This window comes from Hyperolius riggenbachi, chromosome 2, assembly GCF_040937935.1.
Source record: "Hyperolius riggenbachi isolate aHypRig1 chromosome 2, aHypRig1.pri, whole genome shotgun sequence".
In the NCBI taxonomy this organism is placed as follows: domain Eukaryota; kingdom Metazoa; phylum Chordata; class Amphibia; order Anura; family Hyperoliidae; genus Hyperolius; species Hyperolius riggenbachi.
This window is the reverse complement of record NC_090647.1, coordinates 202408290-202480378: the sequence shown is the minus strand read 5'-3', so window position 1 is coordinate 202480378 and position 72089 is coordinate 202408290. Positions and strand designations below refer to the sequence as shown.

Below are 72089 nucleotides of genomic sequence, written 5' to 3'. Positions count from 1 at the left end.
TGGGAGCGATCCTTGTCCACCAACAGAGAGCTCTGTTGGTGGGCAGAAAAGGGGGGGAGTCACTTGTGTGCTGACTTGTGCAGCCCTGCAGCGAGGCCTTAAGGCTGCAATGGCCCAATTTGTGAAAAATGGCCTGGTCTTTAGGGGGGTTTAAGCCCATGGTCCTTAAGTGGTTAAAGAGGCGTGTTTTATGGGCACAGTGAAATCTATTCTTCCATACTACTCTGGTAAACAGGTGGACAAGGAGAGTTGACCAATCCACTTAGGGAGAGAGAGAGTTGACCAATCCAACAAGTCAATCGCCTATATACTGTTATATACTAGGTACCACACACAGTACAGCATCAGTATCTGTTAGTATCTGTTCATACATAGCACCAGTATATGATTTTTTTTTTTTTGGTGTGCGTTGGAAGAGTCTTATATGGCGAGTATATCCCAAACTCTATATTTTAACTGAAAAAGTTGGGGGGTCCTCCTATACACCCAGTCGTCTTTTTTCTGATATAGTATGGCTGACAGCTCCACTTAAAGTGAACCAGAGACGAAGCACCCTCATATATTTTACCATATATATCAGTGGGAACATTAGAGAAAACACCTACCCTGCTCTCTGTTTCATTTTAACTGTTCACCTTGCTTCTAATCAGCCCTGATAAAATCCCTGACTGAGCATTCAGTCTGGCTTTGCTCAGGAATTATTATAGCTGAGTCTGTATTCTCTGATGTTTTCAATACCAAGCCTGCCCCCTTGTGGCTCTGCTGTAATGACTCAGCTATAATGATTCCTGAGCAAAGCCAGACTGAATGCTCAGTCTTGGATTTTATCAGGGCTGATAAGAAGCAAGCTGTGCAGTGAAGAATGAAACAGAGAGAAGGGTAGGTGTTTTCTCTAATGTTCCCACTGATATATATGGATAAAATACATGAGGGTGCTTCGTCTCTGGTTCACTTTAAAGCAATGCTGAGTAAAGCAAAGTCCAGCAAAGCAGGATACATCTAGCATAATTATTATACCTTCAGCAATATCCATGCAGATATGTTAAAAGCAAAATTACTTAAAGGGACTCCGAGCAGTGCAGAAACTATGGAAAGATGCATATCATTTTAAAGCTCTCTTTCTCCTCTTTCCAATGATATATAAACCGCCGCCCTACGCCTTTTAGTTTTCGCTATTTTCGCAATTGAAATTGCCGCGACCGCGATTTCAATCGCGAAAATAAAGAAAACTAAAAGGCATAGAGCGACGATTTAGGTGTCGCCAGAAAGAGGAGAAAGAGAGCTTTAAAATGATATCCATCTTTCCATAGTTACTTGTATTACACAGAACGACACTTTCCCCAGTGTCAGCAGCTCCATTCAGCAGAAAAAGTCGCCCTGTGTAATACAATATAACTATGGAAAGATGGATATCATTTTAAAGCTTTCTTTCTCCTCTTTCTGGCGACACCTAAATCGTCGCCCTACGCCTTTCAGTTTTCTTTATTTTCGCGATTGAAATCGCGGCCGCGGCAATTTCAATCGCGAAAACAGCGACAACTAAAAGGCGTAGGGCGGTGGTTTATATATCATTGGAAAGAGGAGAAAGAGAGCTTTAAAATGATATGCATCTTTCCATAGTTTCTGCACTGCTCGGAGTCCCTTTAAAGAGACACTGAAGCGAAAAAAGAATTATGATATAATGATTTGTACGTGTAGTACAGCTAAGAGGTAAAACATTAAGATCAGATACAGCAGTCTAATTGTTTCCAGTACAGGAAGAGTTAAGAAACTCCAGTTGTTATCTCTATGCAAAAAAGCCATTAAACTCTACGACTTTCAAAGTCGTGGAGAGGGCTGTTATATGACTTTTATTATCTCAACTGTTATTGAACTATTTACTTTTTCCCTGCCAGAGGAGAGGTCATTACTTCACAGACTGCTCTGAAAGAATAATTTTGAATGCTGAGTGTTGTGTAATCTGCACATAATATAGAATGATGCAATGTTAGAAAAAACACTATATACCTGAAAATAAAAATGAGAATAGTTTCTTTGCTGCTAATCTTCTAGTAATTATTCATAGTACACAACCAATTCACTATATCATATTTTTTTTCCGCTTCAGTGTCTCTTTAAACTGCAGTTCTGTGGTCATTGTATTTTACATACTATGTATGTGGTCAGGTGGTGGGCAAGGTAGAAAATGTAGGCTCAGAGGCTACATCAGTGTACTCAGCTTCATTAGATTCTATTTCCATATTGGATATCATAATTACTTTAAATCATGTTGGGATGCCTAATATTGACCTGCTTAGGAAGCAACTTTGGATATAGTAATTGTTTTAAACCATGGTCAACACTGAATACTTCCCTATATAGCAGGGGTCCGCAACCTTTTCTCGCCCGGGGACCACTTTCTGACTAAATTTTCTCTCCTGGGACCAGGGGGGGGGGGAAGGTTAGTGGGGAATTTGTGGTTTGGTTGGTGGTATTGGGTGTGCAACCTAGTTGACAGTGTCATGCGCAGCACGTTACTGGGAAGGGGGGGGTGCTGGGGTGCGGCGGCATAGCTAGCATAGTTGACCCAGTATAGGGAGTTTAGTTGCCCCAGTATGGCTAGTATAGTTACCCCAGTATAGCTATCATAGTGCCCCAGTATAGCTAGTATAGTGACCAGTATAGCTAGTATAGTCCCAGTATGGGTAGGTAGTGCCCCAGTATAGCTAGTATAGTGCCCAGTATGGGTAGGTAGTGCCCCAGTATAGCTAGTATAGTGACCAGTATGGGTAGGTAGTGCCCTAGTATAGCTAGTATAGTGCCCAGTATGGGTAGGTAGTGCCCCAGTATAGCTTGTATAGTGCCCAGTATGAGTAGGTAGTGCCCCAGTATAGCTAGTATAGTGCCCAGTATAGCTAGTATAGTGCCCAGTACGGGTAGATAGTGCCCAGTATAGCTAGTATAGTGCCCAGTATAGTGCCCAGTATGGGTAGGTAGTGCCCCAGTGTAGCTAGTATAGTGCCCAGTATAGGTAGGTGTTGCCCCAGTATAGCTAGTATAGTGCCCAGCATGGGTAGGTAGTGCCCCAGTATAGCTAGTATAGTGCCTAGTATAGCGCCCTAGTATGGGTAGGTAGTGCCCCAGTATAGCTAGTATAGTGCTCAGTATAGCTAGAAGAGTGCCCCAGTATAACTAGTATAGTGCTCAGTATAGCTAGTATAGTGCCCCCCTCTCCCCCCCGCAGCCGCCGCTCGAGTTACCTTATGAGCTGGCGCCCACTTGTTCTATTAGATTCCCCCAGGTGCCGCTCTCCTCTTCGCCGCATCGCCTGTTACAGGAGTCAGCAGCTAGCGCGTCTTGCGGCTGCTGCAAGGAGGGAAGGAAGCAGGGCAGCGGCTTCCTGTAGCGGCGATATGCATCGCCGTTACCATGGGAACTGCTGCCCCACTTCCTTCCCTTCCTTACAGCAGCCACAAGACGCGCTGCTGACTCCTGTAATAGGAGATGCGGCGAAGAGGAGAGCGGAGCCTGGGGGAATCTAATAGAACAAGCGGCCGCCAACTCATAAGGTAACACGAGCGGTGGCAGTGGGGGGTGAGGGGGAAGATGACAGACCCGCCGCGGCCCAGCTGGAAACTGCCAATGGACCGGCAGTGGGCCGCGGCCCGGTGGTTGGGGACCCCTGCGTATATGAAGCAATCTTCTACTAATGCTTTAATGCATGCAGAGTTCCCAACCCTCAGTGGTCCCATCAGGAGGAATTCCCGTGGGACAGTACCTGCAGGCTAACTTATAACAATGTCTCATGTCTCTGCTATAGGTGACAAGTGTATCAGAGAGTCTGTATTGTTCACTCTTAGCTTAAAGTGTACCAGAGACGATGAAACTTAAAGAAAACCTGAACTGAAAATTAAAAGTCAAAATAAACATACACAAGCCATACTTACCCCTCCCGTGTAGTCTACTCCTCAATCTCTTTCTCCTGTCCCACGTCCTGTTTGTCCACTGTGATCAATGGAATTCTCCATGCTCCATTTTGAAAATGGCCATTACCTCATAACAGCTTCCTGTTCAGCACACTGTTAAACTGTAATATCGCCCACTTGAACCATAGGTAAACATGGACATTACCTGGCATATCAGTTGTCCTCTCAGCTGTAACTGAAATCAACTGAGATATAACTGATAGCAACTGATATATTTCAGTTCTGACAAAATGTTGTCAGAACTGGAAGGGATCGTTGTCAGAAGAAAATGGTGAGCTTCTGAGAGGAACTGATGGACGGCAACTATGTAATGTTCATTTGAAGTTACCTCATGTGTTTATTTTAAACTCAGTTCAGGCTCCCTTTAAAAGTTTTATACATACCTGGGGCTTCCTCCAGCCCCATCCGTATGTAATGCTCCCACGCCGCTGTCCTGTCTTCTCCGTCTTAGTTAACGAGTCCCTTAAGTTTGGCCAGTCACGGCCAGTCTGCACAAGCACAGTGCGCTCCCCCCATTGGCCAAACTTATGGGACCCGTTAACGAAGACGGAGACGACTGAGGACGGCGGCGTGGGAGCATTCCATGCAGGTGGGGCTGGAGGAAGCCCCAGGTATGTATAAAAATGTTTCATTTAGCTGTCTCTGGTTTACTTTAAAGCTTGATGTCATCCATGCTTAGCAGGTGACTGGTGGTGGTTCCACTCTTAAATCTTTCTCCATATACAGTTTTGTGATTATTTGACTGAGGAATTCAGACCTATGTAGAACAGTAGCAGGGCCAGTGAATCACTTTAGCATATGCTCCATTTAACAGCCACTTGTGCTAGCTGTCTTGAGTTAGCCTTCAAAGTTGTCTTTAGTTATTCCATTGAGTTCTTCATGAAGGTACTTAAGTGTCCTATTAACTTTGTATAGTGGCAGGTATTGCCAGCTCCATGTGTGTGTCACTGAGTTGTAGGCTATCTTGTAGTCAGTCCAGGCTGTGCTCCGGTTGGTCTGTCTAGATCTTGAGTCTTAGGTGACTGCTTTGTCAATAACCAACTGGTGTTGTTCCCATCGCCCTTCTAAACTGAGTTCATGTATTCAGGTCCATATTGTCCTGCAGCTTGACAGATATGATGCCTAAAGGTGGGCACACACCATACAATTTTTTAAATATATGTTCAATTGAAGAATAGCAATCATTTTTTTCTGACTGATTGTAACAATTCAAAAATCTGACCAATGTACCACACACCTATGTTCACTTTTTCCACAATCATGAATAAAATAATTGAAAGCTCAGAAAAAATTGATTCGGAACTGTACATCAAGTAATTGACAATCCATCACACACACACCATATAATTCTTGATAAAGTCGGTCTGAAATTTCCAACATGTCCAATCTCCAAAAATCGAAAAAAAACATGGAAATCTGATCGGGCTTATCAGTCGAAAACAAAGAAAAGCTCTTGATTTTTCGGGACAACCAATCGAAATTATCGAATTGGTGAAAAAATTGGATATTTTAATTGTATGGTGTGTGGCCACCTTGAGAGTACTTTCCATATTGTATTGAGGAAGGTTATTATTCACTAGTTGAAGGGTACAGTTCCTTTGTGGGACTCTTTTATGATCACTGTCCTTCCTTGTGTTAGCCAGGGTGGGAGCCTGTTGCTAGCAGTTGATTCATCTGTGTTGCCAGGTGTTCATGGACAATTGTTAGTTTCTTTAGCCAGTGAGCTGGCATCATGTTTAAAGCCTATACACAAGTTGTGCCCTACTGCACTACTGGTCTGTCAGCATACCTCCTTGCGCACCTAAGCATACAAATAACTACTGTGTTACTTTTCGCTTTTTCTGCCTCAAAGAGATAACATTTAGTATGTAATTTCTCTCTAGTTGTGATTTAGGGCTGGTTCACACTTGCTTGAAAAATGTACCCGTTCAGGATGTTTTTTAAGCTTTACTTAGTGCAGGAAGTGGATCCTAATGTTAAAAATTGGATCTGCCTCTACTTGTTAAAAAAACGGATCCACTTACTGCGTTGCGCTAACTTGGCACATTTTCCTCAATAAGCTAGTGTCCTTGTAAGCCCATTACGATCGCTGCCATGACTTAATACTCATGTGTCCCACCACCAATTGCCACCGCTCGGTCCCTCACATGCAGCCCTGTGGCTTGGGGATCTACAGTAAATTGGGCTGCAAAAGACCAATGGGAATGCTCAGCAACAGGGAGAATTCTCATCGGTTCATGGTGGACCAATGAAGATTCTCCATTTCTAGGGAGAATTGGCCTAATGCAGCCTATGAAGAGTCCCATGCTCCTTGCTGGTCTCCAGGCTGACTATAGAAGGAAAGAGCGGTGACAGGACAGGTGAGTGGCGATGCTTTCAGGCGGATGTGATCGACACAGGACACATGATCAATGTGGATGGGCAGACAAGCGGATGCGGAGTAGGCAGTGAAATTGCTGCAAGCGGATGCAAAACGGACGGAATGCACCTGTCTAATTAGCCATTATCAACAAGTGTGAATCAGGGTTGTAATCTGTGTCTGAGCTGTGCCACTGTTCTGTAATAAAATGTCAACACTGAAGGTTAACTCTTTCTGTGCTCCCAAGAATGTCCAGGAAGTTAAGACTCCAGGGGCCATATGCAAATCACCTTTTCACCCGAGTTTTCTCCTTGGTTATATTTTCACAACTTGTAAATAAAATGCATTTTACACTACAAGCAAACAAACAAATGCTCAAAATAATTTTGACAATACTTTTTCACCTACTTTTGTTACTTTTTCCGTTGCAAAGTACTAAAAAATTAATGGAAATTGAAGATGAAAAAAATATCTCTTAGGAGAAATCCATCTGGCCCTCACTATGCCCTGTCCCTCCCGCCATTCACATTGCTCTCTCTGTGCTCTGACTCTCCCACCATCCACCTGGCTCTCTCTGTGCTCTGACTCTCCCACCATCCACCTGGCTCTATCTATGTCCTGACTCACCCATCATCCACCTGGCCCTTTCTGTGCCGACTCTCCTGCCATCCACCTAGCCCTTTCTGTGCCCTGACTCTCCCACCATCCACCTGGCTCTCTCCGTGCCCTGACTCTCCCACCATGGCACTGGCTCTCTCTGTGCCCTGACCCTCCCACCATCCACCTGGCTCTCTCTGTGCCCTGACTCTCCCACCATCCACCTGGCTCTCTCTGTGCCCTGACTCTCCCGCCATCCACCTGGCTCTCTTTGTGCCCTGACTCTCCCGCCATCCACCTGGCTCTCTCTGTGCCCTGACTCTCCCACCATTCACCTGGCTCTATCTATGTCCTGACTCACCCATCATCCACCTGGCCCTTTCTGTGCCGACTCTTCTGCCATCCACCTAGCCCTTTCTGTGCCCTGACTCTCCCACCATCCACCTGGCTCTCTCCGTGCCCTGAGTCTCCTACCATGGCACTGGCTCTCTCTGTGCCCTGACCCTCCCACCATCCACCTGGCTCTCTCTGTGCCCTGACCCTCCCACCATCCACCTGGCTCTCTCTGTGCCCTGACTCTCCCGCCATCCACCTGGCTCTCTCTGTGCCCTGACTCTCCTGCCATCCACCTGGCTCTCTCTGTGCCCTGAGTCTCCCGCCACCCACCTGGCCCTCTCTGTGCCCTGACTCTCCCGCCATCCACCTGGCTCTCTCTGTGCCCTGACTCTCCCACCATCCACCTGGCTCTCTCTGTGCCCTGACTCTCCCACCATCCACCTGGCTCTCTCCGTGCCCTGACTCTCCTACCATGGCACTGGCTCTCTCTGTGCCCTGACTCTCCCGCCATCCACCTGGCTCTCTCTGTGCCCTGACTCTCCTGCCATCCACCTGGCTCTCTCTGTGCCCTTATTCTCCCACCATCCACCTGGCTCTCTCTGTGCCCTGACTCTCCCACCATCCACCTGGCTCTCTCTGTGCCTTGACTCTCCCACCATACACCTGGCTCTTTCTGTGCCCTGACTCTCCCACCATGGCTCCTGGCTCTCTCTGTGCCCTGACTCTCCCACCATCCACTTAGCTCTCTCTGTGCCCTGACTCTCCCACCATCCACCTGGCTCTCTCTGTGCCCTGACTCTCCCACCATCCACCTGGCTCTCTCTGTGCCCTGACTCTCCCACCATGGCACCTGGCTCTCTCTGTACCCTGACTCTCCCGCCATCCACCTGGCTCTTTCTGTGCCCTGACTCTCCCACCATGGCTCCTGGCTCTCTCTGTGCCCTGACTCTTCCACCGTGGCACATGGCTCTCTCTGTGCCCTGACTCTCCCGCCATCCACCTGGCCCTCTCTGTGCCCTGATTCTCCCACCATTCACCTGGCTCTCTCTGTGCCCTTACTCTCCCACCATCCACTTGGCTCTCTCTGTGCCCTGACTCTCCCACCGTGGCACATGGCTCTCTCTGTGCCCTGACTCTCCCGCCATCCACCTGGCTCTCTCTGTGCCCTGATTCTCCCACCATCCACCTGGCTCTCTCTGTGCCCTGACTCTCCCGCCATCCACCTGGCTCTCTCTGTGCCCTGACTCTACCGCCATCCACCTGGCTCTCTCTGTGCCCTGACTCTCCCGCCATCCACATGGCTCTCTCTGTGCCCTGACTCTCCCGCCATCCACCTGGCTCTCTCTGTGCCCTGACTCTCCCGCCATCCACCTGGCTCTCTCTGTGCCCTGACTCTCCCGCTATCCATCTGGCCCTCTCTGTGCCCTGATTCTCCCACCATCCACCTGGCTCTCTCTGTGCCCTGACTCTCCCACCATCCACCTGGCTCTCTCTGTGCCCTGACTCTCCCACCATCCATCTGGCCCTCTCTGTGCCCTGATTCTCCCACCATCCACCTGGCTCTCTCTGTGCCCTGACTCTCCCACCATCCACCTGGCTCTCTCTGTGCCCTGACTCTACCACCATCCACCTGGCTCTCTCTGTGCCCTGACTCTACCACCATCCACCTGGCTCTCTCTGTGCCCTGACTCTCCTGCCATCCACATGGCTCTCTCTGTGCCCTGACTCTCCCGCCATCCACCTGGCTCTCTCTGTGCCCTGACTCTCCCGCCATCCACCTGGCTCTCTCTGTGCCCTGATTCTCCCGCCATCCACCTGGCTCTCCCTGTGCTCTGACTCTCCCGCCATCCATCTGGCCCTCTCTGTGCCCTGACTCTCCCGCCATCCACCTGGCTCTCTCTGTGCCCTGATTCTCCCACCATCCACCTGGCTCTCTCTGTGCCCTGACTTTCCCACCATCCACCTGGCTCTCTCTGTGCCCTGACTCTCCCACCATCCACCTGGCTCTCTCTGTGCCCTGATTCTCCCACCATCCACCTGGCTCTTTCTGTGCCCTGACTCTCTCACCATGGCTCCTGGCTCTCTCTGTGCCCTGACTCTCCCACCATGGCACCTGGGTCGCTCCCAAGAATGTCCAGGAAGTTAAGACTCCAGGGGCCATATGCAATTCACCTTTTCACCCGAGTTTTCTCCTTGGTTATATTTTCACAACTTGTAAATAAAATGCATTTTACACTACAAGCAAACAAACAAAAGCTCAAAATAAGTTTGACAATACTTTTTCACCTACTTTTGTTACTTTTTCCGTTGCAAAGTGCTAAAAAATTAATGGAAATCGAAGATGAAAAAAATATCTCTTAGGAGAAATCCATCTGGCCCTCACTATGCCCTGTCCCTCCCGCCATCCACCTAGCCCTCCCTGTGCCCTGACCCTCCTGCCATTCACATTGCTCTCTCTGTGCTCTTACTCTCCCCACCATCCACCTGGCTCTATCTATGTCCAGACTCACCCATCGGATGGCCCTTTCTGTGCCGACTCTCCTGCCATCCACTTAGCCCTTTCTGTGCCCTGACTCTCCCACCATCCACCTGGCTCTCTCCGTGCCCTGACTCTCCTACCATGGCACTGGCTTTCTCTGTACCCTGACTCTCCCGCCATCCACCTGGCTCTCTCTGTGCCCCGACTCTCCCGCCATCCACCTGGCTCTCTCTGTGCCCTGACTCTCCCACCATCCACCTGGCTCTCTCTGTACCCTGACTCTCCCACCATCCACCTGGCTCTCTCTGTACCCTGACTCTCCTGCCATCCACCTGGCTTTCTCTGTGCCCTGACTCTCCCGCCATCTACCTGGCTCTCTCTGTGCCCTGACTTTCCCACCATCCACCCGGCTCTCTCTGTGCCCTGACTCTCCCACCATCCACCTGGCTCTCTCTGTGCCCTGACTCTCCCACCATCCACCTGGCTCTCTCTGTGCCCTGACTCTCCCACCATCCACCTGGCTCTCTCTGTGCCCTGACTCTCCCACCATCCACCTGGCTCTCTCTGTGCCCTGACTCTCCCACCATCCACCTGGCTCTCTCTGTGCCCTGACTCCCCCACCATCCACCTGGCTCTCTCTGTGCCCTGACTCTCCCACCATTTACCTGGCTCTCTCTGTGCCCTGACTTTCCCACCATCCACCTGGCTCTCTCTGTGCCCTGACTCTCCCACCATCCACCTGGCTCTCTCTGTGCCCTGACTCTCCCACCATCCACCTGGCTCTCTCTGTGCCCTGACTCTCCCACCATCCACCTGGCTCTCTCTGTGCCCTGACTCTCCCACCATCCACCTGGCTCTCTCTGTGCCCTGACTCTCCCACCATCCACCTGGCTCTCTCTGTGCCCTGACTCTCCCACCATCCACCTGGCTCTCTCTGTGCCCTGACTCTCCCACCATGGCACCTGGCTCTCTCCGTGACACTACTGCTATCCATCTGTTTCTCCCTGTGAGCACTCAGTGGGATTTCACAGAGAGAGTGATGTCACCCTTAACTCCCTGAAGAACTAAAACTGTGAGTTGCATGGCGGGTGAGCATAAGACCAGGGGTTGACGTTGCTACTGCAGCAAATTGAGAGAGACAGAAATAACAGGACTGAGGGTGACATTTGAGGTGTGCTGAAGACAGAGTGAGTGTATGGTTCTTTTGGGGGAAGAGTGGGGGGGGGGGGGGCTAGTATACTGTTGGTCAGGGGGCAGCTGATGATAGTTGGCTTTGGGGCGGTAAAAAGTACAGATCTGAACCTGATGTTCCTTAAACCAATTTGAGACCAATAGAGCATGGTGGTAAGATGCATTGACCTGCTGAAAGTGAACATCTCTATAAGGCTCCCTGCACACTGCAAATCCGTTTTCCGATTCCGATTTTCCCTGAATACATTCAACAGAAAAACGGATAAAAATAATGCAGAATGCAGTAAAGATTAAAAATCGAAGTCGGATGTAAAAACCGATTAAAAAGCGGAATCGGAATCGCATGCAGTGTGCAGGGAGCCTAAGGGAACATTATATCCATAACCACATAATCGCAATGATATTGAGGTAAGCTGTGCTGTTCAGTGTTGTGTCCACAGATATCAAGGGACCCAGGGTACCCCAGGAAAACATTCCCCACTCCATTTTTTTACCGGCATCAGCCTGAAGAGTTGTCATTTGGTAGTAGGAGCCCATTAATTCATGCTGTTTGTGCAATATACTGATCCTGCCATCTGCATGATGGAGCAGGAAATTAGATTCATCGGCCCAGGCTACTTTTTCCAGTACTCAAGTTAGCAATTTTGTCATTCCTGGGCCCACAATAGGCATCTTTTCCTATTTTTCAGTGATAACAAAGGCCCTGTTGATGGTCTCCTGCTGCTAAAGCCCATCGTTTGCAAAGTCCGTCTTGTTGTGTGTTGGGATATGTTTTCTGATGCACCTGCATTTAATCTGGCTGTAATTTGTCGTTTAGTTGATCTTCTATTGCTGTGGACTGTCCAGACTTTTTTGACCAGAATAGTCTTTATCGCTCTAAGTTTTTTTTCTCAATTGCCACTCTCTAAACAGCCAAGATACTGTTGAGCGAGAAAATTCTAAAAGAGATGCTAGAACCAGTTCTTCTTGCACCGCAGATCACCCCTCATTCAAAGTCCCTTAAAGGATACCACAACTGACATGTGGCATAATGAGATAGACATGGGTATGTACAGTGCCTAGCACACAAATAACTATGCTGTGTTCCTTTTTTTCTTTCTCTGCCTGAAAGAGGTAAATATCAGGTATGTAAGTGGCTGACTCAGTCCTGACTCAGACAGGAAGTGACTACAGTGTGACCCTCACTGATAAGAATTTCCCCCTTTTTTATCTCTTTCTTGCTCTCAGAAGCCATTTTCTTCTAGGAAAGTGTTTTATAGTTGGAATTTCTTATAAGTGAAGGTCACACTGTAGTCACTTCCTGTCTGAGTCAGGACTGAGTCAGCCACTTACATACCTGATATTTACCTCTTTCAGGCAGAGAAAGAAAAAAAGGAACACAGCATAGTTATTTGTGTGCTAGGCACTGTACATACCCATGTCTATCTCATTATGCCACATGTCAGTTGTGGTATCCTTTAAAGCTTTTCCCATTTTGACAACTTCTGTGATAACTACGTCGTCCGAAGCTAAGCTGCGTTGTTACGTCACTCTACGTCACTGTTGGACTGGTTTACTTTCAAATAAAGGGCGTTTTCATTTTTTGGGGCCAATCAGCGTATAAGCTGCAACGAAGAAATGTTTTTCTTTAAAGGTTATTATGATGTGGCTTATCTTTTAGAGCAGAGAGGAAGTTCTGAGTTTAGGTCCACTTTAAGCATCTGGGATCTGCGTGAGCATATGAGACAATACAACTGTAAAAATTTTAGCTGACACACAGAATATAAAACTGTAGGATTCGAAAATAAATAAAATAGTCCTTTTTAGCAGTTTAAGGATAGATCCATTTATTTATTTCATCGGGTTATTTGTACTTCAAGTTTACTGTAATCCAGGAATCAGAAACAAATAAAGGGCTTGATTTACTAAGCGGTGCTAACCTACTTAGCACGTCTAAAGTCTTTAGGCGTGCTAACCAGGGTGCTAAGTAGGTTAGCACCGGTTTTCTCAATCAGATCTCACATTTCAACTGAGTTTAGACGTGCTAAGGGCCAGTGCTAAAGTTAGCACCGTTTTGTAAATCGAGCCCAAAATGTCTTCAAGACTTATTTGGAAATAATGAATTGAGATAATCTATGGGACGTTTTGGGTTCATTTCTGTGAACAAGTAGGCATTCGTTTTAACCACTTCGGGACCGGCCGCCTAACCCCCTCAAGGACCAGGGCATTTTGCGGTGGAGGGGGGTGCGCGCGTTTGGGGGGGGTCGGGCGGCCGTATTCCCTCTGTGGCTGGCTGGGCAGTGTCCCCCCATGGTGGCAAGTGTCCCCCCCTGTGGCTGGCAGCCATCACTTACCTTCCAGGCTCCAGCGATGAGCCGCAGAAGCCACCTCCTCTCCGGCCAGCATCTCCGCTCCAAATGACGCTCAGGTCGGGTTGCAGCTTGATGACGTCATCAAGTCGGGACCCGGCGCTGACGTCAGACGGAGCAGAGATGCCGGCCAGAGCAGAGGGGGGTGCCGATCGTCGCTGGAACGGCAGGGAGGTGAGTGGATCCTCTTCTTTCCCCCCCTGCCGCCGCCGCCGCTGTCAGAGTGATCACTACGATCCGACAGTGATCGTAGTGATCACGTGATCAGCAGCCATACGCGATGGCTGCTGATCACTAGGGGGAGATGCCAGCTGTCATATGACAGCTTAATCTCCCCCTCCGGGTGCGCACAATCGCATCGGGAGCGGTGGTTTAGCGCGGACGTTGAATGAACGTCCGGTCAGAAGGGTACCACCACCTGCCGGGCGTTGATTCAACCTGCGCCGGTCCCCAATAGGTTAAAGAAAGACATTTCTTATGGCTTTTTACTTTAAGTGAATCATGAGGTAGGGCACATACTTATCAATAGGAGCCTCTGCATTGGTTACTACACAAAATCATGCATGTTTTATAAACTAATACCTCTGACTTTCAATTAGCTGAAGCAACTTTAAATGTATATAGGGCCGGCGCTACCATAGAGGCAAAGGGGGCAATTGCCCCAGAGCTTGTAGGGCCCCCCAGTAGCTACAAGAGGGAAAAAAATTCAAATCGAACTTATAGTTTTTGAGAAAATCGATTTTAAAGTTTCAAAGGAAAAAAAATACACATTTAAAAACTTGCTGACTTTAATGGTTAATAGCAAATCTACCTTAAATGCTAGAACCCCCAAATTTGCAGGATATGTTAAGGAGATCATTGGGAATAAGAGGAAAAAACAATTCTTCAAAAAGACCTTATAGTTTTTGAGAAAATCGATTTTAAAGTTTCGAAGGAAAAAAGTATACTTTTAAATGCGGTAAATGTCACTTTTAGTAGCAAACCTAACGGTAGTGTAATTTTACATGCATCAAAAGAAAGAGCAATACATTTCCTGACGGGGTTTCCAGGGGGTCCATACGCAGCCACAGCGCTTTGGCCAGGGATCGCAATACAGCCGCAATATGGCATTTTTTCCTATTTTCCCCATTTTATTTTTTATTTTTAGAGTGTGGGAAATTTTTTTTTTTAATTATGTGGGGTCCCCCTCCTGAAACTTTTTAACCCCTTGTCCCCCATGCAGGCTGGGGTAGCCAGAATGTGGAGCTCCGACCGATTGGGGCTTCACACCCTGACTATACCAGCTGCAAAAAAGGTCCCTTAATGCCGATTTTTGTTCTGGGGTATCTGTTGGGGGGAGCCCCCAGGTTTATTTTGCCCTGGGGCCCCATTGTTGCTTAAACCAGCCCTGAATGTATATTAAACTCTGCTTTTGAATGGCTGGTATGCAGCTGCGCTGTGTGTTTGGATGTACTAAGTGTTGATTATTTTTGATGTTTGGCCACATGCACCTGCAATTTACCTAATATTATTTAAATGCCCCCATCTCAGAGATGAGCCTGGACCTGGTTCTTTACAATCTCTTATATAGTGGCAGACTGAAATGAATGGAGATTTATCACAATCATATTTTTGGGGCTTAAAAAGTGTGCTTTTGATGGAAAACTGCCCATGTAAACTAGGTCTTAGGAGATAAAAACTGTACTTTCACAGCCTTTGATTATCAAGAGACATAGTAAAAACAACCTAGCAATCTGAAACAATAATGTTTGTAAAACATTTTGCAACATACAGCACAAAGGCTTTCGGCAGTGAAAAGGTTTGAATTAGTGTTAGTGTTATGGGTAGGCATAGTTTAATGATTAACATTAGTGTTTGCAAAAGGGATTGAAAATAGAGTAAGGCCCCATTTACACTTAATCAGTTAGTACACCTTTTTTTTCCTTCTCCATAGCAGTGCATAGTGAAAAATATTTCAGTTAAAACACGTTAAACAGTGCAAATAATGTAATAAAAAAAGTGCTTTATTTTTACAATAATTATGTATAAATGATTTAGCCAGTGTATTCACATTGTAATCTTTCCTCTCCATGATTTAAATTCTGACATTTATCACATGGCAACATTTTTACTGCTGGTAGGTAATGTCACTGGAAGTAGCTCCTGCTTGCTTTTTTGGCAGTTGGAAACAGCTGTAAACAGCTATTTCCCACAATGCAACAAAGTTCACAGACAGAAAACTGCCAGAACCATGAGGGGTTTCACCACAAAATCAGCCATACAGAGCCCCCTGATAATATGTTTGTGAAAAGGAGTAGATTTCTCATGGGAAAGGGGGTATCAGCTACTGATTGGGATGAAGTTCAATTCTTGGTGCGGTTTCTCTTTAAAGGACCTCTGTTGCAAAAATATTACAATTTAACCAAATTGCGTTCCTTCATTTTCACTTGAGAAATGTTCAGCTTCCATTCATTAGTCTATAACTTTATCACTACTTATCACAATGAACTGATCTATATCTTGTTTTTTCCGCCACCAATTAGGCTTTCTTTGGGGGGTACATTTTGCTAAGAGCCACTTTACTGTAAATACATTTTAACAGTAAGAATAAGAAAAAAACTGAAAAAATTCATTATTTCTCAGTTTTCAGCCATTATAGTTTTAAAATAATACATGCCTCCATAATTAAAACTCACGTATTGTATTTGCCCACATGTCCCGGTTATTACACCGTTAAAATTATGTCCCTATCACAATGTATGGCGACAATATTTTATTTGGAAATAAAGGTGCATTTTTTCCATTTTGCATCTATCACTATTTACAAGTTTAAAGAGACACTGAAGCGAAAAAAAAATATGATATAATGAATTGGTTGTGTACTATGAGTAATTACTAGAAGATTAGCAGCAAAGAAAATATTCTCATACTTTTATTTTCAGGTACCGTATATACTCGCAAGCAAGCCGAATTTTTTACCCCCAAAAAGTGGGCCAAAAGTTGGGGGGTCGGCTTGCTTGCGAGTCATGGGTAGGTGGGTGGGTAGGTGCTGTCCCTCCCCGCTCCCCCCGCGGCCGCCGCTACTATTACCTTAGGCGGCGCCGCTTCCTCTATCCCCGTCCTCCTCCGGTAACTACTAATTCACAGCAGCGCGCCCCTCGCTGCTGTGATGACGGAGGAAACCATAGAGAGTGGCCGTTACTATGGGAACCGCTCTCTATGGTTTCCTGCGTCATCACAGCAGCGAGGGGCGTGCTGCTGTGAATTAGTTACCGGAGGAGGACGGGGATAGAGGAAGCGGCGCCGCCTAAAGTAATAGCAGCGGCGGCCGCGGGGGGAGCGGGGAGGGACAGCACCTACCCACCCACCTACCCATACTGGGGCACTATGCTAGCTATACTGGGGCACTATGCTAGCTATATTGGGCACTATACAAGCTATACTGGGGCACTATACAAGCTATACTGGGGCACTATACTGACTATACTGGGGCACTATGCTAGCTATACTGGGGCACTATACTAGCTATAATGGGGCACTATACTAGCTATAATGGGGCACTATACTGGCTATACTGAGCACTATACTAGCTATACTGAGCACTATACTAGCTATACTGAGCACTATACTAGCTAAACTGGGGCACTTCACTAGCTATACTGAGCACTATACTAGCTATACTGAGCACTATACTAGCTATACTGAGCACTATACTAGCTATACTGAGCACTATACTAGCTATACTGGGGCATTTTACTAGCTATACTGGGCACTATACTAGCTATACTGGGCACTATACTAGCTATACTGAGGCACTACCTACCCATACTGGGCACTATACTAGCTATACTGGGACATACTGGGGGGATCACGCGGCCAGCGTGTCCTACCCCCGGCTTATATGAGGGTCAATCATTTTTTCCTGTTTTTTGGGGTAAAGGTGTGGGGGGGGGGGGGTCGGCTTACATGCGGGTCGGCTTGCTTGCGAGTATATACGGTATATAGTGTTTTTTCTAACATTGCATCATTCTCTAATATGTGCAGATTACACAACACTCAGCATTCAAAATTAGTCTTTCTGAGCAGTCTGTGAAGTAATGAACTCTCCTCTAGCAGAGGAAAAGTGAACAGTTCACTTACAGTTGAGATAATAAAAGTCAGATAACAGCCCTCTCCACTACTAACTTAGTCGGAGAGCTTAATGGCTTGTTTGCATAGAGATAACAACTGGAGTTTCTCAACTCTTCCTGTACTGGAAACAATTAGACTGATGTATCTGATCTTAATGTTTTATTTCTTAGCTGTGCTACACATACAAATCATAATATCATAACTTTTTTTTCGCTTCAGTGTCTCTTTAAAATAAAAAAAAAAATATAGAAATATTTCATCTTTACATTGATATTTAAAAAGTTTAGACCCTTAGGTAAATATTTACATGTTTTTTTTTATATTAAACATTTTATTTGGGTAGTTTTGGGAGGGTGGGAGGTAAACAATAGGTTTATAATGTAAATGTGTGTGCTGTCGCTTTTTCAGCGGGGGAGAAGAATCAGTGATTGGGCACCATAACCCGATTCACTGATTGCCTGGCTAACGAACCGCGGGCCGGGAGCACGCGGCAGTGCGCAAAATAGGTTAAAATATATGTAAACAGACAATTAAGAAGTACATTTCTTCCAGAGTAAAATGAGCCATAAATTACTTTTCTCCTATGTTTCTGTCACTTACAGTAGGTAGTAAAAATCTGATAGAACCGACAGGCTTTGGACTAGCCCATCTCCTTATGGGGGGTTTACAGGGATTTCTTTGTTTTCAAAATGCACTCAGTGAATGGCAGTTGCTCTGTCCAACTGCCAAAAAAAGTGTGCAGTGAGCAGGGAAGCTGGCCAGCATTTTTGTTTAAATCTTTTTCAGAGAGTGTCAGTAATGTCAGATTTCTACTACCTACTGTAAGTGACAGCAACACAGGAGAAAAGTAATTTATGGCTCATTTTACTCGTACTTTTTATTTGTATGTGTTTTAAATTTTAAGGTTTTCACGACAGTGTGAACTGTGCCATAGCAAAACATGGGCATTACTTTGAAAATCAGTTTTCTTTTTTTCTTTTCAGTTATAACTGAGAGCAACTGATTAAAGTGAACCTCCGGACTAAAAATCTACTGAGCATAACTGAAAAGGCTTGGTGTTTCTTTAACAGTTTCACAGCATCAGAACTTTGTTTTTCTTACCAAAGAATCATTTTTAGCTGCATTTTAGCTAATATCCACCCATCAAGGAAAAATGGCTTTTTTCCCTGATGCTGTGCAAAGCATGATGGGATTTCCTATGTTGTTATTCACGTTTCCTAGCAACTGGGAGCGGTGATCAGCACACAGGACAATTGGAACTGTGTCTCATACTGCCTGTCACCTCCTTTCAACCAAAAAGATGGCTGCCCTCATGAAATCAAACATTTGCCTGTTCTTTTAAAACAGGGTGGGTAAGAGATTATATTACCTATTTTAATTAACATAACTAACTATAAGTAACTTAATGACAGTATGTTTGTTTAGGCTGAAGTTCTTCTTTAAGTGTAAACAGGGCCTTATGCTTATTTTAGTAAGTATAAAGTAGTTAGTATAAATCATGAATAATTATGGGGTTAGCTGGTTTTTAAAATTGATGTGAGAACACTGAGGTTCCTCTTACACTTAATACGTTGGAATGCGTTAGTACATGCTGGTATGCGTTTTTTCCATAGCAGTGCATTGTGAAAAAGCTTTCAGTTAAAACGAGTACAGTGGAAACTGAGCCACAGAAAAACATGGACATTACTTTGAAAATCAGTTTTCTTTCAGTTATAACTGAAAGCAACTGATTAAGTGTAAAAGGGGCCTTACCGCGGTTTAGCGAATAATCCCCGTATATCTTTTCTCTTGAGGAGAATTCGGAGAATCAATTGGTCTCTTTCCTCAGGTGACCGATTTGTAGGTCTCTTAAGGTAGCCATACATCTAGTGATTTGAACACTCGCTCGACATTTCGATAAACGTATTGAGAGAGAATAGGGACAGAATTGGATACATTTTTGACCAAAAAATTAGCGATATCTCAGAGAATTGCATCATTTCCCCAATCGTGCAGGATGCAAGATAACGTTTAATCGAGGAGGAATCGAGTGATGTGTGGGTTGTTTCGACCAATCGGTGCGTTATAAAAAAGCACAGAGAATAGAATCAGAGCGACAAAAAAGGGACTTTACTATATGTCGCTTGTAATCTGTGCCCTACCACTCGATTCACTCTCAATTAGTTATTTAAGTCGCAAGCTGTATGGCTGCCTTTAGTGGCTCCTCTAAAGCATGTGACAAATAAGTCACCTGATGAAATAGATCACAAGTCTCTCCATTAGTTCTCCTTGAGGAGAGTTTAAGCGGAATATACCAATTATCTCTAATTGTGGTGTATTTTGCTGTGCCGTGAGCCGGTCTTAGGTTAGTCCTTTATCTAGGAATGAAAGACAATTGAAAAGCCGTTATGAATTGTTTGGATTATAAAGTAATTTGTGAGCAATTTGCATACTGTATATGCATTAATTTGCACAGTTAGGCTTTTTACTGTTGGTAAATCACAAATAAAGTAAAATAATGTTAATAATGTTAAAGAGAACCTGACCTTAAAATAAAAAGTCAGAATAACCATACACAGGTCATACTTACCTCCTGTGTAGTCTACTCCCTAATCTCATTCTCCTCTCCTGCGTCCCATTTGTCCACTGTGATCAATGGAATTCTCTGTCCTCTATTTTAAAAATGGCCATTACCCCATAACAGCTTCCTGGTCTGCACACTGTTACACTGTAAAATCACCCACTTGAGCCTTAGGGAAACATGGACATTACCTTGCACATTCAGTTGTAACTGACAGCTGCTGATCTATAACTGACAGAAATGGATATATTTCAGTTCTGACAAAATATGGTCAGAACTGGAAGGGATCACTGTAAGAAGAAAATGGTGAGCGTTTGAGAGGAACTGACGGTGAGGTTAGTATGTAATATTCATTTGCAGCTGCGTCATGTGTTTATTTTAAATAATTTTACTCGCTTCAGGTTCCCTTTAAGGGGACCTGAACTCTTGCACAGGGCAGAAGGAAAACATAGAGAAATGCACCCTGCATGTATTTAGAGAGTTTCGCCTGTTTAATTCCCCCTTATTTGTGTTTAATCACAAGTTGTAATTTGGTCCCTCCCCTGTGTCACATGACTACCATGGCAGAGATGGCAGATAAGCTCATTTGAAAGCACAGTATGTTAATCTGTCTGCTTCCATGAAAGCAAGAAGTAGAAACAGTGCAGATTTATTTTAGGATTTGTATGAGCTGTAACAAAGACATGTTTTTGTGTAAAGGTTATTATGGTGTTGTGGATTTTTTAGGGCAGAGAGGACATTCTGAGTTCAGATCTGCTTTAAAGACGCAGAAGCAGCATAGTGCATCGGGGCTATGGTGATGGCAAGGATGTGGGGAAAGTTTCTTCTCACTGGTATAGCAAAAATAATATTTACAGTACACTGGACTATAACTGGTCACAAATTCAGTTGGAGCAGAGTTGTAAACTCAGGGCTATACTACCATAGACAGAACTTCCAAAGAGGAACAAGGAACTTTTCACCAAGTAATAGTTTGATGTTCAACCATCAAAATGGGCACAAGCTCACGCAATCCATTGTCTTTTTAATAATTAAGCTGGAACGCATGTTGTAAAAGTGTACTTTATAAATACCTCAGGCTCAACTCTAGTCTTTCTTGTTCTTCTTGATGCCGTATGAAGCAGTGACCTCATAAAACACATCTGTCACTTTTTACTGCATTATAAATGTATATAAAGCTTTCTATAGGTGCCAGCTTTTCTTCAGCAGCAGATGAACAGTGTAGTGAGTACAGTTATTTCATAGCTTGGTGCAGAACATCACAAAGTAGCCATGAGTTTATCAGAACAGGAAAATGATACTTGTGCAGCAAATTCTACTGTATGTAATGGCACATCCTGCCTGATGCCTGTCAACTCAAGTGCGCTTGGCACAATCTTGAGTACTGTAATCACAACATTGTTAGCACTAGTCATGTTCTCATTGGGCTGCAGTGTGGAAATTAAGAAGTTCTGGGGTCATATCAAGAGGCCATGGGGCATCATGGCTGCCTCTCTTTGTCAATTTGGAGTCATGCCAATTGCAGGTTTTATACTAGCAAATGCATTCGGAGTTCTTCCAGTTCAAGCTGTGGTGGTTTTAATCATAGGATGTTGCCCAGGAGGGACTGGCTCCAATGTCTTATCATACTGGATAGATGGAGACATGGATTTAAGGTAAGACTTTAGACTTATTTTAAACAAATGTTTAAAATTAAAAATGATGCATTGTCATTTGAAGATAATGTACAGTCTACTGCTGTGATAGAGAAAATAGCATCCAATCATTTCAGGTTTCAAAGCTTATTTTCCATATATTTGAATTTTAAGTACCACATATTTGTAAATATTTCATTTTAATTAACAACTAAAACAGTAGTGTAAATGCTTGGATTGAAGATGAGGTCAAATGCACTCTGAATATTAAGTCATTTGTTCTGCTTTGAATGAAACAAAGTCTATATTCAGTATAAAATGGTCAGGATAAGTCGGGATATCTTATCAGGATAAGTGGAATATTCTATAATGCACTGGTTCAACAAGTCAGGGACACATGGGGAACTTTGTCGACCATCTTGATAGTGGCAGGTATCCCACTGGATGCCTTGAACGGGTGATAAATGGTCCAACCTAGGGCATTGTAACTACTTAAAGGGACTCCGAGCTCATAAAAAAAATGAAAGTTGTACTCACCTGGGGCTTTCTCCAGCCCAGTGCTGGTCGGGAGGTCCCACGACGGCGTCCTGGCTCTTCTCCTTCTCCCCGCTCCGGAATGGCTGACAGGCCCCAACCCGGGCGACACTCGGCTGAGTGTCGGGCTGCTCCTTCCGCGTATGACGCGGATTACGTCACACGCCGGCCGCCTCGCGTCATCACGGCGGTCGGCGTGAAAGTACTGCGCATGCGCGATTAAATCGCGCATGCGCCGTACTGCCACGCCGGCCGCCGTGATGACGCGAGGCGGCCGGCGTGTGACGTAATCCGCAAAGGAGCAGCCCGACACTCAGCCGAGTGTCGCCCGGGCTGCGGCTTGTCAGCCATTCCGGAGCGGGGAGAAGGAGAAGAGCCAGAACGCCGTCGTGGGACCTCCCGACCAGCACTGGGCTGGAGAAAGCCCCAGGTGAGTACAACTTTCATTTTTTTTATGAGCTCGGAGTCCCTTTAATGTAGAGCTGTGTTGTTCAGTCATTTATTATCCTTTTTTCTGCAGTCAGTCGGGAAAATTGTACTAAATTATTTGCAAGTGCAGCATATTACACCAAGCATTAAACAGCATTGCAGCTATTATAAACATTATAGCCCTACATTTTACTACCCATCATCACAATTTTTTGCTACCTGTTTGTGGGGCCTACAGTAATATATTTCCAATGGAACTTTGTGTAATCATACAGATACATAGACCGACCAACAGACAAATAGATCAATAGATAGAAAAACACCTGCCTTTACACACATGAATGCTATTAACATCTGATTCTTAATCCATAGGCTTTAATATAGAGTTTACCCACCCTTTGCAGCTATAATAGCTTCAACTCTTCTAGAAACACTTTTCACAAGGTTTAGGAGTGTGTCGTGATTATTTTGACCATTCTTCCAGAATAGTCTCCACTACCCTCTAAACTGTAAGCTTGCAATTGCACGACCTCCTCTTCCTAGAGTTTCTTATCCAGATGTAATTTATCATATGAACATGCACCAGTATTGGTGATGTCTGAAACCACACATCAACTATGTATGTATTTGTATTGCTGGATATCCTGATTGTACAGAGTTTTGAATGTCTCATGTATCTATGCTACCCCTATTTGTTTTGTACTATGCACAGTGCTATTGGAAGAGGTTGGTCCTACATAAATAAAAAAAAATAAACAAAAATAAAGCATTTGTTGGGAGCGTGGCTTGGCTATGGCAGCAGCAAGACGTGCTTTGTGAGAGCTCCGTGTGCCCAGCGGCCCTTAACTGATTTATAGTGACGACACAGCCTTCTAATCCTAACGATATGAGCCGTTCAAGCTCAAGAAAGAAGGAGACAAAGTCCAGAGAGGAAGGAGGTGAAATAGACACGTATTTCCAGAAATCCTCGCAGCGGAAGCATGGTAATACGCCGAAGGTCTCAGACGCCATTTCTTCCCCGAGGCCTCAGACCTCCCGCTCGCAGTCTCCTCCCAGAGCACTCACTCCGGTAAGAGACACTGATTTTTCCGATGAAGACCGCGAGGAAGACAACTTTGACCTAAAAGCTTTTCTCCATCAGATACCCACTAAATCAGACTTTGAGTCTCTCGCTTCGCGGATCGAAAATGCCTATAAGCAAGACATAGCGGAGGTCCGTGAGGAATTATCGGAGGTGGGAGATAGAGTGTGCAAGCTAGAGAAGAGGCAGGCCCAGATGGAAAAAACAGTAAACTCCCTGGTGAACAGAATAGATTTCTAGGATAAAAGACTAGATGACCACTGGCTAAAAATGGATGACATGGAGAACAGAAGCCGCCGCAATAACATCAGAGTGCGAGGCCTCCCAGAAGCCACAGGTCAAGAAGATCTTATACCTTCCTTGCAAGGGATTTTCCGTATGTTCCTGGGTAAGCCAGACGACTTTCAGATTGAATTAGACAGAGCGCACAGGGCCTTCGGCCCGAAGCTAGCAGATTTAAATCGACCGAGGGAAGTTATATGTCGTATCCATAAGTATACCCTAAAAGATGACATCATGCGGGCAGCCAGAGAAAAGAGAGAACTGGCTTTTGATGGGGCTACTATACATCTCTATGCAGATCTTTCCCGCTTTACTTTGATGCTGAGAAAGGCGACCAAGCCTCTGCTAGACGCCTTGAGGGAAGCCGGCGCCACATACTCATGGGGATTCCCCTTTTCTTTTCTAATCAAAAGAGACGGTCAGTCGGCTGTTTTTCTTACTCCATCTGATCTGCCGAAGATTTCTGAAAAATTTGACCTATCCAACATCAAATTGCCAGACTGGCCGGGATCGGAAAAAACACCGCCATTGCAACAGAAGGAAAAATGGCAGAGGGTTCATGCTAAGAGGCACCGCTCCAGGCCCTATGACGCACTTCCAAATGATCCCCCTTCAGAAACAGAGGAAGGTCTGTGAATGTCTTAATACCATGAAGCTTTCTTTAAAGAACCAGTGTAAGTTTTTCCTCCATTTTTTATATTTTCTAGAACTATTTTTTCTGCATTCCTGGAATGACTCTGCGGTGTAGCCCAAAATGTTTTCTTCTGAATTTACTAAATCTGAGTCCATATGGGACGATACCCCTTCCATGGAACCATTAGAGCTTTTCACGGAACAATTATCTTTATTTGGGCTCCTTTTTTATATTACGCAGGTTAAATATGTCTCCTGAGTGTCTTAACAAATGTATTACTCGTTGCATTCGCCATTAAGGCCTAGTTACTTAAGCACTTACTTTTGCGCTTATAACAACATAACAATACTGTATGCTCATTTATAAGGGGTACCATGCACTGCTCTATATGTGGACACAGGATTGCTGAAGTTGTATTGATGGTTCTAAGCTTATATAATAGGATTAACACTGGTTCTGTTATATGTTATATACGATTTTTTTCAAGATGTTTTGCATAAATTTGGGGATCGCGGGCTTGCAGGTGCTCCAGCCGCATGGCTTCTCACTACCCCCAATTGATGTTTGGGCACTCTTTGCCCTGCCATCACATGGGAGATTCTGCTGGGATGTTAATTCCCCCTCGAGGGAACAGCAGAATCGCAGGTGCCTTTATCACCAAACTATCCTTTTATCTAGACACTTCCTTGAGTCTAGTACTGTCTTCCTTTTATCTTTACTCTCTCTTTCTTTTCTCCTACCTAACTGGTCCTGAATCTTTCTGCAGGTGTCATGGTATGGGTGGTTCTCCTCCATGGAGAAAGGTGATCATTTTAAGATAATCTCATTAAATGTAAATGGTTTTAATGTACCCCAGAAACGTTCACAGATACTTTATGGTTCTCATAAGGAAAATGCAAAAATCCTTCTGCTCCAGGAGACGCATTTTAACCACTTTGAATCCCTTGCTACGCTTATCTACTCCCCACAAAACTTCATCTGAAGCTCAGGGGAGTAAATATGCGTACTTGTGGTAAACAGTGTGCTGTATGCCCAATAAGCTATCTGATTATGCATATAGGGTATCATTTTAACCGTGACAAGTGAGAGAATAGATTTTGTGTTTGACAACTGAGAGCTAAGTCATGTGATTGTTTTTTACCGGAAAACTGAATGAAAAGTAATAAAACTGTTATTTTCATGTACCCCTAAATAAATACTTGTAAAAAAACCAAAAGTGACAGCATTGAAAAGAGAATACATAGTTACCCTAGGGACTTAGCTTTTAAAAGATGTATGCCATGAGAGTGTATTACTGTTAATAATGAAGATAATGGCTTTTAATTACTGATAGAGTACAATGAGAAAACAAAAAACACAAACCAGAAACTAATATATTATCGCCATACATTGTACTAGGAACATTATTTAAATGTTGAGATAACCAGGACAAATTAGCAAATACAATATGTGGGTTTTACCTGTGGTAACATTGTTTATTTAAAAACTATAGTGGATGGAAATGGAGAAATAGTGTATTTTTTCTTTTTTTTTTCTAATTTTTCCCTTTAAAATGCACAGATAATAACATAATTACTAAAAGCAAATATCACCCTCACAAAGCATAATTTGTGGCAAAAAAAACAAGATATAGATCATTTACATCTGATGAGTAGCAATAAAGTTATTGGTGAATGAATGGGAGGAGCGCTGAAATGTGAAAATTGCTCTGGTTTTTAAGCAAAAAACCCTGTGGTGCTGAAGTGGTTAAAGAGGCCTATTTTGAGCAATTCACCCTACTACCCCCATTGGTTTCTGAATGTTCCTGGTGCCCAGAAGACAAAAGGTGTAGCTATAGCTATACATAAGACATGTAATGCTCAAGTCCTAGATAGTATGTCTGATGCTGATGGTAGATTTGTATTTGTTAAAACGCTTATAAAGGGTAAATGTTCACCTTGGCGAGCATATATCTACCCAATACCTCCCAAATTGCAGCATTTACAAAAATCCTTCAGCAACTAGACACATTTAGAGAGGGGTATGTGATACTGGGAGGCGATCTTAATTTTACTCTAGACCCCTTGATTGACAGCACCGGGAAAAAGTCTCCAGTCTCATATAAGTCCTAAAACTCATTTAATCCCTAAAATTTATCAAGAAAAAGTTAGCCTCAATGCAACTAGTAGATATCTGGAGGACGTTCCACCTGACTACTAAAGATTACACTCATTTCTCTTGCCCTCATCGCACATACAGCAGATTGGATGTAATCCTGGTGTCACATGCTCTTCTCTCTTGGCAAAATATTTCAACAATAGGGGTTCAATCATGGTCAGATCACTCTCCTGTGATATTGGATTTTATTGGGAAACTAGGTTTACAGAATCAGTTCTCTTGGTGCATGAATACATCTCTACTGCAAGACACTGCTTGTGCTGAACTAGTGTTGGGCGAACAGTGTTCGCCACTGTTCGGGTTCTGCAGAACATCACCCTGTTCGGGTGATGTTCGAGTTCGGCCGAACACCTGACGGTGCTCGGCCAAACCGTTCGGCCATATGGCCGAACTAAGAGCGCATGGCCGAACGTTCCCCGAACGTTCGGCTAGCGCTGTGATTGGCCGAACGGGTCACGTGGTTCGGACCCGAACGCGCTCTGATTGGCCGAACGGTCACGTGGTTCGGGTAAATAAATACCCGAACCACGTCATATCTCCGCCATTTGTCTGTGGGTTTAGCTTTGGGTAGGCAGGCAGGGTAGTTCGCGCTCCAGCCACGCTAGCCAGGGTCCCCCCTGTCATTGTGTCACTGCTGGGAACAGTAGTACACCGCTTGCTCAGCCACACTATATAGCATTCTGTTTACTGCCACTCTGTGTACCTCGCTCAGCCACACTATATAGCATTCTGTTTACTGCCACTCTGTGTCTGCTGGGAATAGTGGTACACCGCTCGCTCAGCCACACTATATAGCATTCTGTTCACTGTTCTGTGTCTGCTTGGAATAGTGGTACACCGCTCGCTCAGCCACACTATATAGCATTCTGTTTACTGTTCTGTGTCTGCTGGGAATAGTGGTACACCGCTCGCTCAGCCACACTATATAGCATTCTGTTTACTGTTCTGTGTCTGCTGGGAATAGTGGTACACCGCTCGCTCAGCCACACTATATAGCATTCTGTGCACTGTTCTGTGTCTGCTGGGAATAGTGGTACACCGCTCGCTCAGCCACACTATATAGCATTCTGTTCACTGTTCTGTGTCTGCTGGGAATAGTGGTACACCGCTCGCTCAGCCACACTATATAGCATTCTGTTTACTGTTCTGTGTCTGCTGGGAATAGTGGTACACCGCTCGCTCATCCACACTATATAGCATTCTGTTCACTGTTCTGTGTCTGCTGGGAATAGTGGTACACCGCCCGCTCAGCCACACTATATAGCATTCTGTTCACTGTTCTGTGTCTGCTGGGAATAGTGGTACACCGCTCGCTCAGCCACACTATATAGCATTCTGTTCACTGTTCTGTGTCTGCTGGGAACAGTAGTACACCGCTCGCTCAGCCAGAGTATATAGCATTGTGTTTACTGCCACTCTGTGTACACCGCTCAGCCAGACTATATACCATTGTTTACTGACACTCTGTGTACACCGCTCAGCCAGACTATATACCATTGTTTACTGACACTCTGTGTACACCGCTCAGCCAGACTATATACCATTGTTTACTGCCACTCTGATTCTGCTGGGAACAGTAGTACACCGCTCGCTCAGCCAGACTATATAGCATTGTGTTTACTGCCACTCTGTGTACACCGCTCAGCCAGACTATATACCATTGTTTACTGACACTCTGTGTACACCGCTCAGCCAGACTATATACCATTGTTTACTGAAACTCTGTGTACACCGCTCAGCCAGACTATATACCATTGTTTACTGCCACTCTGATTCTGCTGGGAACAGTAGTACACCGCTCGCTCAGCCAGACTATATACCATTGTTTACTGACACTATATAGCAGACTATATAGCATTGTGTGTACACCGCTCAGCCAGACTATATACCATTGTTTACTGACACTCTGTGTACACCGCTCAGCCAGACTATATACCATTGTTTACTGCCACTCTGATTCTGCTGGGAACAGTAGTACACCGCTCGCTCAGCCAGACTATATACCATTGTTTACTGACACTCTGTGTACACCGCTCAGCCAGACTATATACCATTGTTTACTGCCACTCTGATTCTGCTGGGAACAGTAGTACACCGCTCGCTCAGCCAGACTATATACCATTGTTTACTGACACTATATAGCAGACTATATAGCATTGTGTGTACACCGCTCAGCCAGACTATATACCATTGTTTACTGACACTCTGTGTACACCGCTCAGCCAGACTATATACCATTGTTTACTGCCACTCTGATTCTGCTGGGAACAGTAGTACACCGCTCGCTCAGCCAGACTATATACCATTGTTTACTGACACTCTGTGTACACCGCTCAGCCAGACTATATACCATTGTTTACTGCCACTCTGATTCTGCTGGGAACAGTAGTACACCGCTCGCTCAGCCAGACTATATAGCATTGTGTTTACTGCCACTCTGTGTACACCGCTCAGCCAGACTATATACCATTGTTTACTGACACTCTGTGTACACCGCTCAGCCAGACTATATACCATTGTTTACTGAAACTCTGTGTACACCGCTCAGCCAGACTATATACCATTGTTTACTGCCACTCTGATTCTGCTGGGAACAGTAGTACACCGCTCGCTCAGCCAGACTATATACCATTGTTTACTGACACTATATAGCAGACTATATAGCATTGTGTGTACACCGCTCAGCCAGACTATATACCATTGTTTACTGACACTCTGTGTACACCGCTCAGCCAGACTATATACCATTGTTTACTGCCACTCTGATTCTGCTGGGAACAGTAGTACACCGCTCGCTCAGCCAGACTATATACCATTGTTTACTGACACTCTGTGTACACCGCTCAGCCAGACTATATACCATTGTTTACTGCCACTCTGATTCTGCTGGGAACAGTAGTACACCGCTCGCTCAGCCAGACTATATACCATTGTTTACTGACACTATATAGCAGACTATATAGCATTGTGTGTACACCGCTCAGCCAGACTATATACCATTGTTTACTGACACTCTGTGTACACCGCTCAGCCAGACTATATACCATTGTTTACTGCCACTCTGATTCTGCTGGGAACAGTAGTACACCGCTCGCTCAGCCAGACTATATACCATTGTTTACTGACACTCTGTGTACACCGCTCAGCCAGACTATATACCATTGTTTACTGCCACTCTGATTCTGCTGGGAACAGTAGTACACCGCTCGCTCAGCCAGACTATATACCATTGTTTACTGACACTATATAGCAGACTATATAGCATTGTGTGTACACCGCTCAGCCAGACTATATACCATTGTTTACTGACACTCTGTGTACACCGCTCAGCCAGACTATATACCATTGTTTACTGCCACTCTGATTCTGCTGGGAACAGTAGTACACCGCTCGCTCAGCCAGACTATATACCATTGTTTACTGACACTCTGTGTACACCGCTCAGCCAGACTATATACCATTGTTTACTGCCACTCTGATTCTGCTGGGAACAGTAGTACACCGCTCGCTCAGCCAGACTATATAGCATTGTGTTTACTGCCACTCTGTGTACACCGCTCAGCCACACTATATAGCATTGCGTACTCTGCCAGTCAGTGTGTATATTGCTGGGATCAGTAATACTCCACTCACCGTCAACCACTATATGAGCTCAACATGAGTTCCCCAGAGACCTCCGCTGTGAGCAGCACTCCCAACAACAGCAACAGCCAACGCCCCACGCAAGCTATAACATCCACCCCAGCAGCCAGTGGTCAGCAGCAGCCCTCCCCGGAGGAGAACGTTGTGTCCATCAGTCCGTCGCCAGAGCGATTAATGAGGGCTGCCATTGAGGAGATGATGGGGCCTGATGTGGAGGAGGAGGTCTGGCTCAGGCCAGCATCCCAAGTTAATGTTGAGGACGATGAGGGGTCTGTGTCTGGGGATGTTGGGGTGGCAGAGGTGGTGGGTGGGTCAGACTCAGGAGAAGAGTTGTATGATGAGGATGATGATCGGGACCATCTGTATGTGCCTCAGAGTCCGACCCCGGAAAACATGTTGTATCGTGTGTTTAGGTACTAAAATCTGCGTTCCCTCCCAGTAGTGTTGGGCGAACAGTGTTTGCCACTGTTCGGGTTCTGCAGAACATCACCCTGTTCGGGGTGACTATATAGCAGACTATATAGCATTGTGTTTAATGCCACTCTGTGTACACGGCTCAGCCACACTATATAGCATTGTGTTTACTTCCACTCTGTGTCTGCTGGGAACAGTAGTACACCGCTCACCCGCCACTGTATAGCATTGTGCTCTGTGTCACTGCTGACAATAGTGGTACACCGCTCACCCACCACTGTATAGCATTTCTGTACTGCCACTGTACTGCTGCCAGTCAGCGTGTACTTTAAGGATAAGTGAAATGAGGAAGAAATCCGGTGAAAGAGGGAGGGGCAAGGGAAGAGGTGTTTCCCCTGACGGTTCACGTACAGGCCACAGGGGAGCACCCAAGAAAACCCACTCAATACTGCCCATGTTGTCCAGGACAACAACCCTCACAGATCCAAAAGAACAGGACCAGATAATTACTTGGATGACCTCTCAAGCGTCCAGCAGTGGGTTAAGCAGCACCAGCACATCACGCACGAGGTCCGAGTCCTCAGCCAGTTAAAGTCTGGGCTTTCTTTGAAGACTGCACTGAGGATGTTACCATGGCGATTTGCAAGGTGTGCAAGACCCGCCTGAGCAGGGGGAAAAGTATTAACAACCTCTCCACCACCAGCATGAGCCGCCACATTCTATCCAAACATCCCACTCTGTGGGCAAACGCGGCAGGACAGGGTACCACCAGCAACACTGCCTCCCTTGGGTTCACCAGACTCACCACCAGACCCGCCTCAGCAGCAGCAGTAGCCCAGCCATTGCGTGGTTCACAACATTCACAAACATCAGACGATGCTGACACTGTCACTTTCCGGACTAGTGCTCTTGAGGTCTCCCAGTGTTCATCAAACACAACAACCAACAGCCCTTCGGTGTGCAGCGCTACGGTTGAGTTGTCTGTCTCTGAGATGTTTGAGCACAAGAGGAAATTGCCAGCAAATGACCCCCGGGCCGTGGCAGTAACAGCCAGCCAGCATAGCCAAGCTTCTGGCCTGCGAAATGCTGCCATATCGAGTGGTGGAGACAAACAGCTTCAAGGGCATGATGTCAGTGGCCATCCCACGTTACGTTGTTCCCAGCCGCTACCACTTTGCGCGCTCTGCAGTGCCTGAGTTGCATGAGCACGTGGTCAGCTAAATAACCCGAAGCTTGAAGAATGCCGTTGCCTGCAAGGTTCACCTCACCACTGACACCTGGACGAGTGCGTTCGGCCAGGGTCGATACATCTCCCTTACCGCGCACTGGGTGAACCTTGTGGAGCCTGGCAGCGATTCCTCACCTGCTACGGCGCGGGTGTTGCCCACGCCGCAAACAGCTGGATAACAACAGCAGCACCTACCTCTCTGACTCCTTCTCCTCCAACGCATCTCAAAGCTGTACCTCATCCGGAAATGCTAACCCAGCACCAGCAGCAGTAGGATCGTGGAAGCAGTGCAGCACAGCTGTTGGCATGCGTCAGCAAGCGTTGCTGAAGCTGATCTGCCTTGGGGATAAGCAGCACACAGGGGAGGAAATTTGGAGGGGAATAAAGGAACAGACGGATTTGTGGCTGGCACCGCTGGACCTGAAACCGGGCATGAAGCTAGACACCTGGCACGAACTGGCAATGTACGCAATAGAGGTGCTGGCTTGCCCGGCAGCCAGCGTTATGTCGGAACGCTGTTTCAGTGCTGCCGGAGGCATCATCACAGATCGGCGTATCCGCCTCTCCACAGAAAATGCAGACCGTCTGACTCAAATTAAAATGAATCAATCCTGGATTGGAAACGACTACGCAACACTCCTGGACCCCAACCAAGTAACATGACCGATGAACATCTGGGATGGTTTAGCGTTTCCGGTCCCTGTTTATTGAACCTCTCATCTGTATTACATTTATGACTGCATGGCGGCAAAAAGCATTGCTGCTATATCCGCACGCTTTTTGTCCTCATGCAAGGCCTGGGTTGTTGTGTCTCACAAAGCGTGGCCTTCTCCTCCTGCGCCTCCTCCTGTTCCATCACGTGTGCTGCTGCTGCTGCTGCTGCTGCTGCTGCTGGGTTACCGTTGCCGGTCCCTGTTTATGGAACCTCTTATCTTTATTACATTTATGACTACATGGCGGTACAAAGCATGCTATCCGCACGCTTTTTGTCCTCATGCAAGGCCTGGGTTGTTGTGTCTCACAAAGCGTGGCCTTCTCCTCCTGCGCCTCCTCCTGTTCCATCACGTGTGCTGCTGCTGCTGCTGCTGCTGCTGGGTTACCGTTGCCGCGTGGTCCCTGTTTATGGAACCTCTTATCTTTATTACATTTATGACTACATGGCGGTACAAAGCATGCTATCCGCACGCTTTTTGTCCTCATGCAAGGCCTGGGTTGTTGTGTCTCACAAAGCGTGGCCTTCTCCTCCTGCGCCTCCTCCTGTTCCATCACGTGTGCTGCTGCTGCTGCTGCTGCTGCTGGGTTACCGTTGCCGCGTGGTCCCTGTTTATTGAACCTCTTATCTTTATTACATTTATGACTACATGGCGGTACAAAGCATGCTATCCGCACGCTTTTTGTCCTCATGCAAGGCCTGGGTTGTTGTGTCTCACAAAGCGTGGCCTTCTCCTCCTGCGCCTCCTCCTGTTCCATCACGTGTGCTGCTGCTGCTGCTGCTGCTGGGTTAGCGTTGCCGCGTGGTCCCTGTTTATTGAACCTCTTATCTTTATTACATTTATGACTACATGGCGGTACAAAGCATGCTATCCGCACGCTTTTTGTCCTCATGCAAGGCCTGGGTTGTTGTGTCTCACAAAGCGTGGCCTTCTCCTCCTGCGCCTCCTCCTGTTCCATCACGTGTGCTGCTGCTGGGTTAGCGTTGCCGCGTGGTCCCTGTTTATTGAACCACTTATCTTTATTACATTTATGACTGCATGGTGGTACAAAGCATGCTATCCGCACGCTTCTTGTCCTCATGCAAGGCCTGGGTTGTTGTGTCTCAAAGCGTGGCCTTCTCCTCCTGCGCCACCCTCCTCCTGTTCCATCACGTGTGCTGCTGCTGGGTTAGCATTACCGGTCCCTTTTCCTGGAACCTCTTATATGTATTACATTTATGACTGCATGCCGACAAAAAGCATGTTACCTGTGCAAAGAAAACAGACATTTCCCGCATTTAAAAGACAGTTTTCCCTTTGAAACTTTAAAATCGATTTTCTCAAAAACTATAAGCTCTTTTTGCTAAATTTTTTTTTCCTCTTGTACCCACTCCCAAGGTGCACATACCCTGTAAATTTGGGGTATGTAGCATGTAAGGAGGCTTTACAAACCACAAAAGTTCGGGTCCCCATTGACTTCCATTATGTTCGGAGTTCGGGTCGAACACCCGAACATCGCGGCCATGTTCGGCCTGTTCGGCCCGAACCCGAACATCTAGATGTTCGCCCAACACTATGCTGAACACTATAAACAAGTATTATTAGATTATATCGCAGACAACTGCAAAGACGACGATGAGACTAACCCTTTCAATAGGTGGGAAGCACACAAGTGCGTATTAAGGGGTACTATGATACAAATGGGGGCTAGATATAAAAAAGATAAAGCTGCTCAAATCAAAAAAACTTGGGAGGAACTACGATCCCTAGAGCAACAGCACAAGCAGTGTCTAGCAGAACAGACACTCAATGAACTCACTCTAAAATGAAAAGAATTGCTACAGCTGTTCGAAAACAAACGGGTTGACAATTTTTTAAGATTCAAGGCTCGCCTGTATGAATACGATAATAAATGCAGTCGTATCGTAGCTAGGTCCCTGAGGGCCAAACAACCGTCCTCTCACATTGCTGCTATCAAAACGAAAAATGATGGCAAAGCAGTAAGAACAGAAGATATTCTTAAAGTGTTCCATGAGTATTATACAGCATTATATAATTTAAAGGGTACCTACTCTGACAAATCCCCGGTTGAGCTTGACAAAATAATTGACACATTCCTATGCAAACACCCTGCAACTTCTATAACCCAAGAACAATTAGAATCTGATCAGAGAGGGATCGTATGGCTACCTTTACTGCAAACAGATTATGAACCGATTTCAGCCTGAAACCTTTCACAATCTGTTGTGGTGGTGCTGCTGATGCCCCCCCCCCCCCCCCCCCCCGCATACATTACCTGCTCCGCCGGTGCGAGGCCTCCCGGTCACTGCTGCTTTGTCTGCGCTCTGGTCTCCAGGTCCGGCATGCTTTGCTTCTTCCTGCCCGGCAGGAAGTTTAAACAGTAGAGCGCCCGCTACTGTTTAAACTTCCTGCCGGGCAGGAGGAACTGAAGCATGCCGGAGACCAGCGCGGACACGGAGCAGCGGTGACCGGGGGTAGTCGTGCCAGCGGAGCAGGTAATGTATTGCCACTCAATTGCGTCGGTCGTCGGGCAATCGAACGCCGCTAGCGACGAGCTCCCTACCCGCGGGCGATCGACGGTAATTTTCCGCACGGAGCCAGATGGGATTGGACGAAATGGATCGAAATTCGGCGTGTAGCGCGAACGATTGGCAGCAGATTCTATCCCAGTGATCGAATCTGCTGTCGAAACGGCGGCAAATCGGGCCAGTGTATGGCCAGCTTAAATCACCAGGACCAGACAGCTTTAACATTGAATACTATAAAAAATGTAGATCCCAATTAGCCCCTCAATTTGTTTCAGCTTTCAACAGCCTTAGTATCTCTAACCCACCCCCCAGTCATGCCCTACAAACCCATATTATAGTTATCCCTAAGCCTGCAAAGGATCCCTTGCTATGCTCAAATTATCGCCCCATATCCCTCATTAACATAGATTTAAAGATTATGTCTAAAATTCTAGCAAATAAACTTCAACAGGTAATCCCCCTTCTAATAAATAATGACCAGGTTGGTTTTGTCCCCAAGAGGGAGCCCTCTGATAACACATATAAACTTTATTGTTAATGCAACATGCTCAGTTATCAAAAACCCCTGCAATTTTGCTTTCTGTCGATGCGGAGAAAGCTTTTGATAGGGTTTCCTGGAGATTTCTCCAAAGGGTGCTGGTTATGCGGCCCCAAACCAAACATTTTTTTTAATTAAAAATATTTAGTTGCACCACTCTAACACATACAAAGATAAATAAACACTCCTTAAAACCTATCAGCATTTCAGTGCATGCTTTTCACCCTTCACTTTTCATAACTAGGGTTATACTGGGGGCAGCCATTAGCAATTCCTCCATTGCCGGACACCACCTACTCTACCAGTTTGCCAGATTTTTCCCGGCAATTTGAAAGGAAGAGAACACTGGCGAACGGAGGGGGCTAATCCGGGTGTCTGGAACCTCCCCCCTGCACTGAGCTGTGTATTCAGCCAGGGAAGCCCGCATAATATAAACAGCCTCATTCTCCCTCCCTTACTTCTGGTGCCTCCCTCCAGCTAATAGAATGAGAGAGGCAGCCGAGCTTCCCTCACAAGAAGATGCAGCCTGCAGTGAGAGAATGTTGATTATGGAGTCCTGGACTCTCCACAGCACAGAAGTGTCAGACATGATGAAATTAGAGGGCAGGCAAGCTGGTAAATATGCACAGCATGATGCAGAGCTTGCCTGGACTCAGGGTCTGTGGGCAAACATCTGTCTGGTCTCTCCCCATTGTTATAATGACTGCATGTGTGGATAAGGTGTTTAACAAACAGGCTACAGGAATACTGCGGCATTGATGGCATAGTACTTCAGTGGTTCCAATCCTTCTTGAGTGGCAGAACCCACAAAGTGTCTATGGGGCCCTTCCTGTCCACCCCTGTAACACTTAAGTATGGGGTGCCCCAGGGCTCAATCCTCTCTCCCCTGCTTTTCACGATTTACATGCTACCGTTGGGAAAGCTTATCCAAAAACATGGCCTGACATACTACTGCTATGCAGACGACACCCAACTATATCTTTCCTTCAAGCCTGGTGTGACAGACCCAACTCTAACTATAAACGCCTGCTTACGTGAACTACAGCAATGGATGAATGACAACTGGCTGAAACTAAATGCAGACAAAACTGAAGTCCTTCTGATTGGAGGGCAGAGCATGATAACAAAACAACTTAACTTGCAGTCTTCACCACTGGGAATAGGAGGCACGGATCTACGCAGCTCTGATCATGTGCGTAGCCTGGGAGTTGTAATTGATGGGGATTTAAACTTCAGAACTCAAATCTCTGCTGTGGTGAAATCATCCTATTTTCACCTGAAGAACATTGCAAAAATCAAGCACCTCATACCCCCAGAAGATCTGCCAACCTTAGTCCACGCCTTCATCACATCCCGACTGGACTACTGCAATGCTCTCTACACTGGCCTTCCAAAAAAGGCCTTGTACCGCCTACAGCTGATACAGAATACTGCTGCCAGACTGCTAACCAACCAACCCTGTCACTGCCACATAACGCCAGTCCTGCATTCCCTTCACTGGCTACCTATAGAATGGAGGGTCCTATTCAAGATCGGCCTACTGACATTTAAATCCCTGAATAATCTAGGCCCTGGATACATGAAAGATATGTTACAGCTGCGTAGCAATCCCCGCATTCTCAGATCCACAGGTTCTAATAATCTAGTCATACCCAGAGTCCACTTGGAAAAACTTTTGGTCCCAGAGCCTTCTGTCATGCTGCCCCTACGTTTTGGAACTCCTTACCTCAACAGATCAGGACAGCCCCATCCCTGGACGTGTTTAAATCCAGACTGAAAACCCACCTGTTCAGTCTGGCATTTGCAGAAATATAACTTTTGTTGTGTGAATACTTCATCCTACTAATTACTGAATCTGAGAGAGCCTAAGCGCTTTGAGTCCTATGGGAGAAAAGCGCTATAGAAATGTTATTGTATTGTATTGTATTGTATTGTATTAACAAGCTGAAAAGTTTTTGATAGTCCCTAGACTCCAGGAGGGCTTCTTTCTGACTTGTGTGAGAGACTGACAGGGACAGGAGACCGATTACAGGCAAGTAGCCTGTGTGATGTGGGACTGCAATACAGATAAGTTCTCTGCTCCATCTCAGGCTATTCTCAATTTCTCCACTCCTCTCTCTGGGCTAGTGCAACGCCAAAATGACAATAGCAATCGCTAGCAATTTGTGAGTGTGATTTTGTGAAGTGATTTTCACAGCGATTTTTGAATGAATTGCTCACAGCAATGCTACATGCTACATGCAGTATACCTGCGATTTTGATAAAGTCACAACGCTGCTGTGGGAACACCCTCATAGGGTAACATTAGCCAAGCGCTTTTCAAATCACTGTTGATTTGAAAAACGCTCAGAAGCACTCTTGGTGTGCACCAGCCTCCTTCATTCACCTTTGTTTCCCTCTTCCCCTAGAGCTGGCTGTGTGTTCTTGTCATACAGGAAAGCTAAATAAAAGTGCAATCCTGGTGAGGCAAAATATTATTATTTAGTATTTATATAGCGCCGCCATCTTCCGCAGATGCATATATCCCTGCATCATATGGGTATCGCTTGCGCTATGTGACACTATGTAGCATATTCCACTGAATTGTCCAAACTAAGTCGATCTCCCGTTCCTCTCTCGGGGAGTTGTGCCAGAGCTGTACCCCGTTCACATTCGCTGCTACCAGAAGCCCTCAGAAACACTCGTGTCCTTGAGTACTTCCAAAGATAGGCAGCTCCGTAATACGCCAGCGCACTTTTGTGCATGGGCAGTATGGAGCCACCTGTATTCGGAAGCACTCGGGGACATATGTGCTTCTGGACCTTTCAGGAACCCCCCCCCCCCCCTTAAAAATCCTGCATTTGCCCCTGGGGAGGGGTTCCTCCAATAAATGTAAAATATTGTATATTTCTCATCATGCAGCTGAAAAAAGGCTGCTATTTATTATTATAATTTAGAAAATAGATTTTATTTCTGAAATCTTGTATTTTCAGTTTGGGTCCACTTTAACAGAGGGATCCCCATAGATTCAAATTTTTTCCAGAAAATGTTCTCCCTATATCAATCCCCAACTGCACGAATTAAAATCAATGGCTGCTTATCCCCGGTGATCTCCATTGGGAACGGAACACGTCAGGGATGCCCCTTTTCGCCCCTATTATACATACTATACATGGAACAACTGGCTATAGCTATCAGGAACAACCCAGACATTACGGGGATAATTATTCAGGACAAGGAATACAAGATGGCAATTTATGCCGACGATTTGCTACTTTACATCACTAGACCGATGATCACTCTCCCTAATTTTCTCAAAACGGTAGAGGAATTCAGCTCACTCAGTAACTACAAAATTAATTCCAACAAATCTGAGATATTAAACATATCACTTCCTCCAAAAGAGGCACAAGTAATCCAGGGTTAATTTCCATTTAAATGGCTGCAGACTTCTATCACCTACCTAGGTATCAAGTTATGCTCAAATCTGAAGTTGATATATGAGCTGAATTATTTACCTTTACTGGAAGTGTTTGAGAAAGACCTTAACTCATGGTCCCATCTGACGCATTCATGGATGGGTAGGATTAACATCCTCAAAATTAATTTGATGCCCAGACTGCTGTACGTCATCCAAATATCTGTAAAAGAGTATTTTTGGAAAAAACTATCCCAGCTTATGAGAAAATATATTTGGAAATCCAAAAGACCTAGGGTAGCCTTAAAAGTCCTACAAAAACCTAAAGCCAAGGGGGGGGGGGGGGGGGGGGCTAGCCTTACCCCACCCTAAAACATACTACTTTGCAGTCCATCTCAACAGAATCCTAGACTGGACTCATGACCAACGTCAAGCCCAATGGGTTTTTTTTTTTTAGAGAAAAAGCTAGCAGGGCACAACTTGGGGGCTGGAATTTGGATTTATCCAAAACACAGAATAGGATTTCTTACTAAACCAGCCATACTCACCTCAACGAGCCATATGCAATTCACTTTTTTTACCTGAGTTTTCTCCTAGGAGATAATTTTTCATCTTCGATTTAAAATAGTTTTTCAGCACTTTTTAACTAAAAAAAGTACCAAAAAGTAGGTTAAAAAAGTAATATTAAAATTTTGAGTATTTTCTAGCTTTCTGGTAGCTTAACCACTTAAGGACCGCGTGATTTTCTTCTGATCGGTGCTGCGTGGACTCTCCAGCCCGCAGCACTGATCAGGAAATAGCCAGGGCGATCAGACTTCCCCCCCTTTTTCCCCACTAGGGGGATGTCCTGCTGGGGGGGTCTGATCGCCGCCGGCTGCCCGCACTTTCCGGGGGGGGGGGCTCTTCAAAGCCCCCCTCCGCAGCGCTTTCCGCCCTCCCCGGCTTTCCCTCCCTCTCCCTTACCCTGTGAGCGGCGCAGGACGGAGTTCCGTCCTGCGCCGGATAGGATAGGCTTCTGCCTATCAGATGCCGGCGATCCCCGGCCAATCAGAGGCCGGGGATCGCCGATCTACGTTAGCAGCGCCGTGTGATGTAAACAGCGGGGATTTCTTTCCCGGGTGTTTACATTATGCGTGCGAGCCGCGATCGGCGTCTCGCACACTGTTCACGGAGACAGTCTCCGTGAACTAGCATGGAAAGGCCGCTCGATCGAGCGGCCATTTCCATGCTATACCACTAACGACCCGCCGACGCCTATGGGCGTTAGGCGGTCGTTAAGTGGTTAAAAGGCATTTTATTGACAAGTTTAAAAATATCACCTAGGAGAAAACTCAAGTGAAAAAGTGAATTGCATATGGGCCAACATCTCTTACAGTTTGGGATAGTCTTTTATTTCAACATCGCATTGCCTCTTATGTAGGCCCTGAAATGCCCATCTGAAATAATCCACTTTTCCCCCCTGGGGTTAACCCATCTTACACTCTACGCACCCTTTTAAATGAAGACCTAAAACTGAAACACGTATGGAAAGCCTCTCCCTTTGACCTTACTAATAGAAGCAGATAAAGTCTCATCCTTAGTGAAATTTGAGTATATACAGTTATCACACTTTTTACATTCAGTGCTAGATGCTCATCTAACTTGTAAAGAGAATACAGATGTGGAACATCTTTGTTTTGTTTCACCTCCAATAGAACACAAGATCTCAGCACTTTATGACACTCTACTCATGTACACATGTGATAGTATACCAAAATTTATTACAGAATGGGAACGTTCACTACATATAAATTGGTCAGAGAAGGAATGGGCTAAATGCTTCTTTTCATTAATAAGTGCTCTTTATCTATTAGGGTCCAAGAGAATGCATATAAGATATCACAATGGTATAGAACCCCGGTGAGATTACACAGATTCAATAAAGATATAACTGCCACTTGCTGGCGTTGTGGTAGTGAGGATGGAGACATGCTACACATTTGGCATAGTTGTGTTCGTATTCAACCCCTATGGAGGAAAATTTGTACGATTATTGAAGCTATTAGCAAAATTAAAATACCAAATGACCCGGCTACCCTGCTACTATTAAAAATATCATGCCCAATAAAAACATACAAGAAATCTCTGATCCATCATATCCTCACTGCCGCAAGGCTGACAATTCCCAAGTTCTGGAGAACCACTCACGCTCCTACATTTAATGAATGGCTGGTTGAATTCAATTCTCTCAAACACTTGGAACAAATAATTCCCTTAGCTGCAAATAGAGAGGAAAAATTTAGGGATATTTGGAGAAGATGGACATTTTTGGGGGAATCTGAAGAAGGCAAATCCTTGCTTGTATAAATTGCTCAATTATAGTCTTTTGGATGGTACAGTAAATATATCCGAAAACACCCAAACATATACAACACAGCCTAATAGCATAAAACTTTGCGTATGGACCAGTTGGGAGGAGTGGGGAGGTTTGTGGGGACTGTGGCACACTCACTCGCCTCCTAGCTCTTTCTCTCTTTCTCTTCTTTGTTTCTTTCTTCTCAGTTTTCTCTTTTTCCTTTCCCTGTCTCAATCTGGTGTTAAGTGTTATATAAATAAGAAAACAAAGGGTTTGAAGAGAGGGTCTGAAGTATGAGACGTATAGCCTACTATGGACCAGGTTAAAACTCGTCATTTCGTAGTTTCAGGTTTCTCAGTCATAATTTTCTGAACCATTTCCCATGACAGCAACTAATTTCATCGTTTGGTCACATATTCAATGTGCATAATCTATCATATATGGTTTGTTAATTCTGGATTTTGGCTGTAATACTCTGTGTATGTAGCACTCAATGTATATATGATGTTTTTATAAATGCTCTTTCTTCAATAAAAAGTAAAATATAAAAAAAAAAAAAAAAAAAAAGCATTTGTCAAGCACAAATTTGGACAAAAAGGCAAGGCCACAGTCTTTGGTCTGAATCATCCCAAAGGTCATCTGTTTGGTTGAGGTAAGGGCTATATGCAGGTCAGTTAAGTTCCTCAACACCACACTTGCTCATTCAGGTCTTAACGGACCTTGCCTGGTGCGCAGTCATGTTGGTAATAGAAGGGGCTATCCCCAAAAATAGTTAGGAGCATGAAATTGTCCAAAATATCTTGGTATCCTGAAGCATATTGTTTTGTTTTATTGGGACTCAGGGGACAAGCCAGATCCGCAAAAAACAACTCCACACATTATCCCCTCCACCAAATTTTGCATTTGGCACAATGCTATTAGGCAAATATTGTTCTCCTGGCATCTGCCAAACCCAGATTCATCCTGCGGATTGTCAGACACAGAAGCATATTAAGTCACCCCAGAGAACATGTCTCCACTGCTCTAGAGCCCCATGGTGTGCTTTACAACACTTCATACAACGCTTTGAATTGCACTTGGTGATGCAAGGCTTGGGTGCAGTTGCTAATCCATGGAAACTCCTTCCTTGAAGCTCCCTATGCACTGTTCTTGAGCTAATCTGAAGCAAATATGAAATTGGAAGGTTTGTAGCTATTGACTCAACAGAAAGTTGTCAACGTCTGGGCAATGTGTGCCTCAATGTGCGCTGACTCTGCTCTATGATTTTATGTTGCCCACTACTTCAAGGCTGAGTTGCTGTAGTTCCCATTTGTTTCCACTTTGTTAAAATACTGCTGAAAGTTGACTGTGGAATATTTAAATACAAAGGCATTTAAAGGGACTCCGAGCAGTGCAAAAACTATGGAAAGTTGCATATCATTTTAAAGCTCTCTTTCTCCTCTTTCCAATGATATATAAATTGCCACCCTACGCCTTTTAGTTTTCATTATTTTCGCGATTGAAATTGCCACGATGTCGATCGCGAAAATAGAGAAAACTAAAAGGCGTAGGGCGATGATTTAGGGGTCGTCAGAAAGAGGAGAAAGAGAGCTTTAAAATGATATCCATCTTTCCATAGTTATATTGTATTACACAGGGCGACTTTTTCTCAAAGTCAGCAGCTCCATTGAGCAGAAAAAGTCGCCCTGTGTAATACAATGTAACTATGGAAAGATAGATATCATTTTAAAGCTCTCTTTCTCCTCTTTCTGACGACCCCTAAATCGCCGCCCTACGCCTTTTAGTTTTCTCTATTTTCGCGATCGAAATCGCGGCCGTGGCAATTTTAATCGCGAAAATAGCGAAAACTAAAAGGCGTAGGGTGGCGGTTTATATATCATTGGAAAGAGGAGAAAGAGAGCTTTAAAATGATATGCATCTTTCCATAGTTATTGCACTGCTCGGAGTCCCTTTAATGAATTGACTTATTGGACAAGTGGCATTCTATCAAGGTACCATGCTGGAATTCACTGATAACTGGAAACCACTTGCACGAGTAACCATTTTTGGGTTCACCAAGAAGCTAGCTGGAGGGACACTTGGCATAGATGAAAAACCAGCTGGCTCACCCTACTCCCCCTATCCTTGCAGCAGCTGCATCTTCCTCCTCTTCCTCCCGTGTACATGGCAGAGTCCACTGTGGATAAGTAAGAGGAGGAAACCTTACATGATGAGGTACATAACCCAATATCTATGAGATAAATAGCCAACTTTAATTAGTGTTCATCATGTGCGGTAGCACTTTTTATCTTAAAATAGTAATTGAAGAAAACTGAGAAACCATGTATTTCTTCAATTCATTTTTTTTTCTTCTTTTTTTCTTTAAAATGCATAGGAAATAAAATAAATCCTGGGGAAAAAACAGACAGAAAGCATAATTTATCCTAAAAGTAATGATGTATACAATGATAAATGTATTGCTGATTAAATAGAGGCATGGGTGAAATGTCAATACTGCTCTAGTCCATAAGGGAAAAAATGGTTTAGGTGCTAAGTGGTTAATTTTGCTTTCTTTATTTTGAATGACTAAATTAAAGTAACCATTTTTGTTTTATACTTATGCTCACGTTTTTAAAATCTTAAATTTGATTAGTGGGGGAATATTACCTCATCTTACATTTGACATCTTTTTGTCTCATTAAATTAATTGTATTACATTCTTGAAGAGGCACTGTAGTGGCAAATAGTAGAATGTAGTAAATTATGCCTCCTTCTCCCAGTGTACTCTGGGAGACGAGACGCTTTTCCTATTCAGCTCAGAACACTCAACAGGGAACCCTTCCTAAATGATGCACCTTGCCAGCACTAACGCTGTCATGACCTGTGATACATTTGAGAATGTAAATCAGGGCAAGAAAAGATTTTACAGAGGGCAAACAAACAATCACTATAAATCATTTATAAATGAATATTGTAAAAAAAAAAAAAAATAAGCAATTGTATTCATTAAATTATTTTCACTACAGTTCCTCTTTAAAGTGATTCAAATAAGTCAATGGTAAAGATATTTTCATCTGGCTATTGCTCCCTCACAACCTCCAACATGAATGTCTTTTTTTTATTCACAGTTTAAGTATGACCACCTGCTCTACATTGTTTGCGTTGGGTATGATGCCTTTGTGTCTTTTTCTGTACTCAAGACAATGGGTGGATTCAGATTCTATTATTATACCTTATAACAACATTGGTAAGTATAACAGCTGCATCCTTTATGTTCAAAAAGTTTCTTACCAAAGTTAATATAGGTTTTACCTAAGCTACTACTAATGTTTTTGGATAGTGAGTGTGTTGACTGGCCATGTTGCAGCTGCCACCTTATGTAAAAATTATTTAAAGAATCATACGAACTTCATGGTGTAAGATCTAACCATCAGATTGTGTATAATCAATGCTGATTTATCAAATGGCATGAGCAGTTTTAGAGGAAATTCTTCTTAAAGATATATAAACTACTTTATCATTTAATATATTTAAAATTGTAATAAGTTATCTCAGCACAGAAGCTGACCCAGTACTGCAAAGGAGGAAGTCTACTAAAAACAGAAAATGTGACGGACTGGCAGGGTCTGTCTCTTGTCTTTCAAGAGCACCTGTTTGTGGTGATAATGTACATTGAATAAATGTCCCAGAAACAAGCTATTGGCCAGGAACCTTCTCATCTTCACAGATGAAGCGTAATTTCAGGCAGGGATCGAAGTATACCATCTTCTAGTTTAGTAAGCAGAGTGCCCAAATGTGTTGTTTTTGTGTCATTATTTTATTAACACACTTCAACAAGCACTTTTTTGCATGCTTGTTTTAAAATGGATAGAGCCATCAGGGGTGACATTAGGGGACACTGTATTGAACTTATCAAAAGTTTTATCAAGTTACAGTAAACCACGTCCATCCTTTTTATGTGTCCCATCTTGGGATATTGTCTTGCTTTGTATAACGCTATCTAAAGAACATTGTCTAATGTGATACCACCATTGACACATGAACTTGTTGGTAAAGCTTTGGTGAGGTCAGGTTATAAGAAGCTTGCATTCTGTGTGCCTAATTAAAATGGCTGTTCTTCTGCAAAGCCTATGTGTACGTAAATCTGTGCATACATACAGGATAGATAGATAGAGAGCGAGAGAGAGCAGATATATACGTTTAGAGAGAGGAAAGCAGTGGATAAATAGCTGTACAGCTCTCAGATGACAGGGCACTGCACCTCGGAACCACTAGACAACCCCTAAATCAGGAGCCCCATAGGGTTTTATCAGAGAAAGAGTTGTTCAGCCAAAAGGTTCTTGTTGAGGGTACCAGGTTAGTAGTGGTTGGGAAAGAGCTGACGTTAAAACTATAACTAGTGGGTGACTTTATCAAATCTTTATTGCCCATCACGTAGCTTTAATAAGTTTTACATTACATTTAAATCCATCAGCCCTGATGTGAAAAACACTGTACACTAACAGAGACCATGAGTAACGATGTTGTAGAGAGTAAAGTGAGTTGTTTCAGAGCATGGGATGATTGGGAAGCAGGAGGATTCTAAAGTTCAGGAAATTGTAAGGTAGAATTTCAGGACATCTATCTGTTATCACATCACTGGTTCAGCAACATGCCAATGAGCAAAAGCATTGCCTGTAAATCAACAAACTGGGTCACTCAGCAGAAGTTCTACCTTGAATACAGTCATGTTGAAATCCTGAATCAAGTCCCATCGAAATTCTGTGGTTAATCTGAAGCACACCAACATCAAAATATACAGGCACAATTCTGTATACACAGCCGGATCAAAATATCTTCTAACCACTGTATCTTATAACCACTGTCTTGGTGAGATCCACAGCCACACAATGTGACAGATTTATAAATAAAATGTGTTAAAACAATTCGCCTACAGTAACTAATGATCGTTCTTACTTAATGTTTCCACAAAGAAATAAACCTGCTGGTTTCTGGACAGTTGCTATGATACATTCTCAATGGTAGTTCTTATGAACAGACATTTTGATGTTAAAGGAATACTATCGATACCCAAGTGTTCTAAAATGACAGTGTGCAAATAATGTCTAAGTAGCTGTGTAAACATTTTCCTACTTTTCATGTTAAATATCAGAGGCAAAAGCTGTAATTTATTGAGGGTAGGATTTAGCTATATTGTGATAAATCAATTGCAGAAGGGGTGTCTGCTTCAATGCACAGCCAGAGTTGCATATCAGAATACAGAAAGCAAATATCAAACATATCAAACTCTGAAAGCAAAAACAGTATGAAAAGCTGTGACAATTAGTTACATTTCCTCTTCTCTCTTCAGACACTTCAGTCAGAAACACAGGACACAGGAGCTGCAGCTGTTGGGAGCTCTCTCTCTCTCTCTCTCTCTGTCACACACAGAACTACACATAGTTAACTGATGAAGTGTGAGGGGAATTTCCCCTCTCCTCATGGCTCAGTCAGCCGTCAGTTTTGGCGTCAGTAAAGTTTGAAAGTATTTTGCTAACAGTAAACAAAGAAGTTGCTACTAAAATGTATACACCAGTACTTAGCAGCACTTCCCAAACAATTCCTGTGTCAATTGAAAAAAATATGTGAATCGATAGTATTCCTTTAACTTTAAGAATTATGGCAGTGTTAGAGCTTGTCTCTTTATTCCAGGCATTTCACTGGTGGCATTAGTCGTTCCAGTTGCAGTTGGAATGTTTGTCAACCACAAGTGGCCAAAGCAAGCAAAAATTATTTTAAAGGTAAGAAAATCATAACCAATTTGCTGAAAGATACTTGTCATGAGAAAGAGCTCATGCCTACTCCACATCTGCTTTAGAGTTATTACTTAGAACTCATTTACACTAGGTGAAGTAAGTGACATAACCTTATTACATTGATTAGCGCAGTGCACAAAAATGCATATAGCATTGTAGCATTGTATTGCATTGCACTGTGCCAAACTATTGGGCAAAGCAGGTAAAGAAGCAATTCAAGACCCATGCCTTGAATATTTAGCACCAGTGCCTCCCATCCTTCCATGAGGTCTCTAAAGCCAGACAAGAAGCAGTGCAGCAGCAGATCTCACACCACGGCTGTCTGCTATAAAAGTTTTGGGTGTTGCAAACTGATATACGCTGCTGCCACATCATGCAATACTAACATTCTTGTTTTTTCTGGCCTACCGTGTGGTAAGGACATTGCTGAAAGCAGGAAAGCTGTAGGACATAAGTGAGCTGAAAGGTGTGTTTTTAGTATCTAAGCACCACTGAACATCAATAATTTGGGGGGGCATAATGCTTAATTATGTTTCTACAGGTACTCTGCTGTTTCATGTGTTGGGAGAGGAAGTCCATGCGGCCTAACTCTGCATAATTATGTAACTGGTAGTGTACATGCAGCATAATTAGGTGTAGCTTTATTTAGAGAGTACATGGCCTCATTATGTTTTGGGGCACACTGCCTAATATTTTGGGGGAACGAGAGTGCCTAATTACCAGCAGAGTTGGGGAGGATTTTTTATTCTCTTTTAAGGTTAATTGGCCAAGCCTTGTAAGGGTTTTTTTTACTTTCTCTAGATCAACTGGGATATGTGAGCCTGCAGGAAAGAAATGTACTATTTTTTTTACTTGCGGCTTCAGTTTTTTTATGCTTATTTGCATTTACTCCAGAATGTTATAAAGAGTTATAAGATGCACTCAAAGCCCTTCTTTGCCATGAAAAAAAGGGCTTCAAAGGGCAGCAACCTCTTCCAACCATCCAAGAACAGTTTGGTTAAGAACAATGCCTTTTCCAGCATGATGGACAATGTACCATAAGGCCAAAGTGATGACTAAGTGGCTTGGGGAACAAAACATCTAAAACTTGGGTCCATGGCTAGAAAACTACCCAGACCTTAATCCAATGGAGAACTTGTGGTCAAGCCTCAGCGAGTGGGCAAACAAAAATCCATAAATTCTAACTAACTCCAAGCATTGATTATGGGAGAATGAGTTGCCATCAGTCAGGCTTTGGCCCAGAAGTTGATTGACAGCATGCCAGGGAGTACTGCAGAGGTCTTGAAAAAGAAGGGCAAACGCTGCAAATATTAACGCTTTGCATAAACTTTATGTCATTTCCAATACAATAAACATATGAAATGCTTGTAATTATACTTCAATATAGTACAAAAACAACTGACAAAAATATCTACTGTAAAAAAACACAGAAGCAGCAAACTTTGTGAAAACCGAAATTTTTGCTATTCTCGAAACTTTTGGCCAGGACTGTAAACATGTCAGCCTTCATATTCCCCTCACTTTGGGGGCACTTTAAAGATCTGGGGTCAGGAAGTGAAACATTTATGTGTCACCCATCTTGCCGCTGGAAGTACAAAATGCCTGGATGGCAGAAAAAACAACCTATTTGAGCGCAATTTCTAATTTTATGCATTTAGCAACCTCCCTCAGTGGAGCACTCTAGAATATGAATCTGCAGTACACTATATTTTGAACAAAAAGAATACCCTGGTGTATTTATTTTTGAACCATGAATGCAGATTGATTAAAGTGTTATTTAAGTTAATTTATAGGTTGATGAAACCATTTATGAATCCATCTTTATTTTTATGACTAAAGCAATTTATATTTATCTATTTTCAGGTTGGATCTGTTACTGGATTTATTCTCATTATCATTGTTGCCGTGATTGCTGGAGTATTGTATAAGCAAGCTTGGACAATTATTCCTAAATTGTGGATTATAGGAACTATATTCCCAGTAATAGGTTTCACTGTGGGGTTTCTACTGGCATGTGTTGCTAACATGTCATGGAGCAGGTATGAGATTTGCAATGATATTTTAATGTTTCTTATATCTAAGCATAGCCAACAATTAACCCACCAGTATAGTTTGTTTGTTTTTTTGAAGATTTATATAACCATAATATATTTACAGTAAAGAACATCAGCACATTTCCAGTCAATAAAATGCACAAAGAATACCGCAGTGTATCAAAAGAAAAATACTACATTAGCTTAGGAGTGTTATCAAGTACATTAGAGAATGTCCAATATGGGTGCACAGCTATTGGCATCCCAAACCAACAGAGTCATAGTTATATATAATAGCTTGTGAGGGTTTAAAGATCATGAGGGCAAATGATAATTGTTTTTAAAGCTAATGGAACATTATTGTATATATAGAAGGAACATGGATAACTATTAAGACATAATCAAAAGCCTGATGTTGAAGAAGGAAATAGGAAAAGTAAGCCAGGTCTCTGAGGAGCCCCGGCCCCCAAGATATCTACATGAAAAAAGAGAAGAGGAGAAAGAAAAGAAGAGAAGAGGCCAAGGAAGGAAGATCTTGCCGGGCCCGATCCAAATGATCTCACAACATCATAAAAGGGCCATGAAGGTGCGATTCAAAAAATGAAGACTCAATGCGAAGGATGAAACACCAGTATATTTTTGACCTGTAGCACTCTGAGGTCACACCTAGCTTGTCAAGCATAAGTAAAAAGCAGCAGTCTTTCCTGACTGGTTTAGGAATTGTAGGAGAGGTGGGGGTTAAGATATCAGGATTTCTTTCCATTTTTTTTTTTAAACAAACAGTACTCCCCTTGCAGGTGTATAACAATACATATAACAATATGTGACTGAACAAATACAGCTTTTTGGTGAAACCTCCACCACTGTCCTATAAGAGGTTCATAACCAGCCATAGGATCTAATGTCAGCCAAACAAAACACAGCTTGTACAACAACCAACAAAAGAGCAAAAAATGTAACACGAGCAATATAAGAAATAATATCAACTGCTATAATTTCTTCGGTAAATGCTGGAACAATAATATTCTCAAAAGGTTTTCCTAGGACAATATAGAGACTAAGGGCCTATTTCCACTGGGAGGTGCGGCTCCCATTCTGCTTCGTAGCTGCAGCCCGAATCGCTAAGCTGTGCCATGCACTGAAGTGCATTCTGGACAGCAAGTCGCTCAGATAGGCAGGGTTTCCTTGTGCAGCTCGCAAGTGGGGAAATGCTGCAAATCTGTTTAAAGTGGGGATGGGCCCTAAGTCTCAGAATCATCCCGCAGCACGTTTATGATGTGATTCAGCACTACATTAGGGTCTTCAAAGAAGTGCAATTCTCCTTTAAGATCCTGATGTAGTGCTGAATCACAGAGCAAAGCAAAGTGAGGACTGTATGGGATATGTTTCAAGATATCAAATCCCAGAATTGGAAGTGTTTAGCCTGTCCTGGACAGCGCAGTACGAATCTACATCCAGCAGATAGTGCTGGGGCCCTGACTGGATCTAGATTTTAAGTCGCATTGACTGCACATCCCCGCCTTTACCGCCGATCTGTCCCCGCCGCAATTTGCTCGCCCTGCCGTCTCTATGACAGCAGAGCTCTGTGAGCAGGTCAGGAGCCATTTTCATTGGCTCCTGTCCCCCGTCATCACTTTAAAGGAGAACTGAAGTAAGAGGTATACGGAGGCTGCCATATTTATTTCCTTTTAACCACTTCCGGATTCTCGGTGCGTGTATGTACGCCCCTGAATCCTGAAGTGTATTCCATGGAGGCCGTTTCATGTCAGTTCACGGAGGGTGTCTCCGTGAACACCCTGCGAGCCGATCGGCGGCTCGCAGGGTAAATGTAAACACACGGGGAAGATCTTCCCCGGTGTTTACATGTATACGGCGCTGCTGCGTAGAGGAGATCGGCGATCCCCGGCCTCTGATTGGCCGGGGATTGCCGGCATCTGATAGGCTAAAGCCTATCCCATCAGGCGCAGGACGGAAACCCGTCCTGCGCCGCTCACAGGGGGAGGGAGAGGGAGGGAAGGGGAAGGAGGCCAAGAAGCGCTGCGGAGGGGGGCTTTGAAGAGCCCTCCCCCCCCCCCGCAAGCGCAAGCAGCCGGCGGCGATCAGACCCCCCAGCAGGACATCCCCCTAGTGGGGAAAAAAGGGGGGGAAGTCTGATCGGCCTGGCTGCTATCTGATCGGTGCTGCGGGCTGGAGAGCCCACGCAGCACCGATCAGCAAAACATAGCGTGGTACAGAAGTGGTTAATCAATACCAGTTGTCTAGCAGCCCTGCTGGTCTATTTCTCTGCAGTAGTGTCTGAATAACACCAGAAACAAGTATGCAGCTAGTCTAGTCAGATCTGACTTTAAAGTCTGAAACACCTGATCTGCTGCATGCGTGTTCAGGGGCTATGGCTAATAGTATTAGAGGCAGAGGATCAGCAGGGCTGCCAGGCAACTGTTATTGCTTAAAAGGAAATAAACATGGCAGCCTCCATATATCTCTCTTCAGTTCCCCTTGAAGCCAATCCCATTGGCTTACATTGACTGACAGGGTCAGGAGCCAATGAAAGCGGCTCCTGACCGGTGCACAGCGCTCTGCCATCAGACAGCAGAGAGAGGAGCCTGGGGCGGGCACAGGATGGGGTGACCGGCGGGAGCGGCGGCTTTTTGCGGAAATTTGTCGGGAAGCGGCGTTTTACTGTACCAGCAGCATCTGGTCCATAAAGGAGTCATCAGGGGTTTTAAATGAAAATAAGTACTACTTACCCGCAGTACGCTCCAGTCCACGTGGCGGTGATTGACAGCGCCGCTCGCGCAGGCGCAGTACAGGCTAACCTCCAGGTCAGCCTGACGTCATCACCGGGGACCGGGAGGGAGAGGCAGCGAACAGCTCACCGCGGAGCTGCAGCGAGGGACAGGCTGAGAACTTGGGGCTGGAAGAAGCCCAGGTAAGTAGTACTTATTATTATTTGAAACCCCTGATGACTCCTTTAAGATGGCAGAGGCTGCTGGTACCGAAGTGGTTAACATTATACAGTGGTTTGCAAAAGTATTCGGCCCCCTTGAAGATTGCCACATTTTGTCATATTACTGCCATAAACATGAATCAATTTTATTGGAATTCCACGTGAAAGACCAATACAAAGTGGTGTACACGTAAGAAGTGGAACGAAAATCATACACTATTCCAAACATTTAAAAAAAAACAAAAAAAAACTGCAAAGTGGGGTGTGCGTAATTATTCGGCCCACGAGTCAATACTTTGTAGGACCACCTTTTGCTGCAATTACAGCAGCCAGTCTTTTAGGGTATGTCTCTACCAGCTTTGCACATCTAAAGACTGAAATCCTGACCCATTCTTCTTTGCAAAACAGCTCCAGTTCAGTCAGATTAGATGGATAGCGTTTGTAAACAGCAGTTTTCAGATCTTGCCACAGATCCTCGATTGGATTTAGATCTGGACTTTGACTGGGCCATTCTAAAAATGTTGTTTTAAACCATTCCATTGTTGCCCTGGCTTTATGTTTAGGTGTCGTTGTCCTGCTGAACCTCCGTCCCAGTCTCAAGTCTTTTGCAGACTCCAAGAGGTTTTCTTCCAAGATTGCCCTGTATTTGGCTCCATCCATCTTCCCATCAACTCTGACCAGCTTCCCTGTCCCTGCTGAAGAGAAGCACCCCCAGAGCATGATGCTGCCACCACCATATTTGACAATGGGGATGGTGTGTTCAGAGTGATGTGCAGTGTTAGTTTACCACCACACATAGCGTTTTGCATTTTGGCCAAAAAGTTCCATTTTGGTCTCATCTGACCAGAGCACCTTCTTCCACGTTTGCTGTGTCCCCCACATGGCTTGTGGCAAACTGCAAACGGGACTTCTTATGCTTTTCTGTTAACAATGGCTTTCTTCTTGCCACTCTTCCATAAAGGCCAACTTTGTGCAGTGCACAACTAATAGTTGTCCTATGGACAGATTCCCCCACCTGAGCTGTAGATCTCTGTAGCTCATCCAGAGTCACCATGGGCCTCTTGACTGCATTTCTGATCAGCGCTCTCCTTGTTTGGTCTGTGAGTTTAGGTGGACGGCCTTGTCTTGGTAGGTTTACAGCTGTGCCATACTCCTTCCATTTCTGAATGATCGCTTGAACAGTGCTCCGTGGGATGTCCGAGGCTTTGGAAATCTTTTTGTAGCCTAGGCCTGCTTTAAATTTCTCAATAACTTTATCCCTGACCTGTCTGGTGTGTTCTTTGGACTTCATGGTGTTGTTGCTCCCAATATTCTCTTAGACAACCTCTGAGGCCGTCACAGAGTAGCTGTATTTGTACTGACATTAGATTACACACAGGTGCACTCTATTTAGTCATTAGCACTCATCAGGCAATGTCTATGGGCAACTGACTGCACTCAGACCAAAGGGGGCTGAATAATTACGCACACCCCACTTTTCAGTTATTGATTTGTAAAAAAATGTTTGGAATCATGTATGGATTTCCGTTCCACTTCTCCCGAGTACACCACTTTGTATTGGTCTTTCACGTGAAATTCCAATAAAATTGATTCAGGTTTGTGGCAGTAACATGACAAAATGTGGAAAACTTCAAGGGGGCCAAATACTTTTGAAAACCATTGTAGTCATAGACACACAACGACCACAAAAGACTACTCAATCTAAAACCTATAGTCTCACTTGACAGTCAGGGAACTAAATTACAACCAGGTTGGAGTATATGACAACTGTTTCTTTATAACATGCAATATCAAAATGCTACTAGTTTTCATTGACATATTGCATCAATAACATTCTATTCAGGTGTCGTACAGTGGCGCTGGAGACCGGGATGCAGAACACTCAGTTATGCTCTACAATTGTTCAGCTGTCAATTCCAATTAATGAAATGATTTACGTATTCACATTTCCACTGATATACAGCGTTTTCCAGGTGCTAATTGCCATAATAGTCTTAATAGGTGAGTATACTTTTTGTATATTTTTATTTAAAAAAATTGTAAAGTAAAAGTCTATGGACTATATACTGTACGGTTTGTGTCGCATTACACTGAAAATTAGCAATGCAACTTTTCATCACCATTGCGTTGTGATGCTACTTTTCTGCATCTGAAACACAGCGCATAATGTGTGAAAGTAGCCTGATACATTTCACATAGGCTACTGCAAGAAAATTGTGTCAGATATTAACATACCGATGTCGGTAATATTAAATATTTTAACATCTGTTTATAAGCACTAAATACATGCAAGCTACAGAAAATACACCGGTGTGAACTGAAGCTTGGAATTACAGTTAAGACTTAACCCTCCTGGCTGTCAATTAAAACCGCCAGGGGGCAGGGCAGTACTATTTTTTTTAAAAAAAAATTAAATCATGTAGCTAGCGTTAGGCTGTGCAGCGGCATCCCCCCACCCTCTTCGATCGCCTCCGCCAATCAAACCCTTCCGGAAATCCCCTTCTGAACGGGATTTCCATTAGAGCTTCCCCCGTCGCCATGGTGATGGGCGGGATGACGTCACCGACGTTGTGACGTCAAAGGGAGTCCCTATCCACCCCTCAGCGCTGCCTGGAATCAAACACAGAGGCCGCACTCAGAAAGCTATTCAATCACTGTATTGAAAAATCAGAGCGAACAGAGGCACACAACGTTTCAGGCATAGTTGTGTGCCTCTGTTCGCTCTGATTTTTCAATACAGTAATTGAATAGCTTTCTGAGTGCGGTCTCTGTGTTTGATTCTTGGCATTGGCTCAGCACAGGAGTGGTGTACCTGTGAGAGACCAGCACCGGCACTCAGCTCCAGGAGTCCTGGACTGACACAAGGGTGTGGAAGTGTGAATTTTTTAGTACCTCAGCACTGCCTGCCATTGATTGGCCAGGTAGTGCATGGGGTGGGGGGGGGGGGCGGCACGGCGGGTAGCGGCGAATCGGCAGCGATCAGGCAGTACACGCAGCTAGCAAAGTGCTAGCTGCGTGTACCAAAAAAAAATTATGCAAATCGGCCAAGCAGGGCCTGAGAAATCCTCCTGCGCGGCATAGCCGCCAGGAAGGTTAAAGTGGGCCTGAACTCTTGCAATGGACAAAAGGAACACATAGGGAAATGCACCCTGTATGTACTTAGAGAGAGTTTAGCCTAATTCCTGAGTTTAGCCTGTCTAATTGTGACTAAGCATAAGTTGCAATTTGATCCCTTAGCTGTGTCAGCTGACTGCAACAGCAGAGAGCTCATTAGTAACCACAGGATGTTAGCAATATGTCTGCTTCCATGAAAGCAGGAAGTAGACAAACTGCAGATTTATTGCAGGATTTGTATCAGCTGTAACAAAGGAATGTTTTTCTTTAAAGGTGATTTGGGTTGATTCATTAAAGTGTTAGGAAACTTAGCATTTCTTCTTTGCTGTAAAAGATTACTTACAGCCTTAGGCTCGGTTCACATTAGCATGAACGGACAGAAAATGCAGCAGGACCCAATTTTCCGGACTTTGCTTAGGGGAACGGAAACGGAAGGTTTTCCAGCACTATAGGATCCTATGGAAAACGGACGTTTTACAGCACACTGGCTGTAAAAATGGACAGTTTTCCCGGATCCAGATGGTCCGATCCGGAAAAAAATGTAGATGTGAACCGAGCCTTAAACCTACTAGCACACAAAAAATTGTAGCATAACAACATTCAAGCAGTTAAACACACCACTTTGCTCTGCAGTGGAAAGCTCCTTCCCTTCGGCTTATGATCCGAATCCACAGAGGGGATAACATTATCTTTTGTCTACATTCCTTAATTGTTGCATTCTTAGCTGTGCTGAAAACCAGCTCTGTCTGCCTCTAGCATGCACATAGTTCAGAATAGCACACTAGAAATGCACATATATCTTATAAAAGAAACGTGAATAAAATGCAACTGCAGTTTTCAGAGCAGATAAACTGCACTTTGGGGACATGTATTTTGTAAACAGCCAATATTACTTTTTTAAGATTTTAAACATTACATAAAACTGTGATATCTAATAAGTCATTTTTAGGAGAAGAAGGATACATGCAATTGTTTATCTCACCAATTTATTTACACTTAAAGAGAATAAAACTCGCTTTTTATCTTGTATTAAGCAGGGGCATGTTTGCCCCTGATAAAACGCTGCTATCCTGCGGCAGAACGAGGGGTCTTTACCCCCCCAAATCCCCCCTGCAAAATCCACAACCAACTTGGTCGTAGGTTTTGCTGCTCCTGGAGGCAGGGCTAATGGCCGCAGCCCTGCCTCTCAGTGCGTCTATCAGCGGCGGATCTCCGCCTCTCCCCACCCCTCTCAGTGAAGGAAGACTGAGAGGGGCGGGAAGAGGCAGCGATCAGCGCCGATAGACGCGCTGAGAGGCAGGGCTGCGGCCATTAGCCCTGCCTCAACAGGGAACGCTCCCCACACAGCACGGAGTGGATTTGGGGGGTAAAGCAGGGGCAAACATGCCCCTGCTGAATATAAGGTAAAAAGCGAGTTTTATTCTCGCTTCAGACTTTCTTTAAAGAGACACAAGTGAAAAAAAACATATGATGTAATGATTTGTATGTGTAGTATTGATTGCAGTATGTAGCTTTTTTATAACATTGCATAATTCTGTCATATTTGCAATTACAAGCCACACTCTGTATTTTAAACTATAATGCTGGGAATACACAATGAGGTTTTTTGGGGGGCAGATTTACTGGCCGATCGATTTTTCTATTGTTTTTCCAATTGATTTCTATTCCTTTCTATGAGAAAATCGTTCAGAAAAACAATCAAAATCAGATCGGACCTTTTGGAAAATATCTACAGTTGTGTTCAAAATTATTCAACCCCCACTGAAATTGAGTGTTTTGGCCAGTTTGACATTGATTTTGATCATTTCAGTCATCTTGTTTACAATTAAATCAAAGAGGCACTTGTAAGTCAGACAAATATAACATAACACTTATAATGAAAATAACCACAAATGTCTTTTCTGTGCTCACATCATTCTCAGTTTTATGCTATGCAACCCCCAAGTGACATTCATTGTTAGTACTTAGTACAACATCCTTTTCCAGTTAGAACAGCTTTTAAACGTGAAGCATAGCTTTACACAAGTGCCTTGCAGCGATCTACGGGTATCTTAGCCCATTCTTCATGGGCAAAAGCCTCCAGTTCAGTCACATTCTTAGGCTTGCTCGTTGCAACTGCTTTCTTTAAAGGGAACCTGAAGCGAGGAAAATTATTTAAAACAAACACATGACGTAGCAGCAAATGAATATTACATACTAACCTCACTGTCAGTTCTTCTCAGAAGCTCACCATTTTCTTCTTAAGGGGCCCATACACCTAACGATTTTCCCGCCGATATACGGCCGATTCGATCACAGTGATCGAATCGGCTGTGAAATCGCTGCGCACACAGCTGACAGAACGATCAATTTCCGTCCAAAATCGATCGTTCCTGTCGATCCGTCCGTGCGGAAGATTTTTCTCGATCACCGGCGGGTCGGGAGTGCGTCGATAGCGGCGTTCGATTGATCGACGACCGACGCAATACAGCGGGTATACATTACCTGTTCCGGCCGTTGCGAGTCCCCGCTGTCACTGCTGTCTTCTCCGCTCTGGTCTGGTCTCCGGCATGCTTCACTTCTTCCTGCCTGGCAGGAAGTTTAAACAGTAGAGGGCGCTCTACTGTTTAAACTTCCTGCCCGGCAGGAAGAAGTGAAGCATGCCGGAGACCAGACCAGACCAGTGCGGAGAAGACAGCAGTGACAGCGGGGACTCATGCCGGCGGAGCAGGTAATGTATGCGGGGGGGGGGGGGGGGTGGAAGCGGCGGCACCACCATCACAGATTGTGAACAGTTTTCAGGCTGAGATCGGTTCACAATCTGCTTGCAGTAAAGGTGGCCATACGATCCCTCTCTGATCAGATTCGATCAGAGAGGGATCTATCTGTTGGTCGAATCTGATGGCAAATCGACCAGTGTATGGCCACCTTTACAGGGATCCCTTCCAGTCCTGACAATATTTTGTCAGAACTGAAATATACCAGTTGCTGTCAGTTATACATCGGCAGCGGTCAGTTACAACTGAATGTGCAAGGTAATCTCCATGTTTCCCTATGGCTCAAGTGAGTGATATTACAGTTTAACAGTGTACTGACCAGGAAGCTATTAAGGGGTAATAGCCATTTTTAAAATGGAGGACAGAGAATTTCATTGATCACAGTGTAAAAATGGGACGCAGGAGAGGAGAAAGAGATTGAGGAGTAGACTACACAGGAGGTAAGCATGACCAGTGTATGGTTATTTTGACTTTATTTTCAGTTCAGGTTCTTTAACCACTGACTTCACCCCAAAGCGGTTTTTACCCTAACGGACAAGAGCGATTTTCACCTTTCAGTGCTCATCCCTTTCATTTGCCAATAGCTTAATCACTACTAATCACAATTAAATGATCTATATCTTGTTTTTTTCACCATAAATTGGGCTTTTTGGGGTTGAGATTTGTTTTCAGTAATTACTTTATTTTCTATGCATTTTAAAGGGAAATACAAGGAAAAAATTAAAAAAATACACTATTTCTCTAATTTCATCCCCTATGGTTCTAATATAAACACTGCTACTGTACATAAAACCCATACATTTTATCTGCCCATTTGTCCTGGTTATCACAACATTTTAATTATGTCCCTAGTACAAAGTATGGTGACAATGTATCGTTTGGAAATAAAGGTGTATTCTTTTTTGGTGGGTTTTTTGTCACAATTTTCACGTGGACGTGCATGGGGATGCACGTGCACCCGCGGGAGCGCGCACGTGCACAGAGGCAGCAGCACTGTCTGACTTATAAAAACGTCCTGGAGCCATTAAGAGGCTCTAGCAGGACGTTTTTATAAGTCAGCATGTCATTAAGTGGTTAAGTCCCACCAGAGGTTCTCAATTGGATTTAAGTCTGGTGACTGCGATGACCACTCCAAAATGTTCCAGCCTTTAATCTGCAACCATGCTCTAGTGGACTTGGATGTATGCTTGGGATCATTGTCCTGTTGAAAGGTCCAATGTCTCCCAAGCCTCAGGTTTGTGACGGACTGCATCACATTTTCTTCCAATACCTCCTGGTACTGAAGAGAATTCATGGTACCTTGCACACGCTGAAGCTTATTGTACCTGCAGAAGCAAAACAGCCCCAAAGCATGATTGACCCCCTGCCATTCTTCACAGTAGGCAAGGTGTTCTTTTCTTCATAGGCCTTGTTCTTCCTCCTCCAAACATAGCGTTGATCCATGGGCCCAAACAGTTCTAATTTGAGTTACCATCACAGTCACCAGACTTAAATCCGATTGAGAATCTCTGGTGGGACTTAAAGGGTAACTGAAGTAGAGGTATACGGAGGCTGCCATATTTATTTCCTTTTAATCAATACCAGTTGCCTAGCAGCCCTGCTGGTCTATTTCTCTGCAGTAGTATGTGAATAACACCAGAAACAAGCATGCAGCTCGTCTTGTCGGATCTGACTTTAAAGAGAACCCGAGGTGGGAATTACTAATACTATTGGGGCACAGAGGCTGGTTGCGCACACTAAGACCAGCCTCTGTTGCCCCATCGTGTGCCTCCATGTCCCCCCTGCTCGCCGCTATAGACCCCGCAGTGCTGGCAACACGCAGCGTGTCGCCAGCACAATGTTTACCTTAGCGCTGTCTGTCAGCGCCGCTCCCCCGCCTCCTCCGCATCGGCGCACCCGCCCGTGTCCCTTCCCTCCCGCTGATAGGAGGGAAGTGACGCGGGCGGGTAGCGGCGATGCGGAGGAGGCGGGGGAGCGGCGCTGACTGACAGCGCTAAGGTAAACATTGTGCTGGCGACACGCTGCATGTCGCCAGCACTGCGGGGTCTATAGCGGCGAGCAGGGGGGACATGGAGGCACACGATGGGGCAACAGAGGCTGGTCTTAATGTGCGCAACCAGTCTCTGTGCCCCAATAGTATTAGTAATTCCCACCTCGGGTTCTCTTTAAAGTCTGAAACACCTGATCTGCTGCATGCTTGTTCAGGGGCTATGGCTAATAGTATTAGAGGCAGAGGATCAGCAGGGTGCCAGGCAACTGGTATTAATTAAAAGGAAATAAACATGGCAGCCTCCATATACCTCTCTCTTCAGTTGTCCTTTAAACAAAGCAGTTGCAGCGTGCAAGCCTAAGAATGTGACTGAACTGGAGGCTTTTGCCTATGAAGGATGGGCTAAGATACCCGTAGATCGCTGCAAGACACTTGTGTGTCAAGCTATGCTTCACGTTTAAAAGCTGTTATAACTGGAAAAGGATGTTGTCAGGGCCGGATTTGGACTTCCTAGGCCCGGACACACACACACACACACACACACACACACACACACACACACACACACACACACACACACACACACACACACACACACACACACACACACACACACACACACACACACACACACACACACACACACACACACACACACACACACACACACACACACACACACACACACACACACACACACACACACACACACACACACACACACACACACACACACACACACACACACGTCTTTGGAAAATGAAAGATCACAGACCAATTTTACCCCCTTCCATGTAGTATGAGAGCCATACCTACACAGTCTATTCTATGGAGCTGAACTCCCCATCAGATAGAAATCTTTGCAAGATGCTGCACATAAAGATGCTGTACAAATGCAACAGATCAGTATCTGCAAAAGATCAGTTCCTGCAAAAGATCCGTTCCAGCGAATTGCATTCATGGGGCCTGATACACAAAGCGGTGCAAACTTTTTCGCGGACTTTTGCGTGCGCAATTTGCCGCGATCCGCGTGATCTCGGACTTTTGCGTGCGCAATTTTCCGCGATTCGTGGCAAATTGCGCGCGCAAAAGTCCGCGATCGCGCGAATCGCGGCAAATTGCGCGTGCAAAAGTCCGCAAAAAAGTTTGCACCGCTTTGTGAATCAGGCCCATAGTCTATGATATCTGCAGATCCTCATACACACTTTGTTTAACAAACATTCATCTGCAGATCAGATCCACCAGGGTGGATCTTCAGATCTGCAGATGATTGTCTGATCTGCAGATGAATGTCTGTTAAACAAGGTGTGTATGAGGATCTGCAGATATCATAGACTATGAATGCATTTTGCAGGTACGGTTCTTTTGCAGGAACAGATCTTTTGCAGATATTGATCTTTTGAATGTGTACGGGCATCTTTGTGTGCAGCATCTTGCAAAGATTTCTATCTCATGGGGAGAGCAGCTCCATAGAATAGACTGTGTAGAGTATGGCTCTCATACTACATGGAAGGGGGTAAAATTGGTCTGTGATCTTTCATTTTCCAAAGACTATGGTCTGATGTGTGTATGAGCCTTTAGGAAAATGAAAGATCACAGACCAATCATACCCCCTTCCATGTAGTATGAGAGCCATACCTACACAGCCTATTCTATGGAGCTGAACTCCCCATCAGATAAAAATCTTTGCAAGATGCTGCACACACAGATGCTGTAGACATTCAAAAGATCAGTATCTGCAAAAGATCTGTTCCTGCAAATGATCCGTTCCTGCAAAATGCATCCATAGTCTATGATATCTGCAGATCATCATACACACTTTGTTTAACAGACATTCATCTGCAGATCAGATCCACCAGGATGGATTTTCAGATCTGCAGATGATTGTCTGATCTGCAGATGAATGTCAGTTAAACAAGGTGTGTATGATGATCTGCAGATCTCATAGACTATGAATGCAATTTGCAGGAACAGATCTTTTGCAGATACTGATCTTTTGTGGCTGTACAGCATCTGTGTGTGCAGCATCTTGCAAAGATTTTTTTCTGATGGGGAGTTCAGCTCCATAGAATAGACTGTGTAGGTATGGCTCTCATACTACATGAATGGTGGTAACATTGGTCTGTGATCCTTCATTTTCCAAAGACTATTGTCTGATGTGTGTATGCACCTTCACTAAATATCATTCTGTCCAACACCCTGACTAACGATCACTTGTTTGCAGGAGGAAATGCCTGTTTTAGTGACTCGTGTATACCTATGAATGTTTTCTCTCTAAAAAATGATGAATGATTGTTTTTCCTGTCAGAGCAGTGAGTCCCTAATGCCTGGTACACACCAGATAGATTGGTTGAATCGATTTTCTGATCACTTTTACAAAGTCGATTAGACAAATGATCAGAAATCAGATTAGACCTGTCAGAAATAATCAATTCGAACCCATCTATCTGATGGCAAATTGCATGGTGTGTACCAGGCATGAAGTAGCAGAGCGGTGTTCATCTCCCTCTCTGCTCTTCTGTAATCACAGATCTGTTGCATTTATTTTATAGTATTTATTGTACTGATTCTTTCACAGGTGTTTTTTTACTGTTTGCCAACACGGTACAAATTTATATTTTTTTTAATTTTCAGTGTATGTTATTACTTTTGGTATACAAAACAGAATGTAACAATACAAAAGTATACAACAGTTCATTTGCAATTATAATTATAGAGAAGTTGTCTATCTCATACTAGACTACTGCTGCCTTTAAAATGAGCCAGCAAGGGGTTAAGATTTAGCTTAGAACGGGCTGTCATAAATCTCTCTAAGGAAAAAAAAACCTTATCTTTCTGTTTAAGATTTACAATCCAGGGGGAGAGAGGAGAAGGAATGTCTCAAGTCATTAACAGAGTCTGACCAGCAATACATTGTTTAGCCCAGCTTGAGTTGTAAAGTGGAAATCATTCTGTTAAAATGTGTACCTTACCGGATCAGAAATTGTCTACATAGTGATCCATGTTTCTCTCACCCCTGGCAATTAACTGAAGCTTGTATGTTCAGGAGATAGCACTGTCTCATCGCACACCAAGAATTAAGGAAAATACACAAAGCTCTGGAATTCTGACTGTGTGTGCAGTAAAGCCGGACGGCTTCGGAGCAGGAGAAATGATTTATTTTGACATGCAGCCTCTTATCTCTCTCAGGTCCTGCCTCCCTTTTATCCTTCTAATTTTTTACGCCCTAGGCCGTGGCCTTTGTGGCCTTTGCAGAAATCCGTCCCTGGATGTTTTACTAAGTACTAAGAATGAATGTCACTTGGGGGTTGAATAAAACTGAGAATGATGTGAGCACAGAAAATACATTTGTGGTTTTCATTATAAAATGTTATGTTATATTTGTCTGACTTACAAGTGTCTCTTTGATTTAATTGTAAACAAGATGACTGAAATGATCAAAACCAATGTCAAACTGGCCAACACACTCAATTTAAGTGGGGGTTGAATAATTTTGAACACAACTGTATCGAGCCATCTATCCGCCAAAGAAAACTCATTGTGTATTTCCAGCATAACACAAGCAGAGCTAATGACGCTTGCAAATCCCCTGCAGTAAAAATCTTATCTAAATCTGTCTCTGATGTATAAGTGCTCCAGAAAACAGCAACCCAAGTTGGGTAGGAGAACTCAGAGAAACTCTTTTGCATAGAGAACTGAAGTTTTTTAACTTTTCTTGTACTGGAAACAATATTAGAATCATATCTGTGCTACAAATGCTCTATTTCTTAGCTGTACTACACATACAGTATAATTCATAAGTTTATTTTCACTTCAGATTCCCTTTAAAGGACAACTGAAGTGAGAAATATATGGAGGCTGCCATATTTATTTCCTTTTATACAATACCAGTTGCCTGGCAATCCTGCTGGTCTATTAGGATGCAGTAGTGTCTGAATAATGCCAGAAGCCTGCATGAAGCTAATCTTTCAGATGGGACAATAATGTCAGAAACACCTGATCTGCTGCATGCTTGTTCAGGGTTTATGGCTAAAAGTATTAGAGGTAGAGGATTAGCAGGATAGCCAGGCAACTGGTATTGCTTTAAAGGAAATAAATATGGCAGCTTCCATATCCCTCTTGCTTCAGTTGTCCTTTAAGTTTCACTTGAACTATCAATAAAGGGTTTTCTTTAAAATAATTTCTTATGTTTTGATGGTCCTCTTTCTTGCAGTGAGAATTTTACTATAGCATAAAAAAGAAATACAGTAGTATGTTATACTGGTGATAATTATATACATCTGACATATTTATTAATGTTTTACTTTTAGTGTACCGAATATATTTAAGGCTATGGGGAAACAAAGCTCAAGCGGAAGAAGTTGAGTCACCCTACACACACACAAATGGTGGATTCGATCTAGGCGAAAAACCAAAAGAATGAGACCAAGCGTTATCAAAGTAGACTACCTCAACAGGATGACAGTCTGAGAACTCTAGAATTACATGTTTGAATCGATCCCGACATGATGAACTGAATGTATTTTTTGTATAGCGTTCCTTCTGCTGATAATGACAATGTTCTTTCAGTCCCAGCATTAGCCTACAGTGCCAGGCCAACACCACCTAAACGAGTCATGTAGCTTATGTTGATCTGACCACAGGCATATTATAGTGCTAAATAGGTGCCCACTAAAAACAGACAATGGTCTTTGGGTGTGAAGTTTGAAAAAGAAGTGTGTTGGTGGATTGTTGGTGGAGGGTGAACAATATAAGTGGTATGACTGGCAAGCAAGATGGAGTAGAGAGGAAGAAACATAAGGAGTACGTGTAGCAGTGGCTGAAGTATACAGTGAAATAAAGTGCAGGGACACGGCAAACACCACAGATGAGCTGTATTGGACAGATAGGACCAGGAAAGTAAGAAACTACAATATACAGTACAGAAGGGACTATTTAATAGAAAGCCAGAGGCAAAGTGTGCAATAGAAAGGTTGATGATACAGTGTGCAATACAGAGAAAGGTGCAGTTTTTAATACAAAAAATAATCATGCAGAGGAAGGTGATGGATGCAGTGTACAATACAAAGGTAGGTACGTTTGGCAATAAATAGTAGGAATGGTACTGAGTGTAAAACACAAGAGGGAAGCACTGTATGTAATGCAGACAAAGGATGAGAATACGACGTGTCAGAGCAGGGAGGTGCATTGTTTAAGAGACAGGAGAATGATGCAGAGTGGCATATTGGAGGAAGGTGAAAGGAGAAAGATGCAGTGCGTCAAAGAGAAGTGCAGTGTGTAATGCAGAGATAGGGAGGAAGCTGCAACCTGTCAGAGGAGGGAAGGAGGTGCACTGTGTGGAGCAAAGAAAGGAGGAAGATGCAACCTGTCAGAGGAGGGAGGGAGGTGCACTGTGTGGTAGAGGCCTGCAGCGGGTCGGGTACCCGCGGGTAACCCGAATTGCGGGTCGGGTGCGGGTACCCGAATTGATTTAAGCTGCGGGTGCGGGTCGGTGCGGGTAGCGAGTTGCGGGTAGCGGTCTGCGGGTCGCGGGTAGTCAGAGCAAACATGTTAATTCTGACTGTGTCTTTTGCTTACTTTACATGTTACTTTAAATGTGTACTTTAGCAGAAAATATAAAACAGCGGGTATCAAATTCAGAAAGCGGGTCGCGGGTCGGGTATGAAAAAGTGGACCCGCGCAGGCCTCTACTGTGTTGTGCAGAGAAAGGATGGAGATGAAACCTGTCAGAGGAATGAGGTGCACTGTGTGGTGCAGAGAAAGGAAGAAGATGCAACCTGTCAGAGGAGGGATGTGCAGTGTGTAATGCAGAGAAAGGATGCAGTGTATCCTAGAGAGGGGGGGGGGGGGGGGGGTGTGCAGCGTGTAATGTAGAGACAGGAAGAGGAAGCAGCGTGTCATGGAGGAGGGAGGTTTAGTGTAAAATGCTAAGAAAGCAGGAGAATGCAGTACGTCGCAGACAGAGGATGCGGTATGTAATGCAAAAGAAAAAGGTTAAGGCCTCATTATAACTTAATTAATGGCTTAACTGCTTACTTGTTGGGCAGTTGAGGCTGCCAACCACAAGCTCCTTTCAGCGTTTTATAATACCACACATGCTACGTTTGAAATGGTGTGACAATACTCAGCACCCCAACAACCATGTAATGTCAAGTCTGAGGAAGGCAACCACTGGGCTTAGACGCACTTCAATAGGGGGGGCTGCCTGTCCACAACCCCCTCCACCTCTGCCTACCAGCACTGGTCAGTGAATGAGAGCAGCTGACAGGCGGTGACCTCACTGCCTGTGGACAAAAAAAGAGGCCTAATACAGACAGGGGAGAGAGGTGCAGTATGTGATACAGAGTAGAGGGGATAATGCATGTGTAATATACAGTAGATGGAGGGAATGCAGCGTGAAATACATGGCAGGAGACTTGTCTGTTGGGATTACAAATTTCCACCCAAGAAGTAGTGATACATTTTCAGATTATTTGCATTTCAGCTGTATGTTCACAAGTATTTCAGAAAAACACAGCTTCAACCGCTTCCAGACCACGGAGATTGAAATCTACACCGTGTTTGGGAACGGTTATCCCTGCCAGGGCATAGATTTCAATTTCCTCGCTGCATGCTCCCTCCACCCTCTCATCGCTGCAGGCCACTCGCTCTGCTGTCAGTATAACAGCAGAGCTCCATGAACTATCAAGACCTGATGTCATTGGCTCCTGACCCTGTGATCACCTCACAGTGATCACAGGGTCAGCAGCCAATGAAATTAGCTCCTGTCCGGCTCATGGCGCTCTGCTGTCTTAAAGAGACTCCGTAACAAAAATTGCATCCTGTTTTTTATCATCCTACAAGTTCCAAAAGCTATTCTAATGTGTTCTGGCTTACTGCAGCACTTTGTACTATCACAGTCTCTGTAATAAATCAATGTATCTTTCCCCTGTCAGACTTGTCAGCCTGTGTCTGGAAGGCTGCCAAGTTCTTCAGTGTTGTGGTTCTGCTATGAACTCCCCCCTCAGGGGGGAAAGAAACACACAAATGATCTCTTGAGATTCAAAAGGAAGGCTGTATACAGCCTGCTTGTGTATGGATGTATTTTCTATGTGTGGACATGCTGTACATCAACCTACTTCCTGTTTTGGTGGCCATTTTGTTTGTTTATAAACAAACTTTTTAAAACTGTTTTTAACCACTTTTAATGCGGCGGGGAGCGGTGAAATTGTGACAGAGGGGAATAGGAGATGTCCCCTAACGCACTGGTATGTTTACTTTTGTGGGATTTTAACAATACAGATTCTCTTTAACAACAGCAGAGCAAGTGGGCTGCAGCGACAGGAGAGTGGTGCCATGGCAAGAGGGACGGGTCCACGTGGCGTGAGGTCAATGAGCCTTTTTTTTTTTTTTTTAACCAAGAAGTCTCTGGTCCTTAAGGTGCCAGAGACTTCTGGTACGTAAGTGGTTAAACAGGGCACTGACTAGCACATTCCAATAAGAAAAAGATTGTAAGCCTATTTGGCAGGATCCTCTTTCCATGCATGCTTCTCTACCACCATTTGGACTTAGTGGCCCATATGCAATATACTTTTTCACCTGCATTTTCTCCTGGTGATATTTTCAGAGCTTGTAAATAAAATGCCTTTTTAACTACCAACAAGCAATCAAATGCTCAAAACAATTTTGACAGTAATTTTTCACTTACTTTTTTCATTGAAAAGTGCTAAAAAAATATTTTAAATTGAAGATGAAAAATTATCTCCTTGGAGAAAACTTAGGAGAAAAACCGAATTGCATATGGCCTAGTGACTCATCTATATTTATCCCAACTTGCAAACTGCGCACTTTTGTTACAATACTATTTTGTGTACCATTGCATAAAGCTGTAATGTCCCCATGTGTATCCCATCTATTGTACAGCGCTTCCTAATATGATAGTGCTTTATAAATAAAGTTTACTAATATTAACGCAGGAGAAATGTGAATTATGGCAGTTCCATCATAAAGCAGGAGCGTTTCCTCTGTGTGCATACATACCAGCCAATTACAGTGGGTTGCAAAAGTATTCGGCCCCCTTGAAGTTTTCCACATTTTGTCATATTACTGCCACAAACATGAATCAATTTTATTGGAATTCCACATGAAAGACCAACACAAAGTGGTGTACACATGAGAAGTGGAACGAAAATCATACATGATTCCAAACACTTTGTACAAATAAATAACTGCAAAGTGGTGTGTGCATAATTATTCGGCCCCCTTTGATCTGAGTGCAGTCAGCTGCCTATAGACATTGCCTGATGAGTGCTAATGACTAAATAGAGTACACCTGTGTGTAATCTAATGTCAGTACAAAAACAGCTGCTCTGTGAGGGCCTCAGAGGTTGTCTAAGAGAATATTGGGAGCAACAACACTGAAGTCCAAAGAACACGCAAGACAGGTCAGGGATTAAGTTATTGAGAAATGTAAAGCAGGCTTAGGCTACAAAAAGATTTCCAAAGCCTTGAACATCCCAAAGAGCACTGTTCAAGCGATCATTCAGAAACGGAAGGAGTATGGCACAACTGTAAACCTACAAAGACAAGGCCATCCACCTAAACTCACAGGCCGAACAAGGAGAGCGCTGATCAGAAATGCAGTCAAGAGGCCCATGGTGACTCTGGAGGAACTGCAGAGATCTACAGCTAAGGTGGGAGACTCTGTCCATAGGACAACTATTAGTCATGCACTGTACAAAGTTGGCCTTTATGGAAGAGTGGCAAGAAGAAAGGCATTGTTAACAGAAAGCATAAGAAGTCCCGTTTGCAGTTTGCCACAAGCCATGTGGGGGACACAGCAACCATGTGGAAGAAGGTGTTCTGGTCAGATGAGACCAAAATGGAACTTTTTGGCCAAAATGCAAAACGCTATGTGTGGCAGAAAACTAACACTGCACATCACTCTGAACACACCATCCCCACTGTCAAATATGGTGGTGGCAGCATCATGCTCGGGGTGTGCATCTCTTCAGCAAGGACAGGGAAGCTGGTCAGAGTTGATGGGAAGATGGATGGAGCCAAATACAGGGCAAACTTGGAAGAAAACCTCTTAAAGACTGCAAAAGACTTGAGACGGAGGTTCACCTTCCAGCAGGACAATGACCCTAAACATAAAGCCAGGGCAACAATGGAATGGTTTAAAACAAAACAAATCTATGTGTTAGAATGGCCCAGTCAAAGTCCAGATCTAAATCCAATCGAGAATCTGTGGCAAGATCTGAAAACTGCTGTTCACAAACGCTGTCCATCTAATTGACTGAGCTGGAGCGGTTTTGCAAAGAAGAATGGCGAGGATTTCAGTCTCTAGATGTGCAAAGCTGGTAGAGACATACCCTAAAAGACTGGCAGCTGTAATTGCAGCAAAAGGTGGTTCTACAAAGTATTGACTCAGGGGGCCGAATAATTACGCACACCCCACTTTACAGTTAATTTGTAAAAAAATGTTTGGAATGATGTAGGATTTTCGTTTACACCACTTTGTATTGGTCTTTCACGTTGAATTCCAATAAAATTGATGCAGGTTTGTGGCAGTAATGTGACAAAATGTGGAAAACTTCAAGGGGGCCGAATACTTTTGCAACCCACTGTATCTGTTTTTACGCATATCCAACCCTGTGCACACAGTCCAACAATCTTCTCTGGAGTGGCAGAATAATGTCATACTATTCCTCTTTGGCTATCTTTATCAGGAGGCTTTCATGCAGAATTTCACTGGCCTCATTTAAATGAGTCACGGTGAGTAGAAACATACAGCTCCACAAGAAACTGTACGTGTGAGGAGAAGTGGGAAAAGAGGGGAGTTGGCAAAAAACTGCAATTTGAGTTACCAGATGTCCAGCATTTCCCAAATCTGTCCTTACAACAGTGCATGTCTCGCAGGTAACCTCACATATACACAGTGAGGGTCTGTTCACACCTGCGTGTAAGGTGAAATGATATGCATATTAGGTATGGAACCCACTACGAGCGCCTTGCAGCAATCGCACAGCATTCACAATTAAGCAAATTGCCAGAATTTCCTAGAGCAATTGAGATTCAACTACTGTAGCCACTGATGCAATCACTCTGGGATTTCTCCCAAACTGCTGCAAGTGTTTAGCAATCGCAACGCTGCTAGTGGGACCAACCCCATCGGGATCCACTGGAGTAAAGCTTTGCTGACTTGCTGGGATTGGCAAGCACAGTAAAACACTACTGTGGGTCACAGCACTTGCAGTCCATCAAGATAAAGAAAAAATAAAATCTGTTTATACCAAAGAAAAAAGACAATATATTCTACTATTTGGAAATAATATAAAACAAAAAAATCTTATCTTGTAAAACTGGAGCAAAGTCTGTTTTGGATCCAATAGTTATTTATCCCTTTTGAGGTGATACAGAGTGTGACATGGTCCAGACTCCAGTCTAACAGCATTGTACAAACACAGACCATTTATATCGTGCTTTTCTCCTGTCGGACTCAAAGCGCCAGAGCTGCAGCCACTAGGACGCGCTCTATAGGCAGTAGCAGTGTTTAGGGAGACTTGCCCAAGGTCTCCTACTGAATAGGTGCTGGCTTACTGAACAGGCAGAGTAGAGATCCGAACCCAGGTCTCCCGTGTCAGAGGCAGAGCCCTTAACCAGTACACTATCCAGCCATTGTACAGTAGTCTCGTTATCGTAAACTCAGGTCCCAGCAAATGTGTCTGTATAAATATAAAATTATGATCAATTCTAATTTAGTAGACTTCTGATATAGTAAAATTACTTTTCCTGGTCCCTTGGAATTTACTATAAAAGGGATTCTACTGCATAACAAAATTGCTTCTGATCTGAAAATGGAACACAAAACGTACCTACAAGAGAACAAGAAAATAAATAAATAAATAAATAAAAAAAAACACCTGTAGGAACACAAAAATGGTTTCTAGGCCCCAGTGATTAATCTTACTCAAATTTTAACTCAAATTAGAAATCCTTTCAAAGCAGGGTGGGCGCAGATGTAAAATACTAGCTAATGGTCTCACTAGTTTAAGAGATTGGCTTATTTGCATACTAGCTCACTAACTTCAAAAGAAAGACACAAATAAGGACTGGTTGTTTTTAGAGATTTCAAAAATCACAAATGCAGCTTCAAAAATCACGCAATCGCATAGAGAAAAAAAATAAAATTATGAAATCGCTGGCGTTTGTGATTGCTAGTGGAAAAGGGCCCTAAATTAGGTAAGTAAAGGTAAGGTAAGGTAAGAAGCAGGGAGAACTGTAAGATATTTGAGCACACTTTTTAATTGAACGTTTAACCACTTGAGGACCCTGGGTTTACAACCCCCTAGTGACCAGGCTATTTTTTACAATTAAGGCCACTGCAGTTCTAAGGCCTAGCTGCAGGGCCATACAATTTAGCACACAAGAAATGCCCCCCCCCCCCCCCCCCTTTTTTTGCCCACCAACAAAGCTTTCTGTTGGTGGACTGTGATCACTCCTGTTAGGTTTATTTGTTTTTTCACAAATATTACTTAGTTTATTTTTTTAAATAAATTCTGCTATTTTTTTTTATTTTTTAATGCCCGCCCTCCCTCCTCCTGCTACCCAATGACAGCGATCGGTTGTCATAGGCTTTAGCATATGAGAGCCGATTGCTTTTGTGCTGCCAGAGGGGACAGTCGAGTGACATGGCTGTCCCCAGTACAGCGCTCCCGTGGATTGCAGCGATGTACAATGTAAATAGATGCCGATTGCCACTGGGAGACTTATGGCGGAGCGGAACGATCTTCTGCAAAACACGCCCGCAGAACTGCACACCAATTGCCAGAGATAACATTACTAAAAAGATTCGATACCTACCCGGGGCTTCCTCCAGCCCCATGAGCAGCGATGCATCCCTCACTGTCCTCCCGAGTGCCTCCGTTCAGCCCCAGTAATCTGGCTCAGTTGCGACAATTGGCTCTTCTGCCCATGTGCGGCTCCTCCATGCATGTGCAAAA

General features: G+C 44.2%; 1 protein-coding gene across 1 annotated transcript; it reads left to right on the top strand.

Moving 5' to 3' along the window:
• Nucleotides 1-21068: 21068 nt before the first annotated feature.
• LOC137544204 (ileal sodium/bile acid cotransporter-like) lies at nucleotides 21069-65926 on the top strand. The gene is made up of 6 exons (XM_068265259.1): nucleotides 21069-21600; nucleotides 44599-44717; nucleotides 47162-47250; nucleotides 49129-49304; nucleotides 54089-54246; nucleotides 64416-65926. Exons 1-6 carry the CDS (start codon nucleotides 21218-21220, stop codon nucleotides 64526-64528), a joined length of 1038 nt encoding a protein of 345 aa, XP_068121360.1. The 5' UTR covers nucleotides 21069-21217; the 3' UTR covers nucleotides 64529-65926.
• Nucleotides 65927-72089: the final 6163 nt, after the last annotated feature.

Bases quoted from the DNA above. Each gene is read 5' to 3' on its own strand.
- LOC137544204 (XM_068265259.1), top strand. From the start codon at position 21,218: ATGAGTTTATCAGAACAGGAAAATGATACTTGTGCAGCAAATTCTACT. The intron at 44,718-47,161 runs GTAAGTATAACA...TCTTTATTCCAG, and splicing joins TATACCTTATAACAACATTG to GCATTTCACTGGTGGCATTA. The intron at 54,247-64,415 runs GTGAGTATACTT...TTTTACTTTTAG, and splicing joins TGCCATAATAGTCTTAATAG to TGTACCGAATATATTTAAGG.